At 43.3% G+C, this 56,577-nt stretch overlaps 2 protein-coding genes and 1 non-coding gene across 6 annotated transcripts; 1 reads left to right on the top strand and 2 right to left on the bottom strand.

Annotated features, from left to right (window-relative positions):
- Window positions 1-2,042: 2,042 nt before the first annotated feature.
- Window positions 2,043-20,783, bottom strand: LOC123632029. The gene is made up of 5 exons (XM_045542166.1): window positions 20,497-20,783; window positions 12,836-13,064; window positions 11,628-11,765; window positions 8,495-8,902; window positions 2,043-2,781 (listed from the first exon to the last, which is right to left on the bottom strand). Exons 1-5 carry the CDS (start codon window positions 20,781-20,783, stop codon window positions 2,695-2,697), a joined length of 1,149 nt encoding a protein of 382 aa, XP_045398122.1. The 3' UTR covers window positions 2,043-2,694.
- LOC123633630 lies at window positions 10,111-10,217 on the bottom strand. Its single transcript, XR_006733658.1, has one exon. It is a non-coding gene; the product is annotated as a U6 spliceosomal RNA (small nuclear RNA).
- On the top strand, window positions 15,585-53,178 carry TMEM248 (transmembrane protein 248). Of its 4 annotated transcripts, none has more exons than XM_045543188.1 (7): window positions 15,585-15,803; window positions 41,892-42,068; window positions 46,069-46,354; window positions 48,323-48,473; window positions 49,574-49,757; window positions 51,213-51,356; window positions 52,550-53,178. In XM_045543188.1, the coding sequence occupies exons 2-7, from the start codon at window positions 41,910-41,912 to the stop codon at window positions 52,568-52,570; spliced, it is 945 nt and encodes a 314-aa protein (XP_045399144.1). In that variant the 5' UTR covers window positions 15,585-15,803; window positions 41,892-41,909; the 3' UTR covers window positions 52,571-53,178. The 4 variants fall into 4 exon arrangements, with proteins under 4 accessions (XP_045399144.1, XP_045399146.1, XP_045399145.1 ...); XM_045543190.1 differs by lacking the exon at window positions 15,585-15,803 and adding an exon at window positions 26,327-26,413; XM_045543189.1 differs by lacking the exon at window positions 15,585-15,803 and adding an exon at window positions 26,567-26,849.
- Window positions 53,179-56,577: the final 3,399 nt, after the last annotated feature.

The raw sequence follows: 56,577 nt of genomic DNA, 5'->3' as shown, positions 1-56,577 counted from the left end.
GACCAGCCTGAGCAAGAGCGAGACCCCGTCTCTACTAAAAAAATAGAAAGAAATTATCTGGCCAACTAAAATATATATAGCAAAAATTAGCCGGGCATGGTGGCACATGCCTGTAGTCCCAGCTACTTGGGAGGCTGAGGCAGGAGGATTGCTGAAGCCCAGGAGTTTGAAGTTGCTGTGAGCTAGGCTGATGCCAGGGCACTCACTCTAGCCCAGGCAACAAAGCGAGACTCTGTCTCAAAAAAAAAAAGTAACTATACAAAGTGACTCTCAAATATACCATTACTGACCAGTTACCAAATTGTAATGGAAAATAAAAATCTCAGGACCACCCTCCCCAACTCCAGATACAAAAGGGAAGGTCAAGCCTGGTAGCTGAGTTGCAACACCCCCTTCCAAACGAATAGCTCTTGCTAACTTTATGCACCAGCCGGATCCCTCTAGGCATCTACAAGGCTACCCCCACAGATCTTTCATAAGGAAATTCCTTGTGCCCCGCCCCCCAAACAAGGACATGCACATTGTAACTTTGGGCCTGTAGGCCAAGTCTAGCTCCTAAAACTAAAGTCTGTTCAATTCCACACTAATAATGTGGATCACAAGTTTATCTTCCCAGGTGCAGAGCAGAGACAAGATCAACCAGGCTTCCACTGACCCAGGAACATCCGTGTAATTGATTCTTCTTCCACTGCCCTTTTCTCTTCAAACATTCACCATATCTCATGTAAAATGTAGATTTCCTGGGCCTCCTAAGAATGTAACCATTTGTCTCACTGCCCACCCCTTCCTCCTTTTTCTTTCTGTGTACCCTCTCCCTGTTTCCAAATCCGTCTTTGGAAAAAACTGCCACAGATGCATCTGTGCTTTGTGTTTTTGCTGGGTGCATCCTCAAACTTTGGCTTAATAAACCTCCATAGATTGAGATCTTTGCCTCAGTCGCTTATTTTGGGTTGTCAAAATTTGATGGGGAAAATTTTTATTTACAATAGAAACAAATCACTTAGAAATAATAAGAGCTTTTGGGATTTATATGAATAAAACCACAAAATTGAATGAGAAACATAAAAGTGTGGTTGCACAGGGCCCTGTACTTGGACTTTAATCTTCTTTGAGTTAGTGTTTTGTCAGTGAAGTCAGATGGGACAATGGGGCGTGACTGGGGAACTGAGGACTTTAAGCCTTGGTCCAGGCACAGTGCTGCCTCCTGCCACCTCCCCAGGACAAGTTCTTGGTCTTCCTACTTGTACCCTGTGACCACTCTAGCCAGAGCCTGGGCACTCAGGAATGGCGGGGCGTGCCTGCCTGTGGTGCTTGTGGTGTCCTGGGGCAGGGTGTGATGCTGGCCACTCCTTTCCCCCCCTGGGCAGGTGGCACCGTGGCTCATCTGGTGAGAGGCTGGCTGTGAGCTGCTCATCAACTGGGTGTCAACTATAGGAAGCCAGAGGTGGGGCTGAAAGTCCAAATCCTCCAATCACTTGGTCTTTCTGGTGACCAGCCCCATCCTGAGACTATCTAAGGCCCCACCCTAGGTCACCTCATTAGCATAAACTCAGGTGTGATCTAAAGGAGGTTGTTATGAATAACAAAAGACTATCCGGAATTTCCAAGAGTTTTAGGAATTCCATCAGGAACTGGGGACTAAGACCAAACATATTTATTATACCACAGACTAGAACAGACATTTCTCCAAAGAAGATACACAAGTGGCCAATAATCACATGAAAAGATGTTCAACATCACTAACCATTAGAGAAACACAAATCAAAACCACAATGAGATACCACTTCACACCCGCTAAAAAGATTGGAACCGTTATGCACTGTTGGTGAGAAAGTAAGAGGGTACAGCCACTATGGGAAACAGTGTGGCCATTCCTTAAAGAATTAAAAATAGAATTACCATATGCTTCAGCAATCCCGCTTCTGGATAGATACCAAAAAGAACTGAAAGCAGGATCTCGAAGAGATGCACGCACACCCATGTTCATAGCAGCTCTATTCACAGCAGCCAGGAGGTGGAAGCAACCCACATGTCCATCACGGATCCCGTTTAAGCAAAATGTGGTATATGCATACAACGGAATACTATTCAGCCTTAAAATGAAGGAAATCATGACAGGCTGTAACGGGCTCCATAAGCAAAAACGCCTTTTATAGTTCTCTTTCAAGTTCCCAGTAAGATTTGCTGACCAGAACTTGTAACTTTCTGTTGCACTAATGCATTCCCTTTTGAGTTTTCTCCCCCAGAAATGGCAGAAACTCCTTGCAGCCAGGACATAACTACAAAGCCTTACACCACCTGTGTGTCCAGAGAACACAAGTGACACCCCAGCACACATGCCCAAGGACCCGCTGAGCAGCCTACTGCCCGCATCCCACCTGTGCACAAGGCTGAAAGAATGACCCATATCAACCCCTAGTCATTATAATACTATTAATAAAATCCCACGCTGGGACGGATGTACCTGCCAGGTTTTGATCACGCGATGCATGTACCAGCGAGACGTCCCACTGCGCCTGGGCGCCCTGCGCTCCTCCCCAAGCGCAGCGCAGCCCACTCACCGTGCGCAGCGTTCCTTTCACCTCCAGAAAGACCCCGGCCCCCTGCTCAGGGAGGCAGATCCGAGGCAGGCCGTCCCTCCTACCTCCCAGCTGACATCCTCCGCAATAAATCTGCTTTCTTCCTTGACAGTCCTCATTGTCTCAGTAAGTGGCTTTCTGTGCGGCCAGCGACAGAGCACCCCGTGTGGGTTCCTGAGCGAGGCTGCGGCATGGGTGAGGCCTGCGGAGCACATTTCGTCAGGTGAAACAAGTGAGTCCCAAAAAGACAAATACTGTGTGATTGCACTTGTACGAGGCACCAAGAATAATGACATTTATAGAGACAGAAAGCGCAATGGTGGTTGCCAGGGGCTGGGGGAGGGGAGATAAGGGGTTCCTGTTTAACGGCACAGACTTTCCGCTGGGGAGATGGCGTTCCGAGGTGGCGATGATGGCACCGCATTAATGTACTCAGTGCCACTGAACCGCACTCTTAAAAATGGTTGAGATGGTACATTTTATGGTATGTGTATTTTAATAAAATAAAAAAATTTTTTTTGTTGTTTTTTTGAGACAGAGTCTCACTCTGTTGCCCGGGCTAGAGTGAGTGCCGTGGCATCAGCCTAGCTCACAGCAACCTCAAACTCCTGGGTTCAAGCGATCCTCCTGCCTCAGCCTCCCGAGTAGTTGGGACTACAGGCATGCGCCACCATGCCCGGCTAATTTTTTCAATATATTTTTAGTTGTCCGGCTAATTTCTTTCTATTTTTAGTAGAGACAGGCTCTCGCTCTTGCTCAGGCTGGTCTCGAACTCCTGACCTTGAGCGATCCGCCTGCCTCGGCCTCCGAGAGTGCTAGGGTTACAGGCATGAGCCACCTCGCCCGGGCCTACAGTAAAATTTTTTTTTTTTTTTTTTGAGACAGAGTGTCACTTTGTTGCCCGGGCTAGAGTGCCGTGGCGTCAGCCTCGCTCACAGCAACCTCAAACTCCTGGGCTTAAGCGATCCTACTGCCTCAGCCTCCCGAGTAGCTGGGACTACAGGCATGCGCCACCATGCCCGGCTAATTTTTTCTATATATATTTTTAGTTGTCCAGATAGTTTATTTCTATTTTTAGTAGAGACGGGGGTCTCGCTCAGGCTGGTCTCGAACTCCTGACCTTGAGCAATCCACCCGCCTCGGCCTCCCAGAGGGCTAGGATTACAGGCGTGAGCCACCGCGCCGGGCCTACAATAAAATTTTTTAAAGAATCAGGAGGTGGGAGAGGCTTACAGGTGGGTTTAAAGATTCTTTGACTTGTAATTGGTTAAAGACATGAAGCTTTGTCTAAAAGCTTGGAATGTTTTAAGATAAGGACGTCTGTTAAGGGAGACAAGCCACTGGACATTATTTGCTGTGTAAGTTGAGGACCCACAGGTGTGTCCTGCACAGCCTCAGGCCTGTTAATGGGTTACAGAGGCTGTCGCCAAGAACGGAGGGGGCATGCTGAGGCAGGGCTGACCTCCCTTCCCGTGGCAGGCAGTTTAGTTTTAGGATAGCCCCTCGGCCAGGAGGGGGTCCATTCAGTTAGCCGGTTGCGGGGAGACTTAAGATTTTTTTAGTTCATAGCCTGATGGTAATTTTACACAATATTTTTACAAAGGCAAATTTGTAATTTGTGCATGAAACAAAGTCTGTGTACAATGAACCATCAGAAAGCAAAGGTATCAGGAGTGGAATTTTCCACTTGTGGCATCATGGCACTCAAAAAGTTTCAGAATTTGGAGCATTTCGAATTTTCGGATTAGGGATGTTCAGCCTGTATCACGAATAGCAAGACGGACATCACGTGTCTCCTGATTAATGCAGCATGAAGTGCACAGCACCTCCTGTGAAACATTCTCGCCACTAATTTTTAGCTAGGATCTAAGCAAGTCTTATACTCTAACTTCCAGTTTACAGGAAATACAGGGGTGAAAAGAAATGTGAAGAAAATGTGGACACAAATCCAAAATATGGGACATTTCCTAAGATAACTGGCCTGGTCTCTTCAAAAAGTCTATGTCCTGGGGAAACGAAAGGGAATGATCTAGAAATGCTAAGACTAATGAGACATAACCAAAGAGGGGGGAAAAGGCATAAAAGACAGTTAAGGAACAATTTCATAAATTTGAATATAAATTGTATATTAGATGACATTGGAACATCATTTTTACTGTTTTTAGGTGTAGTTATGGTCTCACTGATGGCATATATAGTTTTGTTTTGTTTTGTTTTCCTGTGGTGCTTGGAGGAGCGTGGGTTTGACAAATGTTTTCTGACTTGGTAGACCATCCTCTGCCCTTCCGTTTGGCTGGGGTGCGAGCTTGCTTTGGGGGTTTGTTTGTCCCTGTTGGCACTGCTGGGTTGTGGGTATCTTCCACACACAGTCTGGAAGGTGTAGGAGCCTGGACTTCCACACCTGGTGGTCAGGAGGCCCCTCCCCTCCCCGTGGTGTTAATGAAGGCTGGTCGAGAGCCTGGTGCCCAGCCCTGCCCGGTGGAACTCGGGCCACACCTCTGTCTCCACAGCGTCGGTGCAGGTGAGCAGACGGCACTGCCAGCCCTGCCTGCTGAGAACAGCGAGTTCCTCCTCCCCCCTCGGGACCGTGCTGGTGGCAGCTGAGTGGGAGCCTGGGCTTCTGCCTCTACCTGGTGGTCACGAGGTAGCACCTCTCTTTCCCCACCAGTGTGTTGTTAGCAGAGTTCTGCTAAAAACAATATTTAGATCAGATCGAGAGTCTCATAACACCTAAAGTGTTCACAATACAATAAAAAAACACTCGTCATATCTGAACCAAAATGACGCATACATTAGAATTATCTGACAAGGAATCCAGACAGGTACTAAAGGTCTGACAAGGATATTAAGGAAGCCGTCATAAAAAACGCACCAATGAGCAAAGACAAACATACTTGAAACAAATGAAAAAGTCCCAGAAAAATAACTGAAGATAGAAAGAACCAAAGAGAAATTTTAGAGCTGAAACTAAACTGGGCAGGTGGCTTGAGCCTGTAGTCCCAGCTACTCTACTCAGAGGGCTGAGGCAGGAGGATCGCTTGAGCTCAGGACTTGCAGACTGCAGTGAGCTATGATGATGCCACTGCACTCTAGCCCGGGTGACAGAGTGAAAACCCAGCTCAAAAAAAAAAATGGTCCTGGAAAGAACTGAAAACTACAATAACTGAATTGAAAAAAAAAAAAAAAAAAAAAGAACTCACTGATGTGCTCCGTATCAGAACGGAGATGATGAGGGATGGATCCGTGAACTGGGAGACAGAGCAATACTATTTAATTAAAAAATTTTAAATATAGGTTCAGGGACCTGTAGGACAATTTAAAAAGCTCTAGCACTTTTGTCACTGGAGTCCCAGAAAGAGAGGAGAAAAAGCATATGGCTAGAAAAATATTAAATAGCAGCTGAAAAATCTCCCAAATTTGTCCAAATGCAGAAAGCTACGGATTGAAGAAGCCGAGAGAACCACAGACAGGATAAAATCAAATCCATGTCAGGACACGTTACCAGCCTCTCCAAATTAAAGACAGAGTTGTGAAGGCAGTTAGATGGCAAATGGCACAGCGCCTGCAGTGGAACAGTGATGTGCACGACAGTGGATGTCTCTTCACGGAGACGAGAACAAAGTGGAATGACATTTTCTCAAGTGCTTAACAAAACAACTACCACCAAAAATGGCCTTCAGGAATGAAAATGAAAGGAAGACGTTCTCAGGTGAGGGAAAAACCAAGAGCGTTTGTCGCCGGCAGACCTGCCCTGAGAGGATGGCTACGGGCAGTTCTTCGAACAGAAAGGAAATGACAAATGAAGGAAACGTGGACATTCACAATGAAAAAATAACAAGAGAAAGGGGACAAATCTGGGTAAATATAACAAACTACCCTCTTCTCTTCAGTTTTTAAATCATGCTTGACAGGTGAAGCGAAACTTATAACGTGATCGATGTGACGATCTACGTAACAGGAGCCGGTTTCCCGCCTCGCCAGCACTGCCACTCGGCCAGGTGACCACGCGTCATGTGCGTGGGGCGGGTGTCTTGTGAACTGTAGGACACTAAGCAGCATCCCTCGTCTTCCCCAACTAGATAGCAATAACACTGCCCCTTCCCCCAGCTGTGACAATCAAAAATATCTCCAGCAAACGCTGACAAGGGTGTGGAGAACGTGGGTCGGTCCTGGCAGGATCCCGACAGCACAGCTCCCTGCAAAATCGCCCAGCAGTTTGTCATGAAAATAAATGTGCGGTCACCACACAGCCTGGAAATTGCATTCTTGGGTATTTATCCCAGAGATGTGAAAACTTATGTACACGAATATTCATAGCACCTTTATTCATAACAGCCCCAAACTGGAAAGAACCCAAACGTCCTTCAATAAACTGTGAATAAACTGTGGCACACTCGTACAACGGGACACTATTCATGAACTTTTTTTTTTTTTTGAGACAGAGTCTCACTCTGTAACCCTGGGTAGAATGCAGTGGCATCACCATAGCTCCCTGCATCCTCAGACTCCTGGGCTCAAGCGATCCTCCTGCCTCAGCCTCCCGAGTAGCTGGGACTACAGGTGGGTGCCACTGTGCCTGGCTAATTTTTTCTATTTTTAGTAAAAATGGGGTCTCGCTCTTGCTTAGGCTGGTCTCAAGTGATCATCCCGCCTCGGCCTCCCAGAGGGCTAGGATTACAGGCATGAGCCACCGCGCCTGGCCTAGTTATGAACTATTGATACATAATTTGGATGGATATCAAGGGATATATAAGCTGACTGAAAAAAATCTAATCCAAAAAGGTTCCATAAAATATGATTCTATTTATATAATAGTCTTGAAATGAAGAAATTATGGCGATGGAGCACAGCAGTGATTACAGGGTTTAGGAAAGGCTGGGAGGGGCTGAGTGTTGTCATAAAAGGCCACACGACGGCCGCCTGTGGTGAGGACCTGTTCTGCATCTCCACTGTGATGGTGATGACATGTCCACACATGTGATAAAACTGTGTAAAACTAAGCCACACACAAATGATTGCTTGTAAAACTGATCAAAGGTATGTAAAATGAATGTGCTTTATCAGTGTAAATTTCCTAGTTGCGATAGTGTTCTGTAGTTATGCAAGATGTTACCATTAGAGGAAAGTGGGTGAAGGGTAGATGATGGGCTATCGAGGTATTATTTCTTACTCCTGCAGGTCAACCTACAAATATTTCAAAATAAAACGTCTGATTTAGGCTGGGTGTGGTGGCTCACGCCTGTAATCCTAGCACTCTGGGAGGCCAAGGCGGGTGGATCGCTCGAGGTCAGGAGTTCGAGACCAGCCTGAGCAAGAGTGAGACCCCATCTCTACTAAAGATAGAAAAATTAGCTGGGCATGGTGGCACATGCCTGCAGTCCCAGCTACTCGAGAGGCTGAGGCAGGAGGATCGCTTGAGCCCAGGAGTTTGAGGCTGTGGTGAGCTACAACGACACCACGGCACTCTAGCCAGGGCAACAGAATGAGACTCTGTCTCCAAAAAACAAAAAAGTTTGATTTTAAAAATTTATCAAATCACTTTGAAACAACCCAAGTGCCCATCAAGTGGTGAAGGACTGAAACACTGATATGTTTATACATCGGTGGCCCCGATGGATGAGCTGCGTTCCTGAGAATGTCTGTAGGTCGGATTTGTGCGTGACTCGGATCCCTCATGAACAGCACATACGTGGTGATAACAACAACAACAATACTACTACTATAATGGCTCACATGTGGTAATCATAATACAGTGTAGTACTGTCATAAGGATACCCTATACCGTACTAAATTACAGAAACTATTGTGCTCTTTCTCTTAATTCAGACAAGCAGAACATAAAAACAAACGCATACAAACAGTTTAGATTGGAGACAGAAGTAATTTCAAAGAGAATATTAAAGGGTAACACCCACCTCTGTGGCATCGGTGTCTTGCTCACTGGAAGGCGCATGTCGCGGGCAGGAAGGCGGCCGACATCCCTGCAGGTGGCCGTGGCGGGGCAGCTGGCGGGGCCGGGCGGCAGCGCGAGAACCGGGCTTGCTGCTGTCGCCCGGAGCAGGGGGCCCGGCACGGAAGTCGGCTTCTTGGAAAAGGCGTCTGGGGTTGTGTGACAGCCTGTTTCTTTTCCTCCTCATACGGGGCCTTGTCGCCGCGACGTTCTCACCGGCGTCCTGCTCCCCCGCCCAGCAGATCCTGCCCGGCGACACGAAAGGCCCCGGCTCGTCCTTCCGTCGCAGTCGTCCTCGGCTCGGGGCTCCGAGTCCTCGCGTCGCCTGCCTCTCCGAGGACGCTGCACCAACCGGCCGCTCTTGCCACGTGGGCTGCTGACACGTGCAAGAACTGGTTTCCAAACTGTGCGTGTAATTGTTTAATTATCAACGAGCCTTATAAGGAGCCCTGGGAGCCTGTTTGTAAGCACAGAACCAGGCTGGGCACCCGTGGCCCGGGGACTGCCCGTGTGCACATATACGCTGTGACACGGATAGAACTTAAAATCTTCACGCCAGGTGAAAACGTGCTAAGCCTGACACAAAGGGCTGCATGTCCTAGATTCCGTTTATATGAAATTTCCAGAATAGGGAAAGCTGTACAGACAGAGAGCAGATCACTGGTCGCCAGGAGGGGAGGGGAATGAGAATTGGATAGTGGTGATGGTGTCACAACTTTGTGAATATACTCAAAAGACTCAATTGTACACTTAAAAAAGGTGAATTTTATGGTGAGTTATATTTCAATGAGGCTTCACAAAATCAGAACAGCAGCAGTGAAACTCATTTTTAGCTTCTAAAGTTTTTCAGGCAAATCCTTCAGGTCGAATTGTGGCATTTGCTTTAAGATTTTTGTCTTTATTAAGATACTGTTATTTAAAGTTGATTTGCTTTACAGACTACGTACCGTATATAATTGAATAGCTTTCTTTTTGTTTTAGTTAGGTTCCCATGGTAATTTTGCTAAGATGTATATAGGAGTAAATGTTTGCAAAAAAAGAGAAAAAAGAAACATGTATCGCAAAGAATACAAATATAAATGGGAAATAAACAGGCACTGCGCAGTAAGGATTCCAAACATTTTCTGCTCTTTTGCTGAAATCAATGATGAACTCAAAATAAAATTATTTAGATACAAAAAAATTCATTGCATATCTATATACCAGCAATTAACAGTCAAAAACCAAATGTAAAATGTAATGCCATTTACAAATGCTCAAAAATAATATATTAAGGTATAAATGTGACCTGCATGTACTGGATGTCTATTCTGAAAACTACAAAATGCTTCTGAAGAAATCAAGAAAGAGCTAAACAAGTGGAGACACATATTGTGTTCATAGATGGAAAGACTTAACATGGTAAAGATAATTCTCCCTAAACTGATCTAGGTTTAATGAAATTCCTATCAAAACCCCCACAAGAGGCTTGCAGGAGCCCCGGAGTCCGAGGCTGCAGTGAGCCATGATTGCATCCCAGCCACCATGCACTGCAGCCTGGAGATAGAGCAAGACCACGTCTCTTTTTTTTTTTTTTTTTTATAAAATATGGAACGCTTCACAAATTTTCGTGTCATCCTTGCGCAGGGGCCATGCTAATCTTCTCTGTATCATTCCAATTTTAGTATATGTGCTGCCGAAGCGAGCACAAGACCTCGTCTCTTAAAAAAAAATCCCCACAAGATTTTTTGGTAGATCTAGATGAGCATATTCTAAAATTGATATGCAAAGGCAAATGAACTAGGCAAAGGAGACCTAAAATAATTTTGAAAAAGCATACAGTGAAAGGAATCACTCTACCTACCCAATTTTAAGATTTACGGTATAGATATAGTGATCAAGACAGTGCAGTGTTAGTGGACAGATAGACACATAGGTCAATGCAACAGAATAAAGAACCCAAAATGGACATGCACATGTATAAGTAATTCAATTTTTTTTCAACTGAGTTTTGACAAAGGTGCAATGGAAGAAGGAAAGATTTTCAACAAATGGTGCTGTAACAATTAGACATCCATAGGCAAAAGAAAAATAAGAAGAACCTCCACTTAACTATAAGTGTTAGAATTTTTATAATACTTTTAGAAGAAAACAGAGAAAAAAGTCTTTGGGACCTAGGAGTAGGTCAGGAATTTTTTTTTTTTTTTTTTTTTTTTACTTTTCTTTCTGGCAGGATCAACCAAGTATTTCTTTCTTTTTTTTTTTTTTTTGAGACAGAGTCTCTCTCTGTAGCCCTGGCTACAGTGCAGTGGTGTCATCATAGCTCACAGCAACCTCAAACTCCCGTGTGCAAGTGATCTTCCTGCCTCAGCTTCCCAAGGAGCTGGGACCACAGGTGCGTGCAACTATGCCTGGCTAATTTTTTCTATTTTTAGTAGAGACGGGTCTGGCTATGTTGCCCAGGCTGGTCTCAAACTCCTGGCCTCAAGTTATCCTTCCACTTTGGCCTCCCAGAGTGCTGGGATTATAGGTGTGAGCCACTACACCAGGCCAGGAAGAACTCTGGGTATGTACAGCAATTTGTATGGATTTCAGGGGCATTAGGATGAGTGAAAAAAAATCTAATATCAAAAAGTGACATATGGTATGATTCCCTTTATGTAACATTGTTGAAATGGCAAGATTAGGGTGACTGAGAAAAGAATAGTGGTTGCCAGGGGTTAGCGGCAGGGTGGAGGGTAGCATGAGGGAGTTGCTTTGTGGTGGTGCATCTTGATTTTGTTCTGTATCTTGATTTTGGTGATGGTTACACACGTCTATATACGTGATAAAATTGCACAGAACAACACACACGTGTGTATGCACAAATGAGTGCATGTAAGAATGGTGAAATCTGAATAAGGTCCATAGATTGCACCTACGCTGATTTTTCTGGTTATGATACTGTTCTCTGTGGACGACATTCCCACTGGGGGAAGGTGTGCACAGGAAACCTCTCTACTACTTTTTAGCAACTTCCTGTGAATCTTTATTCCAAAATTGAAAGTTTTTAAAAATCATGTTAAATATTATTTCAATGATTCTCAAGTTTCTTTTCCATGTGACAAGTGCCCACTTACACGGAGCTGGTTTTCGTGGCAGCATGTGCCAAGGGTGGTGGTAGTCCCGCTGTAGTCCCGCTGCTGGGGAGCCTGAGGCAGGAGGATCGCTTGAGCCCGAGATTTCAGGTGAGTGTGGGTCACATAGTGAGATTGTCTCTAAAATAAATCAACAAAATAACAAAATAACAAAACAATGGCAGGATGCTTTAATGGTAGAACGGAGTCTAGATAAGAGTGACTAGCAGGGAGGGGGTACAATCCCAGCCTGCTCATTGGCACTTACTCTTTGTCACCAGTGATTGTGACCCACTCACCAACTGTATACCACTGAGGCACTCATTTCTGGAAAACAACGGCAGAACTTCATCTCACACTGCCATGAATTCAATTCCAGGTGGATTAAACAGACGAGTCTTAAAACATGAAATGGTAAAATACATGAAAATATTCCCTTTACCTTTTGTTGGACTTAAAGGTTTCCTTTACCTTGCACTGGTGGAATGGATGTTCCAAAGAGGTAAAATGTAAATGTTCCCTTTACCTTGCGTTGGTGGACAGCTGTTCCATGCATGACACCAAAGGCAGATAAAACGGAAACCTGCTTTTGGGTCGGCTGTGGGAGGCATGACAATGGCCACCCCAACATGTCCGGGGCCTAATGCTTGGGACTCATGAGTACGTCAGGCTACATGGCAAAGGGGAATTAAGGTTAGAATTAAGGTTTCTAATCAGTTGACCTTACAATAGGGAAATTATCCTGGACTTGCCAGGTGGGCCCCGGGGGAACCACAGGCCCTTAAGAGAGGAAGAGGAGGGAGGAGGAAGAGCCGGAGAGGGCGGCAGGAAGGGATGAGGCCCGATGTCGCCGGCTTTGAAAACAGAGCAAGGGGCCGCCAGCTGCAGAAAGTGGTGACGTCTGGGCGGGGGAAAGGCGAGGGACGGGCTTCTCCCCTGGAGCCTGGGAAAGGGCTGTGGCACTTGATGGCGGCCCACTGACACCCATTTGGACTTCTGGCCTCCAGAACCGTAAGGTACTAAATTTATGTTTTTTAAAGCCACTGTTTGTGGAAATTTGTTACAGCAGCGACAGGAAACGAATCCGCTGAGTACATAAAAATCAAGCACTTCTGGACATCAAAGTAGTGCAGAGCAAAAGGCAAACGGGTGGCCCAGCACTGCAGCCTGCGGGCCCGTGGGGGACGTGGCCCCTGGCCACCCGTGGCTACCTGTGGGTCGTTGGCAGGGGCGGCCACGGAGGTGACGCTTGTGTGGCACCCTTGGGACAGCGGGCCGTGTGGCATCAAAAACTGAACCTCCAGGATCCCTCCTGCTGAGTGGGAAGCTCGGCTCTCGTCCCGTCTGAGGCTCTGCCACTGCCACAGAAGTCGCAGGAGGGAGGGGACGCTCTGCTCCCCGTCGTCCTCAGCTTTTGCGAAGGAGGTGGCGGCACCAAAGCTCCAGGCGCAGAAGTAGAGTCAGAGGACGGAGAGGTTTGCTCAGGTCACCAGCCCTGTACACCCGGAAAACACGACTCCCACCGGGATCTGCAGGTCCAACCGCGAACTGCTTTCAGAGCATGTGTATGACCTCTCGAGAAAGGAGGGTGCATTGGAGCGAGAGGTACTGCTGTGGGCCACGTGGGTAAAACCACACAACAGCCGTGTGGGAGCTGGTCAGCTGAATTTTTCTGAAGGAAATGTGAATTTTTGAGACTTTGTTCTAATCTGCTGCCAGAACTAACGACCTATTTTCAAAGGGTTTTTTTGGCTTAAAAAAACAAAAACAAACCCATAAGAATGGCTTGGAGCCCACTCATCATCATTATGCTTTTTTGCAGATTTCTTAGTGGAAAAACATTGGACAGACTAGAGTAATATGAAGCGAGCTCACAAAAGAAAGAAAAGAAAAAACCTTTGCCTATCACAGTCTCCTAATGAGGAAAAATCTGTTATAAGGTGTTTGCTTGGTCACTGTTTACTGAGCCTTAAACCACCAACTTTGTACCTAGAACTTTATTTTTTTAAGGTACCATTAATAGCTTGAAAATAGGGCCACAAAATATTGGATTGGAAATTTTATATTGTACTATAGAGATAAAAGATAGAGGCAAATGATGTAATATGTTCAGTAATAATATTGTTATTGTTAGTAACAACAGTAGCTTATAAATTATAAAAAATGAATATGAAGTTGTACCTAGTACTTGAACAATTAATTCCCTTTACACACACCCATGGGCATTTAACATTTTATAGTCATTTAATGAGATCCTCATTTAGGGTATACAATAAAAGTGACTAAGAAATAATTTGACTTTGTAAATCAATGTTTCTACATACTGGTTTTGTTAGACTTATTTTTCCATCAGCCAAAGCATTTCTTAAACATTAATTCCTTTTCCAACAAAGCAATCTGTAAGTAAATTCCAGATCCTTTTAGTTATGTTGAATGCATTTAACGTTTCCTCTTGGAGTTTGTCTTCATGTACATCAAGATACTAGTTGTCTTTCCATGTTTTAAATGTATGATTGTATTTCACATATTTTATTAGTTGTTTAATAATGGGTAATGCCATCTAGGAATAAATAGTTTTTATAAAATAAAGAACAAACAAAAACAAAATAAAAACATAGAAATGACAAACTGCATGTGGCAGATAAAGGGTTAATAACCTCCACATATAAAGAACTTTTTCAAATACGTAAATAAAAACATCTAAAACATTAAAAAATGCACAAAGGACACAAACAATTCACTGTTTAGACATACAAAGGGCCAACAATTGATGAAAAATATTCTACCTCACTAGTAATCAAAGAAATGTAGGCTGGGTACGGTGGCTCACGCCTGTAATCCTAGCACTCTGGGAGGCCAAGGCCGGCGGATCATTTGAGCTCAGGAGTTCAAGACCAGCCCGAGCAAGAGCGAGACCCCGTCTCTACTAAAAATAGAAAGAAATTATCTGGACAACTGAAAAAATATATAGAAAAAATTAGCCGGGCATGGTGGACATGCCTGTAGTCCCAGCTACTCGGGAGGCTGAGGCAGGAGGATCGCTTGAGCCCAGAAGTTTGAGGTTGCTGTGAGCTAGGCTGACGCCATGGCACTCTAGCCCAGGCAACAAAGTGAGACTCTGTCTCAAAAAAAAAAAAAACCCTTAAAAAAAAAAAAAAGAAATGTAAAATAATTCAATAACAAAATATAATTTTTCCCTTATCAAATTGCCAAAAATGAAAATTTAGGATAGTATTTTATGCCTATGATTGTACAGAAAAATATACCTCATTGATAGAAGAATAAATTATAACATTTCCAGAGAACAATTTAGTACAGTGTGTCATGACCCTTAAAAATCTTTTTACTTTTTGGCATAGCAATGTCATTTTTAGAAATGTACCCTAAGAAAATAATCAGAAACACAGTAAAATTGTATATAAAAAATACTGACTACAGAAGTGAAAAAAAATTCAGTGTTTAAATTGTTGTGTAGGGGAATGTTTATGGCACACCTATTAATGTTATTCATTTTTTTAAGTTTTTAAAGAATAATTATGTAGAAAACTATCCTAGCATAACGTTAAACATGGTTCCAAATTTGTTTTAAAGTCCCGTGCAATGTACACAGAAAAAAAGAAAGGAAGGGAGGGAAGGAGGGAGAGAGAGAAAGAGAGAAAAAACAAATCCTAGCAGTAGTTACCATTGGGTCTGAGGGTTACAGGTGGTTTTAATTTTCCTTTTTAAATATTCTCTCCATATTCCTAACTTTATACAATATCATGGTTGCTTTAGAATCAGAAAATGGAAAAATTATTCTGAGTATAAAAACCAAGCTCTCTAAACTGTGGCACAACACAGAATTGTAACAGTACATACTGGCACTTAGAGAAGTTTGTTTTAAAAGTGACTCAGCTGTCCCTGAATAGGGTTTCCCAGGCAACCTCTCCGTGGTTGCCAATACAGAATGCCACCTATAGGGGTAGAATCACCCTCTTGGAAGGTTCTGAGACCTGCCCCTCTTTAAAAGAATAATGAGTTGTCTGCAGGGGTAGGTGTCTGGTTTGAATTTCCTTGACGGACGACATACCTGCTGGGCGGTTTCACTGCCAGAGGAAAATTGCTCCCTCCCTTAATGAAAAGTCAATGAAGCTGAAAGAAATCTAGTTTCTTGCATTTGGGGTGGCAGCCACAAGACAGGTAAGCATTCTTAAATATGGAGGAAACTCACCTGCGCACTGAGCGAGGGGCCAGTTGTCAGAATGAACCTGAAATTCTCATGGCACCTGCTATGGGGATGGTCGACAGGGGCTCTGGTCACTGTCTCTTAATTTGAGATCAGAGGGGTGAATGTGCGAACGTGACCGCAATCTCAAATGGGAAATTTCTCTTATCACGTTGTAAATAATAGCAACTCATCCTGAAACTCTGCCTTTTTGTGTGTTTAGAACCACTCCTCGGTGGGGGCTGGGGCAGGTGGTCTGCTGGAGGTTCTTTCTTTAAAACGGTATTAATTCTGCTCCGTAAATACATGTGGAGTCCAGGCTACTGTAAGGAACAGTGCTGGAGAGCCTGCAGGCACGCACAGGCGCTTACAACCCAGTAGCGATGGGAAACTCTAAAAATATGGAAAGTTCAATAGCTCAAGACTTAGATGACTGTAAGATACAAAAAAAGTGGCAGGCGCTACGTACGTATTGAACCACTGGGTATAATAATTACAGCATCTCACACTTATTTAGCCTTTATGTGCCAGGTAAGGGGAGAAAAAATTGCTTAATATTTTGCCACATTTGCTTTCTTATCTGTCTCTCTCTTTCTGTCTCTCCACACATACACACACACACACACACACGCTAATCTGGCTGCAGTATTTGAGAGTTAGATAAAAATATAACTCAATATCCCTAAATACATCAGTATAAATCTCTAGATCATAAGGACATTTTTCTACATAACAACAATTAACATTGATGCAATAAACAGATCATACCCGAATTTTCCCAATAATGTCTTCTGGAGATTTTTTTCAAGTCCAGAGTCTGGTGCAGGAGCACTCCCTGCATTTGGTGGTCATGCCTCTTCAGTCTCTCATGTGGAATGGTTGCCCAACCTTATTTGTTTGTTCTTGTTTTTCATGACATTGATCTTTTGAAGAGTGTGGGCTAGACCTTACGCAGAAGGCCCCTCATCCTGTATTTGTTTGGCCGTTTCCTTAGGATTAGATTCAGGCTTTGAGCGTTCTTGGCAGGAATAGCAAAGAGGTGGGGTATCCTTCTAAGTTCAGCCCATGAGCAGACTCACTGATCATTTGCTAGCGCCAAAAACTGCCCGGTGTGGTGGGGGAACAGGTATGAATTGCAAAGACTTCAAATGACAGGACTCAACATGGCAATCCTTACACAGCTACAGTTTACTTCAGGAAATGGAACAAGATAGCAACAGCTCTAATGTAAGGCTGTGGTGTCGCAGCCGGGGCTATCTCACAGCAAGGGATCTGGAAAGGCCAAGTGCAAGCTGCTGCCATCCTCCTCTCTTGAATCAGGAACACCACCATGTGCACAGAACACCTGGGAACAGGGACCCCACCCTGTTCATGCAGAGAATCCAAGTGTGCCTTCAGATTCCAAATAGCAAGCGTGAGCTGGTCTCCATTTAAACAGACAGCTGAGCCATCCCGTAATACCAGCACTGACTTGCCAACACTTTACAATTTGTTTGTGTCCCTGATCAATGGCCATCTGCACTTTATGGTATCCTTCTGTGGACTGGTTAAAAGCCATAATTAATCTATCATTGATTATTTTTGTCCCTCCCAACAAAATTTACCTTTTTTCACATATCATATATTATTTTTCGTGGGAGTGTAGATTAGACTTGTCTCTGTTATTCCAGGATTCAGAACTTCTGAGAACATAGCCAAACGACTTTTCTCAGGTCACATGTTTTGACAGATCTTGGTTCCCAGTGAGAGAGAGAAGTGGGCCCATGTCTCCTCCAGGGGAAGCCCTCTGGTCCTGTGGAAAATCCATTTAAAATCCGTTATGGCACCAAACCTGCTAAGGCACCTCGATGGGTTGCATTTTCCAGTAAGGAATCTCATCCACTGGGATCCGTCTCCCATTAGAGCAGACGGCTTCAGCCGTGAGACCTCCTGGCTATTGTGTTAGGCCACTCCCTGGACTCGCAGCCGGGCTGTGTAGACCTGCCAGCTGTTCCCACGGCTGGGGGTGGCCGTGCCGTCTCAGCGTCTGCTTGAACTGCAGTGCCCTGTTACCGTTCCAGGCAACTTGCACCTCCTTGTCTTTTCTCCTGGAATAGGATGCCTTCGAGACAACTCTGCACTAGGAGGTCTTTTCATCAATATGTCTTTCCTCATTGAAAGGGCAAGTTATGCCTCGCCCGGCTCCTAGCTGCCCTTGTTTCGAGTGGGCCGATGCTGTTGGATCCACCAGATACGTTGCCATTGAGTACTGCCTGCTTGAGTACTTTTAGGGAATAAATTTCAAACCCAAACATGTTGAGTCCTCTAGACTAAGGTTGAGCAGCAGTCCCTCCTAAACGGACTTTGTTTTGGGTAAGTCCTTGCACTTCTCATAACCACTCACTTTGGACTTCTGGCTTTTCCTTCTCAGGAATGTGGGCCCACTGAATCATGCTGAATTCTTTTCCTTTGTCAATGACTCAAGTTTCCCGATTGCCCGTCCATGACCTTATGGTTTTCCACCCACAATAAGAGGGGAAATAGCTATTTTTATACATAATATGATAACAGATGGGACCTGCAGAGGATAAACTTTTATTATTATACCCTGGAGCCATTCTTAAATCTTCATGATTGCCATTAATGGCCAAGTTTATTTCTTAAAATAAACTTTTAGTTTTGGAACAGTTTGAGGCTTACAGAAGCGACCACATAATTCAGATCATTATTAATGAGTATACTCTGAGTTTGACCAGGTGATGCTGCCACTGCACTCTATCTACCCAGGGTGACAGAATGAGACTCTGTCTCCAAAAAAAAAAAAAAAAAGAAAGAAAGAAAGAAAAAAACTCTGTACCATTAAAAACATTAAATAATAACTCTGCATTCCCCCTTCCCCACCAGCCCCTGGTAACCTTTATGCTACTTTCTGTCTTCATGAATTTGCCTATTCTAGGTACCTCATACAAGTGGAATCATATGATATTTGTCTTTTTGTGTCTGGCTTATTTTATTTAGCATGATGTTTTGAAGGTTTATGGATGTGGTATGTATTGAATTTTACTCCTTTTTAAAGCTGAGTAATATTCCACTGTACATATATACTGTGTGTTTTCTTCTCATTTGTTCATGTCCATTTTGGTTTCCACCTTTTGGCCACTGTGAATAATGTCGCTATGAACATTGATGTACAAATATCTGTTTTAGTCCCTGCTTTTAATTCTTTTGGGCTTGCTGAACCATATGGTGATTCTATGTTTAACTTTTTGAGGATCTGCCAATCTGTTTTCTGCTGTGGTCAGCTCACTCGTTGGCTCTTCACAAGAGAAGGAGGTTTTGGCAAACAGAGTCCTTTGCCCAAGGGCCTTCTGAGTGAAAGCTAAAAGACCGTATTGTTCCCTTGCTCTAAGCTTCTCACAGTATCAAGATTATCTTAGATGTTCCATTTAACAATGATTTATTAACTCCCTTCCCCTCAGCAGCAATCTCACCTTCTTTCACGTGTCATTAATCTTAATCCAACTCTTTCCCTCTAAAGTAGGTCCCTCTGGTTCAGCCACTGGGCTAGTCCCCATTGCTGGTAGCAACCCGAGACCTGGAAGGGCATCTCCCAGTTCATCGTGAGGGTCTGACTGGCTAAGTGCAGAGAAATGCAACCATCCTGTCCACTAGGCAACAAAACATTGTCAACAGTCAGCTCCAACTTGATGGGCTGTGGGAAAAAGGCAATCAGTTCCATCAATCTCTTTGGAATTCTTGCAGTTAGATGCAAATTAATAGACATGGTGCCTTGTTGTAGAATATTACCAGCTCTGGAGCCCTTCATTGGAGTTCCAGTGCAGAGACCACAAGGTCCAGTGTTGGAAAAGAAAATTGTGGTAAAGTAGAGAAGACTCATATGTAATTGCCTCTGTCGTTACCCCTCTTGCCCTCCCCATTCCATCACAAAAGCGTAACAGTGTGTCCAGAGAGAACTCCTGTTAGTCCTTAAACAAGTTGAGCTGCAAAACAAGATGCTGGAAGGTTGCAAGCCAGCTGCCAATCCTTGGTCACACACATACTCCATCTTTTTAAGGAGGCGTTTTAAGTGTCCATTCCAATTTTCTATTAACCCAAGACTTTGAGGGTGACAGGAACGTGGTAAGTCCATCGAATGTGCTGGCTCTTTGCCCACTGTTGCTCGGCATGGGCTGTGCAGTGAGTGTCTCCATCAGGACACGTGACCGAGAGGGCCAAGCTGGGGCGATCTTCTGTTGCGCAGTGTGAGTGGCAGGTTTAGCATGCGGGCTTCAGCCATCGTCAAAGCCAGACCCGGAGCATGAGTCAAGCCCTGCCAGTGTCCATTTGAATTTCCTCGGAGAAATAGGCAAATTGCCAATATAACCTACTGCCAGTGGGACCTCCTCCCCGGGAAATACCTCCCAGAACTAATAGCAAACGTTGCCTTTTCTGTTGGCAAAAAGGACAACTTTAGTAACAGTTTGGGCTTGAGCAGGGCCGGCAGTGTATGTTGTTTGGACCCTCACTGTTTGGCTTGCGTGCCCCAGGAATGAGTTATCGTGACTCATTTTGTGGACCCAAACTGTCACTCCGTGAGATTGAACTGGGGCATCAGCTTGATGATTCTGGCCCCCTTCGGACCCTGGCATAATTTTTTTGGTGGCGTCAACACGCGCTGCTTTGATTTGCCTTTTAAATCCCGACAGAGATTTCCCGAGAGCAGCAGTCCGCGCGGGAGCCCTGTTAGTGTGCAGTTTCCCAAGAACTCGCTTCCGCCCAATTGCGCGTCCACTGGCAGCAGTCGGCAGGCAGCCAACGAGCGGGCCTGCCCGTGTCAGGTGCTCTGTCACCGTCAGGAATGCAGTCTGCAGGGTCGGCCAGTTCGTCTCTTCTTCCCTCAGGGTCTTGCCAATCCGCTGGCCTCGAGGCAGCTGCTTTCCATGTTGAGTCCTGGCCTTTGACTCTGGAACCGTCATCTGTGAGCCAGGCCGACTGCCCGGAGTCCCCGGGCGGTTGGTGGAAAGGAGGGGTCCGCAGAGCATGGCAGCCGGCGAGGCCCGGGCAGCTCCGCAGCAGGTGCCAGGAGGAAAGAGGCTACTTGCTTCCGAGATCAGTGAGCGTCACTGGCGGCTGCTCCTGTATAGACCGTTTCCACGTTCTCGTGGGACTCGTTTGGGCATCTCTGTCCTTATTGGAAGGCTTTTCTTGATATCACCCATGACATGATGAGTATTTCAGGTCTCAAGAGAATTTTGTGTCCTTCAGGTATTTAGATCGGTATGTGCCCAATAACAAGACAGTAACTGTTTTTCAAACAGAGTATGAAGGAAAACAGAATCTAGTAGTTTAGTCCAAAAGCTCAGAGGTTGCCACTGAGCAGCAGCTACAGCATGAGTGTGCGTGGCCAACATTTGTAATGTTATTTCAGTGGTGGGAATCACATGGTCCTAATGGAGTAAATTGATCTATAGCCTTCTTCAGGTCTAAGATATGTGTTGCTGTTCAGGCCAAAGACTGTCTCAGGCCAAAGACGGGCATGGTGGCGCATGCCTGCAGCCCCAGCTACTCAGGAGGCTGAGGTGGGAGGATCACTTGACCCCAGGAATATGAGGCTGCAGTGAGCTGTGATCGCACCACTGCACTCCAGCCTGGGTACAGGGTGAAAGTCCATCTCCATTAAAAAAATATCTATCTATCTATCTATATAAAATAAAAGAACAAAAGAAATAAAAACAAGATGGTCTCTTTTCTGGATGATTTTATGGATTGAGGCTAATAGTATTCCTAAGTGAGGAATATAATTTCTCCAAAAGCCAAATAGGCCCACTAGGCATTGAGCTTCCTGTTTAGTGTGAGGAGCGAGGACTGACAATAACTTATTCCTAGTGGTCTGCATGCAGTAGGTCATAGGTCGCTGCAATCCATGTAATTCCCCCGAATCTAGTCTGTGTGGGCCCTGGGTTTTTGCAGTTAATCAACCATTCCTAATCAGTTTTATGATTTAAGACCATTAGGTTGCTTTTAGCTTGACCCTCAGTCTCACAGATAAACATAACATCAATATAGCATATTTAGAACAATGTCCAGTTTATTAGCTCTAGGTCCCACTTTACCGCGTCGTGACATTACTCAAGAGAGTTCAAATATCGTTCAAGGAATACAGTACATGTACACTGGAGACTGTTCCACATAAATGCAGATTGTTCTTGGCTCTCCCTAGCAACTGACAGTGAGAAAAATTGATTAGCTAGATCAATTATAGAATACCAGTCTCTTGTAGTTAGACTAGTCTGCACCGTATGGGGCACTTCTGAAGCTTTTGGGGGTGCTGTTCTGTTGAGCACCCCGTAGCCCACTGTGAGTATCTGTGGTCAGTCAGCCTTTCCCACTGGCCACACCCGGGTGTCATACAGTGGATTTGTGAGTTCTAATAAACCTGCATCTATTGTTTCCTTAATTAAAGCAACAATTTGTTGTTGCTCTTCAGGTTTCTGATATTGTTTCAAATTTACTGTTTGAATTGGTTTGGGTAACTCTGAGGGCTCCCATTTTGCATGTTCAACTGGACAAAAATACACATATTATTCCTTATTTCATTTTACCCAGCAGGGGGAGGAATTTCCATTCAGACTTTACCTCTGTACCCACTAAGCATTCTGGTAAGGGAGACACCATCACAATATACATTTTAGAAAATCACAAATTCCAACTTTTAACGAGACTTTAGCTTTGGTCCCTTCCGCAGTAGCATCTTCATATGCCTCTGAATTAATTCTGTTGCCCCGAAAGGGCTCATTAGCAGGCCTGGCAGGACTGTGCACTGTGTTCCTGTACCCAGTGAACTTAAAAGAATCCCTTTGCTCACACGTCTGTGAAAGGCCTTGGGAACCCCACTGGGAGCAGGATCAAGAGATCCGGCCTTCGTGTCAATCTTCTTCCTTCAATACCAACTTTGATTTTTTTTTTTAAAATAAGGAATGTTGTTTTATTTTTAAATTTTGAAACAATCTCACTGTTAAGGCAAATTTGCAAGTATAAGACAAAGAACTCCTGCGTTAATGTCAAAAGTGGGTATTCTGGCTTCTGATGCTGTAGGCTTATTGGAACATTTTTCCTTCTGAAATTTTTCTAAGCCTTGGAATTTTACATCCTAGGGAGTTTGAGAAGACTTAGTTGTGGGAATCCCAAATTCCTATAAAATGCTATCAAGGTTTTAGTAGCACTTTGTCAATTTCCTCCTTTTTTCATGCCATTTAAAAATTAACTGTCTAAAGATTTCCACATAAGAGTCTGAATTTTACCCCATCTTGGTTTGATTTTCTTTCTTATGGAAAGCTCTAACCTTTTTAAAAACAGTTTTGTTTAGATATAATTCACATACCGTATAATTTGCCAAATTAAAGTATACACTTCAATGGTTTTTAGTATATTCACAGAGTTGTGCAACCATCATCACAATGTTTTTTTGAGAGTGGATCTCAAAATTTTTGTTTGTTTGTTTTTGAGAGTAGATCTCAACACAATCGATTTTCGAACATTTCTTTAGGCATTGAGCTTCTTGTTTAGTGTGAGGAGCAAAGAATGACAATAACTTATTCCTAGTGGTCTGCATGCAGTAGGTCATAGGTCGCTGCAATCCATGTAATTCCCCCGATGTAGTCTGTGTGGGTCCTGCTTCCCAAAGAAACCCTGCTCGACTTTAGTCACCACCTCCTGACTGATTTCCTGATTGCTTCCCCCACCCTGGGCAGCCCAACCACTAATCTACTCTCTGTCTCCATGGATTTGTCTATCCGGGCATTTCACAGAAATGTAATCACACATGATCTTTTCTGACTGGCTTCTTTTACTTGGCATAATATTTTCAATGTTCACCCATGCTGTAGCATGGGTCAGTTCTTCATACCCTTTTATTGCTGAATTATATTCCATTGTACGGATTTACCACCTCTTGTTTATCCATTTATCAGTTGATGAATATTTGAGTTGTTTCCACTTTTTGGCTATTATGATGCTGCTATGAACATTTGTGTAACAGGTATTTGTTTGGGTATATGTTTTCAATTTTCTTGGGCCTCTAGAATTGTGAGGTCAAATGGTAACTCTATGTTTAACTTTTTGAGAAACTGCAAGACTGTTTTCTAAAGTGGCTATATCATCTAACCTCTATTTATTTTTTTTAAATTTTGAAGTCCCCTTTAAGGTAGCAAGGATAAAAGATTTGAGGCTGCCTCTTTGACATTCTCCTGAGGTCTCAATAGCTAGGACACATATGGTTCCCAGGCTGGTGGGACACCTTTGATTATAGTATCAGTCTTAGCTTGGGTGAGGGACATTCCATTACGGAGCTTGGTTCTGTCATTATATAGACAGTTCAATACTGCCTGCATCTGCAGTGTGTCTGCAGCTTCAGATGTGTTGACCGTTTGTAGGACAAGGAAGAAGCTGTGAAATTACCCTTCTCTGGGCAGATGGACCCTTCTGTTAATCCGCTCTGAAAATCCAGGGGCTTCCCCATGAACCAGCCCCACAAAGGAAGTGGCCAATAGAGGACACAGCATGGGTTCAAATATTCCCTGTCTACTCAGCAGTGTTCAAAGCCGGAGATACTGCTCCTTATTTTAAAATTCTCAGGATCCATTTTAACAAAAGTTTATCGCGGTGATGCTTGTAATGATCTACACTATGGTTCAATTCCTTCACTGAATAACCCCTTATTTCCATGATTTCCTGCCCTCCCTTGTCATCTTACCCCACTTGAATGACCTTCTTTGTTGTCATGGGTCTCACAGGTTTAGCTGATTCATCAAAAATTATAATGAGAACCAGAGCGGGCATAGCTCAGCTGAAAGAGATTTTGAACTTACTTTCACTTTCCTAATGCTGAAAGCAGCAACCATGGAACTGGAATTTTAGCTGACCTGACCTCAGTTTGTAGTTCCCTTCTGATCCATTTTTCTAGCTCCTGAGGTTCAGATTTCTTTCATTCCCAGATTTTGCTGGAAAATTTCATTGTTAGTATCTGATTGCAAAGTCTGTCCTACTTCAAACAAAAATAGCTTGTTGATTTTCATCCCTTTTATCAGAATCATCCTTTTTCTCTCTAAATAATGCCTTAACTATATTTTCAGTCAAGAATGAATCAGAGGTTGCCCAATGAATCCCACTTGTGACACCAACGGCACTAATGGTGGCAATTAAATAGAGTTTAACAAGAGTTTGGCTAGTAAAGAAGTCTCACAGGACCCCCAAACGCGGGTGCTAACAAATCCAGTTTATTACAGAAAAAAAACAATATAGCAGCAACATTAATCATATACATCACAGCCAAAGGCTGTTTCACAGCAACAGGTCTGGAAAGGCCACAGGCAAGCTCCTATTATTCTCCTTCTGTAACAGATAAGACAAAACCCATTTCCCTCTTGCATCAGGAACCATCAAAATGCTCATGGAGCACCTTGAAACAGCTCAAAATGGAGTCTATGCTGTCTTTGTTTTTTAATAGATTTAGGGGATTGGAATTTTACATAATGGAATTATGCTGCCATGCATTGTTTTGTGATTTGCTCCCCTCAATATTATATACTGAGATTGATGCCCATTATTGTGCAAGCTGTATTCAATAATCTTCACTGCTGTTTGTATTTAATTATACATTACTGTATCAAAGCCTGTTTTTATTTTACAGTTGACTATTTGGATATCTGCTTCCTCCCTCAGTTTTTAGTGACTACACATACAGTTGCTGTAAACATGATTTTGTCTACTTGTGCACATGTGCATTTCTCCAGGGTAATATATTCTCAAGAGAAAATACGTGTATCTTTAAGTGTACTGGATAATGCCAAATTATTTTACAAAGTGATTGCACACAATTATACTTTTATCGGCAGTGATTAATATACAAGCACAGATACGCACACCCAGCACACACGTGAGCGGTAAACACCGCATGCACCAACACATGCGCGCGCACTCCATACACACCTACCATGCACACACCCCACACGCTCACACCCATCAGCACACCACGCACGCGAACGGAAAGTCACGCAGATCTACATGTGCACCGCACACACCATTGTGCACGACGCATCCTGCCCCACGCAGATACACATATGCGCACCACGCATGCACGCACGCAACGCCAGACTCACAGAGATCCACGAACGCAGATCACGTACTCCACGCACATCCGCACACACGTGACTCAAACAGGAGGCGTAGTCTCCGCCGCCCGCGTCCGAGGAAGCTTGTCCCGGCCGCGCCGCCGTCGGACGCCAGGTGTCGGAGGTCACGGCAGCGTTGGCGGTGGCGTTTTTTTTTTTTTTTCTTTTCTTTTCTTTTTTTTTTTTTTTTTTACCCGGAAACCACGGCTGCCGGCGCCCAAGTCTACCCGTGTTGCCGCGGCGGGAGTCCGGCTGGCTTCTGATCCTCGCGTGGGCCCCGCTGAGCCGGACGCTGCCGCCGGCGCGGCGGGGAGGATGGTGCCGAGCGGCCCCGGGCCCGCCGCGCGCCGCCGAGAGTGAGCCCTGCGCGTCCGCGGGCGTCCGCCGAGCAGCTGGCCCGACCGGGCCCGGGGTGCGCCGCTGCCCACCGGGGCGGGGTGAGCCGGGCGGGCGGGCGGGCGGGGGTCGGGCTCGGCCCGGTTGCCCGCGGGGCCGGGAGGGGCCCGGGAGGGAGCCACGCCGGTCCGAGCGGTCGTGCCGCCGGCTTCCTTCGTCACCCCCCGGGCCGCAGCCCCCGCCCCGGCCGCAGCAGCCGGTGGGGGGGTGCCCGGCGCTGGCCGGCCTCGGCCTGGCCCTCCGCACCGAGGTTTGCCCACTCCCACCCCGAGACCGCGGGGCTTCCTACGTACGGAGCCGAGGCCTGGATAATTCGGATAATTTGGCACGAGGCACATTTTGGTCGTTTGCCATTTTTGACTTTGGATTGTGTTTGCGTTACTTCTGCGTTTGCAAGTTGGATACATCGCAGAAAGAAGGTGGCAGGGAGACGTATGTGCAGAAACTTGAAATAGAGGCATTCTATCGGCAAGCTTGGTAAATACTCAGAATGGAGTGGATTCTTATCTTTACTCATGTGTTAACAAAATAAGGAGTGATTGCAAGGTAATCTAGAGGCATGTGGTTCCAGGTCCCTTGGTGGGCACTATCGAGAATAAAACTAGGCTTGTTGTGCTGTTTTGAATTGTCTCAACGCGGTAACCGTTGGACAGCTGGTGAGGGGGCCTTTGTTGAAAAATGTCATGTCTGAGTTTAGTCTCAACTAGTAGATTACAGCCCTCACTGGGTGATGAATGGTGAGCTTCTTTGGAGCCTGCTCTGGTAAGATTGTGGCCACTATGAGAGGTAATGGTAAGAAAAACTTGAAGGCTGCTGATGAATATTTGATAAATTGGTTTGTCCCTATAGCGCCCTTTTGGATCAGCTTGGGTGCTTGGGGTCTGAGCATCTGTATCCCATTTGTAGATGAATGCTCCGTCAGTGCTTAACAGGTGAGAGTGTCTTCGTACTTCCTTATTTCGTTCAAGGATTCTGAAAGGAAACGGACCTGTTGTGCACCTAGGGCTCCAAGTGCATGTACTCTCTGGTAGTAAAGAGGCGGTGTGGTGACTTTGTACCAGAGGTGCTGGAAGAATTTCTGTGACTTGGTTGAGGTGGACTGGAGTCTATACTGAGATCACCACATGCTGACTGAGCACACCTTCTGTGTTTGGGCTCTAGCTGCAGCTGTTGGAGAGGAGAGGTAGAGTTAAGTGCAAATGTAGTCTCTGCTTGCAAGGAGCTTACTTAGAGAAAGCAATAGGCTAGAAAATGTGTCAGGACCGAATTGCCATAGGAATATACCAACTGTTAGGGATTTTGTTATGGTTAGGCTCAGAAAAGCTCCATAAAGGAAGTGACTTTCCAAGTGGACCTAGAAAGATCAGGAGAGTTTGAGCCATTCAGAATTAGGTGGGAAATGAAAAAGCTAGGGCCAGTTTGTGAAAGAGCACCCAGGCTAGGTAGCTGGACGATAGGTCCCTAGAAGTACTGGCTGAGGCAGCTGGTTAGGTTAGGGTTAAATTCTAAGACAGAGAAGTGTGTGCTGTCCTGTATAGCTTCTGGTAGATTTCTGGGTTCTAACGCATTGTGTTCGTTCCATGAGTTTGTCTTGTTCTGCTTAACAGCCAGTGGCATAAAGCTGTGCTTAACTTGTTTTAAGGACAATGAAAATGATGCTGATTGTTATTCCTGTCTGGTATTAACAATGAGGAAATTAAATTTGGTGTTTGCAAGTTGTTTCAATGCCTGTGTTTAATTTGCAGGAGCACAGCTCTAATATGGTTTCTGCAGCTCTGGCTACAGCCAAATAATAAGTGACAAACCCTTTAGTCCTCTCCAGAGTGTTTTTAATAATATCTAGTCCACTTCACGGAGATGGTGTTTGTTTCCCTTACCCAGTATTGTTGAAGAACCTTTGAAGCCATTCAAACAGGATGCCATGTAATTGCTCTGGAACATTATGACTAATCTTAGGACCTCACTGGCTTCAATCTTAGTCTTTATTTTGTTTTATTTTTTAATTTTTAAAAACATTTGTAGTTTTGAAATGTACCATATTATTAACTATATTCACCACACTGTGTAATAGAACGCAAAAAAACAAAAGATATGTTTCTCTTGTCTGAGATTTTGTACTCTTTGACCATCATCTCTCCATCTCCCCAAACCTCCAGCCTCTGTAACCACCATTCTGCTCTCTGCTTGAGTTTTTTTTTTTTTTTTTTTTTGCTTTGAGGCGGAGTCTCACTCTCTTGCCTGAGCTAGAGTGCCATGGTGTCAGCCTAGCTCACGGCAACCTCAAACTCCTGGGCTCAAGCGATCCTCCTGCCTCATCCTCCTGAGTAGCTGGGACTAGAGGTGTGTACCACCATGCCTGGCTAATTTTTTCTATTTTTAGTAGAGACAGGGTCTTACTGTTGCTGAGGCTGGTCTCGAACTCCTGACCTCAAGTGATCCTCCCACCTCGGCTTCCCAGAGTGCTTGGATTACAGGCGTGAGCCACCACACCCGGCCTCTGCTTGATTTTGATTTAGATTCTACACATAAGTGGAATCATATATTGTCTTTCTGTGCCTGACTTATTTCACTAAGCATAATGTTCACCAGTTCTGTGTTGTTGCAAATGATAGAATTTCTGTCTTTTTAAAGGCTGAATAGTATTCCATTGTGTATATATCACATTTTTGTCATCCATGTATCTGTTTATGGACACTTAGGTTGATTCTGTAACTTGGCTGTTGTGAATAGTGCTGCAGTGAACCTTGGGTTGCAGACATCTCTTTGACAAATTGATTTCAAATCTTTTGGGTAAACATCCAGAAGTGGGATTGCTGGATCAAATGGTATTAATAGTTCCACTTTTAGTTTTGTGAGAAACCTCCATACTGTTTTCCATCATGGCTGTACTAATTTATTAATACATTCCCATCAACAGTGTGCAAGGGTTCCGTTTCTCTGCATCCTCACCAACATTTGTTATTTTTCATCTTTTTGGTAAAAGCCATTCCACAGGTGTGAGATGATGTCTCATTGTGATTTTAGTTTACATTTCCCTAATGATTAGTGATGTTGAGCATTTTTAAAAATATCTGTTGGCCAAATATATGTCTTCTTTTGAGAAATGTCTATCCAGGTCCCTTTCCCATTTTTTAATTTCTACAGATTGGGAGAAAATATTTGCAAGCCATACATCCAATAAGGGGTTAATATTCAAAATATATAAGGAGCTCAAACAACTCAATAACAAGGAAACAAAAAAATCTAATTGACAATTGGGTGGAGGACCTTAGCCTTTCTTTAAAATGATGAAAGTGGAAGTGGAGGAAAGAATTATTAGCAAGTTGAATTTAGGTTTATTTTCATAAACATGGAAATCTTTATCTTTCCCAAGTATAAATCAAACAAATTTGACAAAAGGTCTATAGTGTTCCTTCTGTGTATAATTATATACCTAAGTGTAATCCTGGGGACCGAAAGGACATAGTCTGCAAAGTGCTGTCATTTGCCATTTGGACTTTTGTGCTGTTTGATTATCAGTAGAAGTGCTGCTTCGAAAACATGTCCCAGTCTTTACACTTAGGTTGGATGTTACAAGATTTCATATTGAACCTTTAGCTTTCATTTGATCATGGCATCTCTCATGACTTGCTTTCTTAAATTTCTGTTAAACCCCAAATTATTACATTTTAATATGGGAGTCCTTTTAATTTTAGTTTTTAAGGTGGTCAGCAGTTGAAAAAAATCTAAAGAACAAAGATAAATTGTTTTCAGTCTTGGGACTATGGTGAATTTAGTTTTTAAAAAAGAGAGGGGGCATGTTGGAAGTTACCATGGTTTTATGTCATTTTGAAAATGGGACAGTTCATTCATTAATTATAATTGAGTAGAAATACAGGAGTCTGAATTTTAGAAATAACTCTGGTTACAGACATGTAATTATATCAGCTTATATTGTTCTTTTCCCTTTTTTGGTCTTTATGAGTGTACTGGTGTTGCCTAAACTGGACATTTAGCAGGTAAAACTATGCTTTCTGTTGTAATTTCTATAAATTCTAACTGATGAAAGATTGCTGAGAGGAGTTGCCTTACTAAGGAAATGGGAAATAAGTTTAGCATTTTAAACTTTAAAATAAAAGTTTTCTTAATTGTGCTTTTATTGAAGCCAGTGACTGAAATATACTTTATGTATCCATGGCATGTGAGATATATATTTTTTAAATTTGGCATTTGACTTGAAACTCTCTTATCAACCCTGGCATATGATTGATGGCATGGCTTTTAGGGTCAGATGAATTAAGTCAGAATCTATTTCTGCCGTTTATTTGCAGTGTAATCCTTTACAAATGACTTAACCTCTTTTGACTCAGTTTCCTTTTCTGTAAAATGGGGATAGTAATATGTACCTAGCAGTGTTGTGAGGATTAAAAAATATGATGTATGTAAAGCACTTGGCATGTGGTCTGAGACATGACGTGTTTTTAAGTGGATTACGAGTGCTGTTTTCTCTCTCCTTAGCCCGTTGTACTCTGGTTTCTGCCTCGATCACCCCAGTGAAAGAAGTCTTGCTTACAACACTGTCGATGTCTTGATTGCAAAATTGTATGGATGCTTTTCAGTCTTTATCTCATTTGATGGGGTTGACTATTCAAATCTGTATCATTCATTGAACAGCAGTAGAACTTAATGCATGGGCTCTGGAGGCCAACTGGATTTGAATCCAGGTTTACTTAATGTATACTATCTTGGGCAAGTTAGCTAATTTCCTTAAGCCTTAATTTCCCCATCTGTAAAATGCAGATGTTGTAGGGATTATATATAGTATGTGCACAACTCTTAGAGTAGTGTCTCTCTCAGAAAGTAGGCAATAATGTTACCTGTTGTTAAGCACCTCCTAGGTGTCAGGCCGGGTCTGAGGTAGGAGGAGTGTGGAAACAGCGTGTGGAAATGCCCAAGTGCGTGAGCAGGAGACATTTGGAGTTGGCTGAGGAAGGCAGTGTCAGTGGGGAGGGAGCAAGAGCTGCTTTTGAGAGACGTTTAAGAGGTAGAAACAACAGGACGGGGGGACAGGTTGCAGGAGTGTGAGAGAGTCAGGAACAGCCAGTAGGGATCACTGGGTGGGTAGATGGCCAGTGGCCATGGCTTTCATTGCGAGGAGCCGGTCTCGTGATTTGCAGTGAGATTTGGCCTTGTGGTTTGAGGTACCTCAGTTTCACCTAAGTAGAGCACTCTAGTAGGTGGATATTTGGGTCTGGAGCGCATAAAATGGGCGTGAAGCCAGGAAGGACGGTGTCCCCCTTGAATGGAGGCCTCAGCCAGAACTCAGGGGAACAGCACTTTCGAAGGTGAGCGAGAAGGAGGGGGGAGGGTGGCCAGATGAATGTAAGGAAAACCAGGAGTGGAAGCCTGAAGAGGGTGTGACCCTCACTCATTGTCACTGCTGCAGTGATGTAAATTAAGGACTGGAAGTCAGACTTTGAATTTAGCATCCCAGAGATTTCTGGAGACCTTGAAGTCCTCCTCTGTCCTCAGTGCTTTGTTGTCTGTCTCACGGTTTATTCTGTCTACACTGGCTGCTTCAGGGTCGGGGAGGCAGGTGGTTTCTACTCAGTGCTCAGGGTAGCTGGGTGCAGGAGCTTGCATCAGGGTTTCTTTGATACTAGCAAGTGTCCTCATCTCTGCAAAGTCACGGATAATCTAGCATCTCGTGGATGATTTTTCTTTATTAAGTTCAGGGTTTGCAATCCTGGCCTCAAAGCCCTTCAAATGTCTCCAACATCACAGGATATTTGAGCAATGCTACTTGAATTTTTCTGTCAAAATGGGCCTCTCTCCCACATCGAGGTGAGTCTCTGCCAGTCCCTCTTAGCACAGGATGTGTGTGTCCCAAGGTGAGCACAGAGCAGGCTGGCCTCTCTCATCCCCCTGTGGCCACCTTCCCTCCCCCCAACTCCCAGCCTCTCCGAGGCATGACTTAATAGGAGAGCTGTCAAGAATTTCCCATTTAGCCTAAAGTAGAAAATCTAGTTTAGGATGAATGGTGGTTTTGTTGCTTGTATGAAGTGAACTTTTTGGTCTGGGTCATAAGTAGTGGTTTACTGCACCTTAAATGAAAATAAGTTAGGTAAAATAGTGAAACTATTTAGGAACTATTGTCTGGGAATATATAAGCCCTCTCCAAAGACTCTAGCTTAAAACTCGAATAAATCTAGTTTAAAAGCTACAGTAGCTGCTCGAGGTTGCTCAAGCCTATAATCCTAGCACTTTGGGAGGCCAAGATGGGAAGATCGCTTGAGGCCAGGAATTTGTGACCAGTCTGAGCAAGAGCTAGACTCCGTCTCTACAAAAAATAGAAAAATCAGCCAGGCATGGTGGTGCACACCTGTAGTCCCAGCTACTTGGGAGGCTGAGGCAGGAGGATGGCTTGAGCCCCGGAGTTTGAGGTTGCAGTGAGCTATGAAGAGGCCACTGCAGTCTAGCCCAGGTGACAAAGTGAGACCCTGTCTCAAAAAAATAAACCCCGAACTACAATAAAACTAGTTTAAAACTAGATTAAAACTAATTTAGAACTTGAACAAGTAGCCATGTGGTACACTTTAAAGTATGTGGGCTTTGAGAGAGGGAGAGCTGTGAAAGGCCTCGTGCCTGGCATCATGAATGTTAATCTGTTTTCTTCTAAATAAAATGTTATAATCAAGTTGCCACATCACATATTTCTGCCTTCACTGGCCCCTTGGTAGGCTTTCCTCTTTTACTAGCACCTTTCCTCCTCTTAAAATTGTGTTTGTGTCTCCTCACTTAATAAAAAGCCAGGGCCCTCACCCTCCATCCCTTTCACCTGAACCAGTAGGGTTCACCTGTTGCCTCAGTTTCCTCATCCCTGTTCTTATCTCCTTGCCTTTTGATGTCCTCCCTGCCAGAGTACAGTTTCAGAGGTCACTGTGATCTTGCCAGATGGAAGATTACGCAGAGCATAATTTCCCCTGAGTATTTTTTAAAGAGCAGAGAGGCACAGGATCGTTTCTTCTCTTGCTTTTAAAACTTGTTCACCTCTCAGCAAATTTGGCTGATAATTTCTTCCTTCTTGAATCTCTTCTCTCCTGCCAATTGCAAGACACTTCCCCATCCTGGGCACCCTTTTGGCTCATGGTCACCCCTAACCCCCCACCTACGTCCTCCACTGGGCGCATCCTCTGCCCTAGTTGGGGGAGCCCACGCACGTCTGGGGGACGCCGTGCACCAGCCGGCCCAGAGCGGGCAGTGCCGGTCGCTGGAGAGGCCGCCTGGGTGCGCGTTCTCATTTCCGTCCTGGGTTTCTCCCAGAGCCCTCTCCGAGCAGATGGCTGCAAATTGGATTACCTTCCTTAGCGCCAGGACAGGTTCGAGGACAGTCCTGTTTCTGTTTTCTTTTTTCCACGTTGATTTAAGAAATCACTCTTAAGTTTGTTTTTTTTCTTCTGCTTATCATCTTTATTAGTGAAGAAAATGAATGGAATTAAAATTTAATGAAGTTTTAATTTGACCACTAGACCAGCAGGATCAATTGAAGATTATTTATATCTATAAATTTTATTGTTAAAAATTATTAGGAAATTCATATTCATCAAAATAAAAAAGAAGAAATGTATATATAATCTTACCGGCTAGAGAGAACCACAACTGTTCACATTTGAGGGTATGTTGTCTCTTTTCCCATGTGGGTGCTTGGGCAGACGCACGCATTCCCTCGTACTTAGCCTGAAATGGTCTCATTCTGTATGTGTTATTTTAGATCCTGTGTTTTAATGGCTACGTTGTGTTCCTACTGGGGAGGAATCAGACGTTATTTAACTGGTACCCTGCTATCATTGGATATCTAGTTTTCCATTTTTTACTATTTTAAACTTTTATTTATTTATTTTTTGAGAACAGTGTCTCACTTTGTCACCCAGGCTGAAATGCAGTGGTGTCATCTTAGCTCACTGCAACCTCAAACTCCTAGGCTGGAGCCTCCTGAGTAGCTGGGACTACTGACCATACACGCGGCTAATTTTTGTGGGTTTTTTTTTTTTTTCTGTAAAGATGGGAGTCTTGTTATTTTGCCCAGTCTGGTGGTCTCAAACTCCTGGCCTCAAGCAATCCTCCTGCCTTGGCCTCCCAAAGTGCTAGGATTACAGTGTAAGCCCAGCCTATTTTAAACTATTTTATTTGCTAAAAATGATCTTGCAGCAGTGGCTGTTTCCTCAGGTTAAGTTCTTAGAAGTAGAATGGCAGAGGTAAAGTGTGTAGGTTTTAACAGTATTGCTATGTGCGGCCACATTGGTCTCCAGAAAGTTTGTAACACAGCCCTCTCCTGTCCCCTTGTAAGTAACATGTGTTCTCATAACTTGTGGGTTGCTTGAGATATCTTTAGGGTGATCTTGGTATTGCCTTTTGCTTGCTTAAATTGCCATCTGATGTTTAGTGTTGTCATTAAATAGTCTCAGAGCTCTAGGTACTGTGTTGATGGACTTTAATCACATGCTTATCACGTGCTTGTAAAATAGCCTTTTGGCTGGGTTCTGTGTACCTTAAATCCCTGGACTTTTCAGAGAGGCAGCTTCCCAGCCATGGTCATTTCTCTCTTTATTCTGGTGTTTACCAGGACTTTCTAATTGGAGTTGGAATGAATTTAGGGGAGAGGGGTCAGGTAGTGTGCTTTTTTTCAACCCTCGCTTTTTCTTTTCCCTAAACAGAACTTGATTTACTCATTAATTAAAAGTAACACTATTAGGAAGATTACAGAAACTTTCTTATTACTTTTTGTAGAGGAAATAAATTTATTTAGCTTTTATTAATTTCTTATTTGAAAACTTGTGAATGGTAGAGAGGAATTTTAAGTTTGTGAAATATTTGAACTCTTAATAGTTTTATTCAGAAATGCTTTCGCTTTTTTAGTGACTATAATTGCCCTACTCAGAAAGTTTCCCTAAATTAAATTGGCTTGTGTTGGCAATATTTGCTAACTTGAGGGTATTTATGTTGATATAATTAGGTGTTTAAATTCTGGTATGATGTAGTTTTAATGACTATTCTCCTTGAAGTAAATTTTAATTCAGATTTTTCTGTTGTTTTTCTGAATGTTTCATAATTTTATTAATAGTTTCCAGATGGTGAATGGATCCTGTTTATTTTTATATACGATTAAGGTTTTGTTCTTGATTAATAAATCGAACTCTAATTTACTGTTGATTTTTTTTTTCTGAATCCTATTAATTTTAACCTAGCTAATGTTGTTTCTAGATTATTTTTTAGTTTATGGTTTAAGTCTAGACTCATTTGATTCATTCATTTAGTGAACCTGCATTTTTTATTACCTATTTTGTGTCTAGATAGATACTGGGTATACAGAGACAAGTAAGGTGATGTATCTCTGCCCTTGAGAGGCTTGGTTGGGAAGATAGGTCTGTACACAGGCAGCTGCATTAAGGTGTTTCAGGCTGTGTGAGAAATTTGCACATAGTATAATGGGGGCATAAAAGTGAAAGTCGTCACCTCCTTAAGGGGTTTAGGGGAGGGGCCTGGAGAAGTTTCATAAAGGAGGTGACCCTTGAACTGAGTCTTGGAAGAGCGATGGGTGAAGTAGTAGGATGTGGTTTGTCAAAGTCAGGAGAACCAGTGGACTCACAGGCTCGAAGCTATGACATTGTCTAATACATTGTGGGAATTGCAAGCAGATGGAGTAGGGGGTGCTGGGGCAAGCTCACTGAGAAGCAGACAAGACCCAGCTCATGAAGAGGCTGGACGTTATCCTTTGCTTGTTTGGAGCTGTGAGAGATTTAAGCAGTAACATGATTAGATTCACATTTGGGAAAATAACTGTGACCGTTGCGTGGAGGGTGGATGGTTTGACTGGTAGCAGGAAGTTCTCATTGAGATTCTTAGCAGTGGTCCCCAAAGAGAAGATGAGTAGCAGAGGGGTATGGAAAGAAAGAGGCAGAAGTAAGTGATGTTAAAGAAGTAGAATCTTTAGCACTTAGCACTTGCTTGGGTGCGGTGAGTAAGGCAGAAGTCTAGGATCTTTCCCAGAGTTCTGGATTGAGATGGGGAATACAGGAGGGAGAGCCAGGTTGGACGGGAGAGCAGCTGAGTACAGTGTTGCATGTGCTTCGGGACATAGAGGTACAGAGACATATTCAGTGCACCCGTGGATATGAGGTCTCAGGGCTGCAGAGGGCTGATACAGTTATCAGATTCTGTCATCTTAGCAAGAAGGTGGGCAGAGTGGTTGGATGTGAGATATGTTTTGGAAAGAAAATCACCAGGATTTGCTGATGGGTTAGATTGGTGGTAGTGGTGAGGGAAGGGAATGCAACTAAAGGAGGAGTATGTTGAAGGAAATTTATGTTCTGAAATGCTTACATTAGAAAAGAAATTTGAAAACATGAGCTAAAGTTACACCTGACATAGAAAAACTGAACTGAATAAACCCAAAGAAAGCAGATGGAGGAAAAAAGAATTTTTTTTTTTTTGAGACAGTGTCTCATTTTGCTGCCTGGCATGAGGGCAGTAGTGTGATTGTAGCTCACTGCAACCTCAAACTCCTGGGCTCAAGCCATCCTCCTGTCTCAGCTCTCGGAGTAGCCGGGACTACAGGTGTACACCACCGCACCTGGCTAGATGGAGGAAAATTTTTTTTAAAAAAGTGTAGAAATTACTGAAATTGGAAAACAAAGAAATGGTCTAGATACAGTCTACAAAACCAAATACTGGTTCTTTGAAAACATGAATAAAGCTCCCGGCAAGGTTGATTAAAAAGAGAAGGGAAACACACAGAAAAACATTTGTAATGGAAAAGAACATAACTACAAGTAGATTAAAAATTGAACAAATTATAAAATAGTACTGTGTCAGAAAGTTAAAAAACCAACGCAAAATGGATAATTTCCTAAAATAATATGTCTTATCAAAACTGACTCAATAGAAATAGGAAATATAGACTTGTAGCCATTAAAAAACATGAGTAAGTAGTGAAGACAACCCACCAAAATATAAAACCACAGAAAAACTTGGCAGATCCAGATGGTTTTCTGGCCATGGTCTATCAAACTTCCAAGAAATAGAAGTGCACGTTATTCACATTGTTCTAGAAAATGGCTAGGAATGAACAAATTCGTTTAATTTTTACAACAGTGGTATGACCTCGTCGTGTTAGTCAAGGAATGACTATAAGCAGCTGTCCCTATCTGGGGGATTGGTTCCAGGACACAACACCCCCATACCAAAATTTGGGCATGCTCAAGTCCCTGATACAAAGTGGCATAGTATTTGCATACAGTCTACGTGCATCCTCCTGTATACTTTAAATCAGCTATAGATTACTTATAATATTTAATACAGTGTAAGTGCTGTGTAAATAGTTGTCACACTGTATTTTTTCTTTGTATTTTTTATTGTCATTATTTTTGAAATATTTTAAATTTGTGGTTGGTTGAATCAGAAAATGCCGATACAGAGAGCTGACTATACATTCATGGAGCGTATGATAGTGGCCTGTAATTTTCTTATCTCATTTATGAATAGATGTGAAAATTCAGAATAAAATATAGCAAACATATCAGCAGCACAGTTTTAAAAAATCAAGATCATATAAAACTTCTCTAAGGAGTATGAGTATGAATCAGCTTGAAAAAAATTAGTCCACATAGTTTATGTTAACAGATTGAAGGAGAAAAATTGTAGCATTTATAATGAAAATCTCTTTGCAAACTTGGAATAGAAGGATACTTCTTTAACCTAGTGAGTGGTTTCTGTCAGAAACCTTATGATACATTGGGCCTGATTAGTACTTGAATGGGAGAACGCCTGGGAATACCGGGTGCTGTAGGCTGTTTTTTTAAAATGATAATAATAAAAAAGAAACCTGTGATATATACTGTATTTATAGTGAAGCATTAAAAACATTTCCTTTAAAGTCAGGAATGGAGCAAGAATTCCTGTTGTTGCTACTTCTAATCATCATTTCATTGAAGGTTCTAGTCAAAGTAGTAAAAAAAAAAAAAAGAGAGAAAAATGATACAAGGATTGGAAAGGAAGATATTCTTACTGTTTGCATACAATGTGATTGTCTCCACAGAAAATCCAAGCAAAGCTACAAACAGGCTAATTAGAATTTAAAATATTTCAGCAAAGTGTCTGGAATCAAGAAGAGTATGCAAAAGTCTTTCTTTTGTACAAACTAATAACAACAGAAAATATTTTAAGAACTACCCATGATAGCTGCATAAATTAGTATGTCTTTGAATCTGATAAAATGTGTAAGATCTTCATAGAAAATTTTTTTTTAAATATTGAAAAAGAAGCGTAGACCCAAATAAATGGAGAAGGATACCACATTCATAAATTAGGAAACACAAAGTTGTAAAGATGTCATTACTTCCTCAAATTAGTATATTTGGTGTTATTCCAGTTTAAATCCAAGCAAGGTTTTTCTGGGAACTTGACAGTTACAACCTAAAATTCATATGGAAGATTAAGGGGGCAAGAATAGGTAAGACAATTTTGAATAATAACAGTAAAGTGGTAGACAACTGGTAGTAGATGGCAAGGTTTAAAACAGCTTGGTATTGAGGCAGGGAGAGACAGATACAGCGATAGAACAGAAGAAGAAGCCCAGAAACGAGCCCATCAGCATATGGGGGCTCGCTATGTGAGAGGCGGCATTACAGATCCGTGGGGAAAGGATGAGCTATTCAGTAAATGCTATTGGACAGTTAGCCACCCATATAGAAAAAGGTTAGACTTTTCGTAAACTTCCCAGATCAGTTCCAAGTAGATGAGAGACTAAAGGTAAAAAGTAAAACTAAAAAACTTGTAAAAGAAAATAGTGTAAAAAATCTTTGACATATAAGGATAGGGAAGGAATTCTTAAATAATTCCCCCATACACAGTCATAAAAGGAAAAGGTTGATAAATGTAAATACATTCAAATCAAGAACTTCTAGCTGTCAAGGAAATGCAAATTAAAACCTTAATGAGATACCACCTCATGCCCACTAGGATGGCTATAAAAAAAAAAGTGTTGGTGAGATTGTGGAGAAACTGGAACACTGATACACTGCTGGTGGGAATGGAAAATGGCTCAGGTACTTTGGAAGACAGTCTAGCAGCTCCTCAAAGGTTAAACATACAGTTAGTATACGACCCAGCTGTGCCACCCATAGGTATATAGCCAAGAGAAATGAAAACCTATGTCCATACAAAAATTTACACATATGTTCATAGCAGGATTGTTCACAATAGCTACAAAGTGGAAACCGAAATGTCCATCAACTGATGAATGGATAAGCAAAATGTTTATGAATAAATAAAATATTTTGTACATTGGAATATATTTGGAAATTAAAAGGAGTGTAGTACTGATATGTGTGCTACAGCGTGGATGAACCTTGAAAACATTATGCTCAATGAAAGAGCTCAGTCACAAAAGACCACATATTATTAATATATGGTTCCATTTATTTGAAATGTGCAGAACGGGCAAATCTATACAGACAGGGAAAGTACCTTAGTGGTTGCCGTAGGGCTGAGGGAAATGAGTTACTGCTAAAGGGTATGAAATTCTTTATGGAATAATGGAAATGCTTGAAAATTAATTGTAGTGATTATTAGTCAAGTCTGTGAATATACTAAAAATCATTGACTTGTATACTTTGGATGAATTGTATGGTATGTGAATTATATCTCAATAAAGCTGTTAAAAATATCAAGAACCTTTCATATGGCAAAAGATAGCATAAACTCTATTAAATAAAATCCACAGACTTGGAGTTGTTATATGTAACATAAAATTGCTAAGGGGTCAGTATCCAGAACATAAAAGGAATTCCTAAATATTATTAATAGAAATAGACTAACATCCTACTAGGAAATGACCAAAGGATTCAGGTAATTCACTTAAGAATAACCTAAATGGGCCGGACGCGGTGGCTCACGCCTGTAATCCTAGCACTCTGGGAGGCCAAGGCGGGTGGATTGTTTGAGCTCAGGAGTTCCAGACCAGCTATATCATTTCCCCCAGATTTTCAAATACAGTATCAGTAATGTATCTGTATATACACATGTGTAGTAAAAGTTCATAAAACATGCATGGATAATGGTACTTGCCAATTTAAAGTATGGGTTTGCCTCTGGGGAGAAGAGAAAAGACATTATTTTCCATCTTAAAGCACCTGGCTTATTGCAGGTGGTTGCTGTTTGTTCTTAGGGGCTGTTGATGTATCTTTTTGTTTCTAAAACTTAAAAGCTGGTATAGACTTTTAAAAAATTGTTTTTTGTTAATATTGTACTCCGCTCATATTTATAAATGCTCATTGTGTGCCAACTGCTGTTCTAAGGGGCCAGGAGTCAGGGCTGTAGCCATAAATAAGACAGGCAAAAATCTCTGCTCTCATCGAGCTCACAAATGAGGGATGGATGGCAGATAATAAACGAGTAGAAAAATAATTGTACCCTTGACTGATGCTGAAGAATCTGAAAGAAATAAAGGGAGATGCTGAGAGACTGGAGACTGAGAGTGGTCCGAGAAGGCCTGCTCTGAGGGGCTGTTTTCAGAAGAGCATGCATGCAAAATGTTTAGGAAAAGCATCCCAGGCAGAGGTAAAAGCCTGCAGATAGATCATGTCCAAAAATTGCAACAATAAAATACTTAGGAATAAACTTTGCAAGGGAAATACTTACACTTTGACAACAGAAAACACTGTTAAAATAAATTAAAACCTAAATAAATGGAAAGGCATCGCAGGTACACAGGCTAGAAGTCAGGGAACGTTGTTAAGATGGCAGTATTCCCTAGACCCACAGATTCGGTGTGTCCCTGTCAAAGTCCCAGCTGACTTCCTTGCAGAAATTGACAGGCTGATCCTAGAGACTAGCAAGGCCAGTGTGGCCAAAGCCCAGTGAGGAAGTTGGGAGAGTTGACAGTGATGCCGTTGGGGAGGTTGGCAGGACTCCGGGTTATGAAACCCAGGGGCTGTGATGGGGAGATGCTGCTGATCTCATCCCAGGGTTGGTGGGAAGCCTCAGGAGTGTTCCAGGCCAAGGGGTGGTAACATTCAGTCAGTATTTATTGAGCCTTCTCTGTGCCAGGTGCTGGGATGGGCATGAGCCAGATGGCCGTGAACAGGACAGAATGTTGAATAAATAGAACTCACCATTTCAATGGTAGGAAATGAGAGCATCCTCTGTTTCTGTCCATGTTGGCATGTATTTGTGTCACATCACTAACCTGCTTAAACATTTTCTTAAGTAATGTGCAAGTAGCAATATCATTGTAGAATATTTAGGAGATTCAAACTGAAAGAGAATACATATCTTTCAAGATCCTACCATTTTGAGGTAATAACAGTTAACATTTAGTGGTTTTTTCCTAGTGTTTTGAATGAATTTGTAGTCAGACATTTCTCAAATTCAATAAGGAGTGTCACCCGCCAACACTACTAAAGCAGACAAAAGTGAGAATCTTCGCTTTTCTTTTGGTAAGTCAGTCCATGATTAATCAGTCTTCTGATTAATTTCTTTTAGGTGGAGCTGATCAGAATAATGTTCAACATCAACCCCCTGGAGAACCTGAAGGTGTACATCAGCAGTCGGCCTCCCCTGGTGGTCTTTATGATCAGTGTGAGTGCCATGGCAATAGCTTTCTTGACCCTGGGCTATTTCTTCAAAATCAAGGAGATTAAATCACCAGAAATGGCAGAGGTATAGTATGTTCTAACTTCTCTCAGGCTGGCTGGACCTTGTAGAGTGGGGAAACACCTGTGGCTCTCCTTACGCCTTTGTTTGGTTGTGAATTTTTTCACCTAGTTAGATCAGAATTTATTCAGAATTTTCCATCTTCCCTTGATTTACTTTGTTAGGAAATACTTAGTTAGATATAATAGATATAGTGCTACCGGTTTCAGTTAAACTGTTTTGGCAACAAAACATGCATTTTGGAGAGTATGTTTATAAAATGATTTGTGTCAAGAAGCTAGAGAACTCACTTCTTTGATATTTGTATTAAATTAGCTCATTGCAGTTTTAGAAAACTGAACATTTGATAATTTTAAAGCCACTTATTGTGAAGTTTTATCAGCTGTATTGATGACTTTTTCAATGGATAAGAAGGGATCCTAAAGAAATTCAAAAGCAGGATCAATTTCCGCATATATTTGTTGTTTTTAATCAAGGAAAACGTCAGTTATCTATAAACTTGCCTTCTAGAGTTTACATTTTAGGAAATTGAAATAAATTATTGGGGCATTGATCTTTAATCTTTAATTCAGGCATAGTTTGAACACTTATAATGTAGATTTTAAAAGATCTGTAATTTGTGTATTAGAAAACAGCACATAATAATTCTTATTTTATAGAGGTGAATGGTAATATACCTATTCACAAATTTATTTTACATATTAGAAATTATACAGAATTAATGATATGATGAATTTACTGATAGATAAGGTTTCTTTTAGGACAAATTAGTTCTTAATAGATTTCTCCAGTGCCTTCTCTTTCACCTTTTTTCTTCTTGGGTTTGTTTGTTGGTGGGGGTGGGAATTGGGATCGTGTTGTTGCTACATTGTACGTTCCTTGCTCTGTTGAGAGGAGAGTTCTCTACTCAGTGTAATTGGGACCGTGGCTTTCTCTTGTGTTCTACGGCTGCCCCACTCCCCATTGCTGGCATCACCGCATAAGCCCTGCCTCCTGTCAGATCAGCGGTGGCATTAGATTGTCACAGAAGTGCGCAAACCCTACTGTAAACTGCGCATTTGAGGGCTGTAGGTTGCAGCTCCCTACGAGAATCTAATGCCTAATGATCTGAGGTGGACCTGAGGTGGTGATGCTCGTGCTGGGAGGCGACTGGAAATGGGCTGTCATTAGCGGAGAGTTTGCACAGTAAATGTGATGCGCTTGAATCATCCTGAAGCCATGCCCTGCCACCCTCCAGTCGGTGGAAGACTTGTCTTCCATAAAACTGGTCCCTGGTGCCAAAAGGTTGGGGACTGTTGCTCTGTGGCATTCTAGATCATAGGTGATCTTGGCAGGAGGGACAGCCTTCACACACGAACTCTTTAACACAGTTAAAGTAACGAGTTTTAGCTATTTTTACCATGAAACCCTTTCGCGGTGTTTCTTACCAAGAGATGCACTGGGCGGCTTAATTCTCCCTCTTTTCTGACCCTGCCTGAGTCTTTAATGGTTGCACAAATAGGCTGCACCCCCGTTAGGGGTGAAAATGAACATTCTACACAGCTGTAGCTCTGCAGCATTCTGGACTTCCTTTCCCGAATAGCCCAAGTCTGTGTTGAACACTTGACCAAGGCCAATGGTTAAGGTGTAGCCTGGAGGTCTTTCCCACTCTTGGTTTGTCCTACTCTTTGCAAGCTAGCCAGTTATGTGTACATTGTGTTGCCATAGCAAAGTTTTTGCCTAGGGGGAAATATCCCTAAGCTGTTAATTTTTGTATAGTAATTTATTTTAAGATAAGATAAAATGATTATTAAAATTCAGACAGTCTCAAAACAGTCTTACTCTTTGAAAGTTAATACATGTACTCAGGTTTATACTCAAGTTGGAAAATGTTTTGAGACTATTTAGATTGTTTTTTCTTGATCCTCATGTAAAATTCTGAAAAATGTTACAACTTTGTTTTAGTGGGGTGCTAAGGATTGGTGTTGAAGGTGTTCAGTTTACAGTCAGGTGATATTATGTCAAACTTTATTCTGGGGGCCGGGCACCGTGGCTCATGCCTGTAATCCTAGCACTCTGGGAGGCCGAGGCGGGTGGATTGCTTGAGGTCAGGAGTTTAAGACCAGCCTGAGCAAGAGTGAGACCCCGTCTCTACTAAAAATAGAAAGAAATTATCTGCCCAACTAAAATATATATAGAAAAAAAAAAATTAGCCAGGCATGGTGGCGCATGCCTGTGGTCCCAGCTACTCAGGAGGCTGAGGTAGTAGGATCGTTAAAGCCCAGGAGTTTGACGTTGCTGTGAGCTAGGCTGATGCCATGTCACTCACTCTAGCCAGGGCAACAAAGCGACACTCTGTCTCAAAAAAAAAAAAAAAAAAAAAATTTTATTCTGGGATGTAGGTATTTTGGAAAGATCTAATTAGTTAACATATTTAAACAGGATGTGTTCTAAAACTATATTCATAAAACTTAAAGATCTTATGTTGTTCAGTATAACAAATCTTACTAAAATATTTATGTTTGTTTTCTTGGTAGGTGTTTTAGGTTTAAAAGTAGTAATTAAAACTATATTTTGTTTCCTGGCCTGTGTTGTATATCTAATATTCATAGGCTGTAAAAATGGTTAAAGAAAATAACTTCATAAAAAAAAGATGTGGCCTGGATAACCAGCCCTTAATAATCAAAATGGGGCCTGGGGTCGGCTTTGGCCGGCTGTTCAACATGGACTCCAGCTCTGCGGGGTATACGGTGCGGAGATGCTGCAGAACTTGGGTTATGATTAATTTAGTGATTTTATTTTCAAATGAGGATCCCGGGTTATACGAAAAGCAGTGGTGTATGAGAGAAGTTTTGGGCTGTGAATCAGAACTTAATGCTGATTCTGCCTTCAGCTAGAATTGGAGGGTACCTCATTTGCTCTTGGCCTCAATTTCTGGAATATGTAGGGCCGAGACTAGAGTGTTCATCTTCAGCCCTAATGTACTGGAATGATCTGCTAAGTTTGTAGGTATTAGGGAAAATGTAATTTGATAGATCCAGTTGCAGTCTTATTAAATGTCACATACAGTTAATACTAATGCTTGTAAAGGTGGCCTCACTTGGCTGCTTGGGGATTGCTTAAATGGCATTTTTAATCAATATTAATGTTAGAGTAATTGGAAGTGCATCTTGGTTTGGCTTCACATTTGGCAACTTTTTTTAAACTAATGTTGCTTGGGAAAAAGGAGTTATATGTAACAGGCTAGGTTAGGTTTGTTGTTGGTACTTTAGCATGAGTTCACCTTTGGGTTTCTGCTAAAATTAAAATAAACCCTGGCGGGTCCTTTACTGTGTTGGCATCTGTAATTAGCTGTGTGTGTTTTTAAAACTTGCTTATGATTTAAATCATCAGTACAGGTTGTAGATATTAAAAGCAGGCTGAAAACATCTGTGCCCTTCATTTTGAAATTGTTTCTGCTCTAAGGCGGCATCAAAAGTCCATGACAAGGGAGAAAAAGTACCAAATGAGTATTGGTATTTACTGCCGTTTTGCATTCTAGAGAGAAAGAGCAAGGTGTATGGAATTGATCTTTTGAGGAATTATTTTAAGGCAGCCTCATTTAAAAACTGAATTGTCACAAGTAAATGAGTTTGGATTAATGCTTTCAGGGTTTTACTACTTTTGTTCAAACTTTCTTTCCAAGTTTGATTCTGAGGCCAGGTCATTTCCTGTAATTATAATATGTTGGTTTTAGAAGGAAAAAACATTTTCTTAAATAACTGGGCTTAATCTCACAGTTTATGTAAAATCTCATGCCAACAAAGAGTTTATGTGTTAGATTATGAATACGAAAATGAAAGGAAAGTCACACTGTTCTACCAATGCAAGAGGATGATGGCTGTGTTGTCACTATTTTAAATGACCGAGTCTGAATTATAGTTTACTATTGTGATGTGATGCCACACCGAGGCTCCTGACTGCACTCCTGCCGTGGGAGACTTTGGGACTGCTCACACTTGTTTCTCTTTATTTCACTTCACTGAAGGATTGGAATACTTTTCTGCTACGATTTAATGATTTGGACTTGTGTGTATCAGAGAATGAAACATTAAAGCATCTCACGAATGACACCACTACTCCGGAAAGCACAATGACCAGCGGGCAGGCCAGAGCGTCCACACAGTCCCCCCAGGCCCTGGAGGATTCAGGCCCAGTTAACATCTCAGTTGCCATCACCCTGACCTTGGATCCACTGAAACCCTTCGGAGGGTACTCTCGCAACGTCACTCATCTGTACTCAACCATTTTAGGGCATCAGATTGGACTCTCAGGTATGTGAGCGTTAGCCGTGTTCTTTTCAGACTTCTCAGGTGACAACTATTACAGGGCAGCCAGAGGATTAGCCATGTATGATTTTACTCATCATACTATAGTTTATTTTTACACGTATGTCTTCTTTTGTTGAGTTTGAACCACGCAAAGTCAAGAAGGAATCATTTCTACATCTTCACTTAGTAAAGTGCCTGGCTTGCAGTAGTCTCAGTAAGAGCTTGTAAGTGCAAGAAACTGAAAAAACTGTGAGACCTGTTTCTAGCCTTAATATTTACAAACACAAAATTTTTATCCTGGCTTAGCCTAATGGAGTTTTCAGTACTTACTACAAATATTACATGGCTATTAGTTTACAAATTTTTGGATGCTCGTCATTAGCTCAGCACTGTGCTAGCTGCTGAGAAGAACTAGAAAAAGCCTAAAAAATTGGTCTCTTCCCTTTGGAATTTTGGGATTATGGAAGAGACAGTGAGTTAATGTTTATCAAGACTTACAGTAGTTCCTAATAACAAAGAAAATGTTATTTAAGTGCTTGTTAAGTGATATGAAAAATAACCACCTATGAAACATGGAGCACTGCCTTTAGACCAGTACTAAATGAGTGGCAAGCTGGGTGTGGTGGTTAACGCTTGTAATCCCAGCACTTTGGGAGGCCGAAGCGGGAAAATCACTGGAGGCCAAGAGTTTGAGACCAGCCTGGGCAACTTAACAAAACCCTGTCTCTACAAAAGATTAAAAAAATTAGCTGGGCGTGTGGGTATGTGCCTATACCCCTGGCTACTTGAGAGGCTGAGGCAGGAGTATCACTTCACTTGAGCCCAGGAGTTCAAGGCTGCCGTGGGGTACAGACATGCCACTGCACTCCAGCCTGGGCAACACAGTAAGACCTTGTCTCAAAAAATTTTTTAAAAATGCAAAAAGCCAGTGGCAGACTATGAGTGATTCAGGAAAAGGATGAGAAAGCAATAGAAGCTAGAATAATTCGGAACGTCTTCATATGGGAGGCCTGGGCCTTGGAAGAATAACCTTTGGTTCTTTGGTTATCAAAAGTGTTTTTTAAAAGTCCTTAAAGGATGTCCGGGCGAGGTGGCTCATTCCTGTAATCCTAGCACTCTGGAAGGGCGAGGTGGGAGGATCGGTTGAGACCAGCCTGAGCAACATAGTGAGACCACATCCCTACAAAAAATAGAAAATTTAGCCAGGTGTGGTGGCGCATGCCTGTATTCCCAGCTACTCGGGAGGCTGAGGCAAGAGGATCGATCGAGCCTAGGAGTTTGAGGTTGCTGTGAGTTATGATGCTCCTGCTATACTCTAGCCTGGGCAACAGAGCAGGACCCTGTCTCAAATAAATAAATAAATAAATAAAGTCCTTAAAGGAATTTGTGAGTGCCTGCCAGCCTCCTGTTGGCTATTAGAGGTGGCAATATTCCCTTGGTAATCAAGGTATGGGTGACTTCTGGGTTTTCCATGTAGCAAGTGGATCTTTTTCTTCTCTTGTGGCTTTAGAACACCTTGGTTTTAGTTTAAGCTTCATCACTTACCAGTGCCATCTGAAGTCTGTTGGACCCTCTGATCAGTTTGTTCATGTGCAAAAGAAAACAGTAACATCTTTGGTCATGCATAGCATGGTGGTAAATTTTAAGTGAAGTAATACATATAGAAGATATTTGAAAATGGCAAGCATGCTGTACAAAGGCAGCAGCAGTGGTGCCAGTTCTCCCAGCCCAAGCTGTCCGGCTCGGGAACTGCCGGCTCTTGCCTGGCATCTCCAGGCCCTGGCTGCAGGGCGGCCCCTCTCTGCCTCACAGTCCGGATCAGGGCGGCTCTCGTTCCTGAAATCCCACAAAGGCAGCAGCTATCTGGGCTGGTAGGTGATTCCTGGGTGGGTTTGACTTCAGAATTTATTCAAATGCTAGAGAATCAGAAATATTATTTTATTTACTGAAAAAACGATGTCTCTTTGGCAGGCCGAGAAGCCCACGAGGAGATAAACATCACTTTTACCCTGCCTGCCGCCTGGAGCTCGGATGACTGTGCTCTCCATGGTCACTGTGAGCAGGTGGTGTTCACGGCCTGTATGACCCTCACGGCCACCCCTGGTGTGTTCCCTGTCACCGTGTAAGTGTTTCCAGCACCCAGGGGACGTGTGCGAGAAGCTACATTTGCCGTGAGTGTGGCTGGGCGGCTTCAGCAGCAAATTCTCAGGACGGCTCGCATGGCATTTCTTTGTAGAATTACCGCTGCTCAGACCTGTTTAAAGGATTAAGTGTAATTTGGAATTCTAAAGCTAGAACTTGTGCATATAAATCTTCGAAAGTTAGTGCTTCAGCAAGGCAGTGAAAGCACCTGGTTGCCGCTGGGTGCTCTTGGGCTGCCTTTCCTGCAGGAGCCGAGCAGAAGCAGCAGGTGGTAGAAAGGGTAAACCCCGGCCACCTGACCCCAGAGCGACCCTTGACCAGCTTGTCTACAGATAAAGGTTTTGTTCATCTCCATTATCCAGAAAGAGTTTGTATTAAAATCAGGACTATAAATGGAACCTTATTTTCCACTAGACAATTACTGTTTGTGAAACTTCTGCTTTAGTTTTTTTAGTAGCAGTCAGTGTTACTGCTTTGCCTGTAGGGTTTTTTTCCCTTTCCTCTCCTTTCTCTGTAAAAGGGATAGTGATCTATACAAAAATATGTGAAATACGTAAGATACAGCCTATTTAAAAGAATCCTGTGGTGAATCCTGTTTTAGTAAGAATTATCCTGGGATTTATCTATTTTTAGACATTTGGAGGTTTGTAGTACAAGAACAGATAAGTTAAACATTATTTGGTGTGATAATACCTGATGCAGACATTGGTGTGTAAAGCTTGCATTTGTAACTAAAAAGTTAGGTAATTTGAGGATACAGGCTTAAAAGGAGCAGCGTCCCCTTTGGCCATATCACACGTGAGAGGATGTGGGTTGAATTCTGAAGGCAAAAATCCAACACCCAGACTCCTAAATGTCAGATGCCTATTTCTTCTGTTATGTGTGTGTGTTTTTTTTTAAAGACTCTTGAACTAAAAATGTAATGGTATTTATCTCAAAGAAACATATTGTCAGAGACATGTACATCTCATGTTATTTCTCTGTTCCACACGTGTCGCTGTGTTCAGTGTTGTGCCAGGTGTTGTGACGGTGACACGGGAACATGGCACTGAGCACGTCTTTCCCTCTCTTCCCTTGCAGGCAGCCACCGCACTGTGTTCCCGACACATACAGCAACGCCACGCTCTGGTACAAGATCTTCACAACTGCCAGAGATGCCAACACGAAATACGCTCAAGATTACAATCCTTTCTGGTGTTATAAAGGGGCCATTGGAAAAGTCTATCATGCTTTAAATCCCAAGCTTACAGTTATCGTTCCGGACGTAAGTGAGACGGATGGTGCGTGCACGTGTGTGTGCGTGTCTGTGTGTGTGCACGTGTGTGTGCCTGTGTGTGTTAGAACTGCCACCCTGGGCCCTGTTTGCTCCCTCGGGTTGGCGCAGACCCTGCCACTCTAGGTTTCCGGCTGGGTCGGGGGACTAGGCGGAGTGGGGGAAACTTGGAAAAACGCACCACTCTCGGTTAACAAAAATGTTCTCTTCTTCATTTTGTGTTCTGTTCAGCAGCAGTTATTTATTGAGCAACTGCTGTGTGCCTAACCCGTGGGGGTTGTAAGAGATGCTCGTACAGTCTTAGGCTCACGCACCCCCCAGCACAGAAGAATAATTGGTTAGTGTCAACGTGAGCAGTAAGCAGTGCTGTGTGGAGTTCAGAAAGGCAGCAGTGAGTAGCGGAAGGAGACGAGTCTTTGGCTGGATTCTGAGGCCCGAATAGGATTTAACTTAACACAGAGGAAAGGAGAAAAGCCTTATCGAGTCTAGCAGGTGATACGCTGGTTTTCAGGCTGCTGTGGTATTTTGTAAATGCCCTTACGTCTCTTCCTGTCAGGATGTGTTAGTTGGATTTGTCCTCCTGGGCCGGGCCCTTTTCCCTTTTCCATAGTTCATTTTTATCAAGTGGAGGCCGTTGTTAGGTGAGAGGCCCGAAGAAGTGAGCACGAGAGCAGGCTGGGTGGCGGGCAGAGGCCGGGTTCCAGGGGCCCTTCGCCCAGCTAGGCATTTGGCCTTTCTCCTTGGCGGGGCGTCACCGCTGGTGTTGGGGCTGCCGGGGGTTGGTCGAGCAGTGTGTCGGGAAGACCGGGCCCCCCTGGACGTGTAAGTGGGAGGGGCCCGGGGCTGGTGCGTGAGGCCTGGACATGGAGAAGGCACAGGAATGGAAGCGGTCTGGGCTCTCTAAGGACTGTCAGGGCCTGGGGGTGGATTGCACGTGGGCGGTCAAAGGCGAGATTCAAGGATGACCTCAGCATTCCCAGCCAGGGACTTAGAGAGTAGGGAAAAGCAGACGGAAGGAAGCTGCCCCTGGGGAGGGGGATGCGCTGCTGGGCCTGTAGCCTGGAGTTAGGAATGCAGGCCGGGGCCAGCCCTCATGCTGCGGGCAGGGGGAGGACAGTCAGAGGAAGAAGACACAAGTCCAGAAGAGAGTTGGGGTTAGAGACGCCTGGGGTGGGGTGGAGGGTTGGGGCAGTGTGGGAGGGCGGACTGCTTTAGGAAGGAGTGGGTGGTCTCCGCAGGGCTGGCTCAGGAACACCGTGTCCTCACTTAATGAGATCCAGTTTTGGCAGTTTAGGAGCCAAAAGGGGAAACCTCCTCTTTGAGTTTAAGACTAAAAGTTAAAGCAAATCTGGAGGCTGTGAATCCCGTCTCCAAAAACCAAGCTTTAAAATCTTTCAACAACTTAGTGCAGATATTGTTTCAGGTTTCTTTCTCCTCTTTATTTAGGATGACCGTTCATTAATAAACTTGCATCTCATGCACACCAGTTACTTCCTCTTTGTGATGGTGATAACAATGTTTTGCTATGCTGTTATCAAAGGCAGACCCAGCAAACTGCGTCAGAGCAATCCCGAATTTTGTCCTGAGAAGGTGAGCAGTGGATGGGGTCTGGCCCAGCATTTTGCTAGAGGTCTCTGTGTACAGAAAGTCCCAGTTAGTCCTTATTCCATTTATTGTGGGTGGCACCTTCCCTCCAGAGAAATTACAGTGGCGCAGGAGATTGGTTTCAGGACCCCCTCGGATACCAAAATCTAATAGTGCTCAAATCCCATATACAAAATGGCATAATATTTGCATATAACTTATACATATCCTCTTTTATACTTTAAATCATCTCTAGATTTCTTGTAATACTTGTACAGTGTAAATGCTATGTAAATATTTGTTATGCTGTACTTTTATTTGTATTATTTTAAATTGTTGTATTATTTTTTATTGGCTTTTTTCCTTTGAGTGTTTTCAGTCCATGATTGGTTGAATCCGTGGATGCAGAAACTGCAGATGCGGAAGAGCAGATGTGGTTCCTGTCTCTTCATTAGAAGTAGTCTTCGCCCTGGGCCTGAGTTGCAGTGCTGGGTTTGCAGTCCCATGCCCAGGCCTTCTTAGCTATGAAAAGGGATTGACTGTAGCCGTTGTTCTCACAACCTACAAGAGTCCCACTGCCCCTCCACCCCTGTCAGCAGGAGAGATCTTCCAGCAGAATGCTGATCGGGGTTTATTTATCTACTTATTTTTGAGACAAGGTCTGTCACCCTGGCCAGGGTGTAGTGGTGTAATCATAGCTCACTGCAGCCTTAAACTCCTGGGCTCAACTGCTTAGCCTCCTGAATAGTTAGGACTCTAGGCATGTGGCACCATGCCCAGCTAATTAAAAAAAAATTTTTTTTGTAGAGATAGGGTCTCGCTGTGTTGCCCAGGCTGGTCTCAAACTCCTGGCCTCAAGTGATCCTTCCACCTTGGCCTCTCAAAGTGCTGGGATTACAGGCCTGAGTCACCAGGTCTGGTTTGATCAGGGTTTAAAAACAGTTAACTCCATATCTCAGCACAGTGGTTGCACAGACCAGCTGCATCTTGCAGAAGACTTTTAGGTCTCTATTCATTTCTTCCTAGGTGAGATTTTTTTTTTTCCTGTAGGAATTTAATACCTCCCTTGCCTAATAGATGCATGCAGTCAGTATGGCTCCTTGGTCTTCGGGCGGGGCCAGAACCTCTCGTGGGTGCCATTGGGGTTGAGTTACCTGGGCTTCCCTGTCTGGCTGATCACTTGTCTTGCCCTCTTCTAGGTGGCTTTGGCTGAAGCCTAATCCCGCAGCTCCTTGTTTTCGGAGAGAGACTGAGGGAACCGTGATCATTGCCTGCTGAACCCAGCCCGGCCTGGACACTCTGTGAATACGTTATCTTGCAATGTTGGGTTATTCCAGCCAAAGACATTTCAAGTGCCTGTAACTGATTTGTACATATTTATAAAAATCTATTCAGAAAGTGGTCCAATGATGCACGTGCTTTGCACTGGGTGTGGCCAGAACCCTTCAACCTCACCTGTGGACTTGTGGACCGGGGGGATGTTTCCGTGTAGTGCTAGAGAGAGTTCATGGATCTTGCTGCATTGAAGCAGGGCATGATGTTTTTACCAAGGTCACAAGTGCGTGTCATTGCTGGTGGGGGTGAGGTTTGGTCTGGTTCTTGTTTCAGCCTGATATGTGTAGAATGTTTGAAACAGTCTGCGCCTTTGATGCACTGCATTTCCAAAGCCACCAGTCCATTTTGTGGATTTTATGTGTCTGTGGCTTAATATTCATAGTAACAACAATAATACCTTTTTCTCCATTTTGCTTGCAAGGAAACATACCTAAGTTTGTTTTTTTTTTTTTTTCTTTTTGAAGAAAAAATAAAATAGCACATTTTAATACTACTCTAGTTAGGACAGACTTGTGCTTTTATCCTGAGTAAAAAAGTAAAATATTTAAAAGTCACCTACATGATAAAGATCTAAGTTTCATTTTCCTCATGGATGCGAGGAACCTGGTCTTGTTTGAGTTGGCACAAAATGTTCTACTGTCCTTGTCCTCTGTTGCCCCTTGCCTCTCTCATAAAAGTTAAAGCAGTTCCCTCACTCAAAAGGGCTTGAAAATGAAGTAAATGGCTCTAGAGTAGAGTAGCAATTAGCTGTTCTTCTACTTTGGGAAGGCAGATAACAGTATGGAAAGAGAAAATGATGATTTGGTCTAATAGTCATGAAAGGGTTTCTCGGTTTTTTTAAAGAGTGAGTGTATTTTCTTCTTTTTGGATTTATTTTTATGCAGCTAGCATATCTTCAGAAGGAAGATGGCAACTAGTAGATCAATAACATTATGAAAATGATGCCTGTGAAATTTGAAGGAATACAATTCCCATTGGCCATTTTTTAGGGAAAACCAAAAGCATTTTTCTTACAACATTTTGATCATCCAGTGCCTCTGTCCCTTGTTCCTTATAATCCTTCATTTTAAAGAAATTGTGCATTGTCTTCCCCAATGTTTTCTTGTTACTTGTATTCTTACTGTTTTTCTTAATAACTTTTTGCCTTAATAAGTTATTGTCGTTACTGACTTTTCCCAGGCAGCGCCATTACAGCGGAAGGGTGATTGAAACCTTGGACGTGCCTGTGAGCACTTCTTTTCCTTAACTCTAGGTTTGTAGTCTGTTCTAAATCAGAATTACTTCCTGCAGTCTGAAATACATTGGCCTAGAACATTTTATCCCAGGCATTCTTTTTTTTTTTTTTTGAGACATAGTCTCGCTCTGTTGCCCAAGCTAGAGTGAGTGCCGTGGCATCACCTAGTGCACAGCAACCTCACACTCCTGGGCTCAAGCGATCCTACTGCCTCAGCCTCCCGAGTAGCTGGGACTACAGGCATGTGCCACTGTGCCCGGCTAATTTTTTCTATATAGATTTTTAGTTGGCCAGATAATTTCTTTCTATTTTTTAGTAGAGACGGCGTCTCGCTCTTGCTCAGGCTGGTCTCGAACTCCTGACCTCGAGCAATCCACCCGCCTCGGCCTCCCAGAGTGCTAGGATTACAGGTGTGAGCCACCTCGCCCGGCCAATCCCAGGCATTCTTGAATGGAAAACAATTGTGGGCTTTTACTGAAGCTTGTTAAAGTGATCACTGTAGTAACTTGATATGTTTGTATTCCTTTCAGTATATTTCAAGTGCAGTAATCATACCTGTCTATCCAGTTTTTTTTATGATACGAGTTGCTTACATCACACACAGCTATCTTGTTAATTTAGTTTTCTTTTTAGAGACTTTGAGACCATTATGAGACAAGGTTGAGAAAGAGCCATTTGGCTTGGCCTTTAGAAACATCAGTGGCATTAGGACCATCAGATTTTAGATTAAGCTGCTACTGAATTAATCAAATCTCAAGTGGAGTTATAGGGATAGATTTATAACTGGCGGAGTAATATAAAATGAAAAAAGACAAGTGAAGAAAGTCAGTTTCACTGGTTTGTTCAATCCAGCTTGTTGCAAACATTAATTACCCTAGTTTTAATTACAGGGAATGGCTGGAATCTGTAGCCAGGGGAAGAGGGACACTGTTAGGCTTGAGGAAAGGAAGTGCCAAAAATACCCGGACAATATTACTTGTCCCGAGGCCAGGACACACCACACACACTTTAAAATCCAGCATTCACCTAGCAGGTAATTCTCAGAGATCTTTTAGAAACACAGAGTCAATCATGGAGGAAGGCTGGGGGGGAGGTGGCCACGGGACCTGGGTGAACAGGCCTGCTACCCGGAGGGAGTTGGTGGAACCTCAGGAGGTCCAGGGGGCCCGGCCCCACCTGTAGCTTGCTGGTGGACCTCAGGATTAGAAGAGTGTCACAGATGGGCCCGTTTGCCATGCGGGGTGACCCACACAGGAGCACCGGCTCGTCCTCAGGCATCTTGGACTGGAGGTCCAATAAAAGGTCAGCAACTTACTATTAAAATGGTTGTTTCAGATCATATTGATCTCTTTCCTTTTTCCTTTTGTCCTTTCACTGTATGACTTGAATCAGTTTTGATTCTATTTGTAAGTTTTTCTCATCGTTAGGAACCTGCCATTTCTTTTGCACTTTCTCTGGCAGTGCGTAGGGGTTCGGTATCCTGGTGTTTCAACCCTCCTGCGGGCACTGTGGGGTTACGAGGGCCAGTGGATCCATTTCACTTATCCTGCTGCATGATGGTCAGTAGCTGATCTGTTATGGCATTCACTCCCTGATTAATTTTCTGTGTTTGAAATATGTGCATATGTGCTTTACAGAATAAAACATCTGAATTTATTTACTGTGTCTCCTCTTCCTCCAGTCTGATGGGTGTTTCCTAAGGGAATAACACACGCAGTAAGCAGATGAGGGTTTTTTGTCAGCTGCTCTTTTGAAGTGTCACTGTCGTCAGGACGAGGGGTAGGCAGTGCTTCCTGCTAAGATGCCCTCACCAGGCACCTGGGCCTTCTCCCTGAGAGTGCAAAACCTCTTGCAGTTTACGTGACCAACAAGTGCTCGAAGGCCTGACCCTAATCCTGCCCTGAGGAAGTTAGTAATAAATGCAGACCAGTAGGGAGCATCGAATAGACGGGCGTTTCCAGACACCCTTCCCGGTTACACACACCCCTACTGCACTCGGCCTGCTCTGCCAGCTGCTGTCACAGGGCTGCTACACACTGGGCCGCTTGTGCCAGGACAGCGCACCCTCTGCGGTTTCTGTAGCACAGGGAGATGGTGTTCACTGATGTGCGTCCTTCCCATTTCCAACGGGCAGGGGGCTCCGTGTCCCTCCCCTCCCTCCTTAGCAGGTGCCGGGGTCAGGAGGTCAGTCTGCAGGCACTCCGTGGGACAGGACAGCGTTGAGGAAGGTAATGCATCGATGGGCTCTTTATTTCTACCTCCATCTCCTCTCGGTGCCCTCTGCCCGTAGTGGGTGGAGCACTCTGCTCGCGTTGCCTGGTGCCATTAGCCGCTCTCTCCTTGTGCTTAGGTTTCTGTGCGTGGCGATTCTTCCCCTTCACAGCACAGGGTAAGCCTGGAGAGAGAAGCTCACGTCTCCTTTCTGTATTACACAGCCTGTGTAAAATCCGACACGTACTAAGTTCTCATGTCAAGTTAGCGATCTGCTTTAGAACCGTTTCGTTTTCCTGGTGGGCTCAGACGTGGGAGGATTGCAGGGAAAGTGGCCTGAGTGCACAGGCAGGGCGCGGTGGTGCCTCGCCCAGCTCCTTGTGAACGGGCTTCTGTCTCAAACAGACCTCTCTGCCCTTTCGTGAGAGTCCTCAGATCCCGAACTCC

The sequence above is a fragment of the Lemur catta genome, chromosome 2 (assembly GCF_020740605.2).
Source record: "Lemur catta isolate mLemCat1 chromosome 2, mLemCat1.pri, whole genome shotgun sequence".
Taxonomy (NCBI): Eukaryota; Metazoa; Chordata; class Mammalia; order Primates; family Lemuridae; genus Lemur; species Lemur catta.
The sequence above is the reverse complement of the archived record's forward strand: the minus strand, read 5'-3'. Positions and strand labels throughout refer to the sequence as shown.

Bases quoted from the DNA above. Each gene is read 5' to 3' on its own strand.
- LOC123632029 (XM_045542166.1), bottom strand. From the start codon at position 20,783: ATGACGGTTCCAGAGTCAAAGGCCAGGACTCAACATGGAAAGCAGCTG. The intron at 13,065-20,496 runs GCAAATCAAAGC...CTGCGCCTGGAG, and splicing joins TCTCTGTCGGGATTTAAAAG to CTTTGGTGCCGCCACCTCCT. The intron at 8,903-11,627 runs GTAAGTGGGCAC...ACGTGTCAGCAG, and splicing joins GCCACGAAAACCAGCTCCGT to CCCACGTGGCAAGAGCGGCC.
- TMEM248 (XM_045543187.1), top strand. The intron at 48,474-49,573 runs GTAAGTGTTTCC...CTTCCCTTGCAG, and splicing joins GGTGTGTTCCCTGTCACCGT to GCAGCCACCGCACTGTGTTC. The intron at 51,357-52,549 runs GTGAGCAGTGGA...GCCCTCTTCTAG, and splicing joins CCGAATTTTGTCCTGAGAAG to GTGGCTTTGGCTGAAGCCTA.